The sequence below is a fragment of the Nelumbo lutea genome, chromosome 1 (assembly GCF_056320005.1).
Source record: "Nelumbo lutea isolate HS-2025 chromosome 1, American lotus-T2T, whole genome shotgun sequence".
In the NCBI taxonomy this organism is placed as follows: domain Eukaryota; kingdom Viridiplantae; phylum Streptophyta; class Magnoliopsida; order Proteales; family Nelumbonaceae; genus Nelumbo; species Nelumbo lutea.
Window position 1 is genome coordinate 133,997,277 of NC_142684.1, and position 72,089 is coordinate 134,069,365.

Below are 72,089 nucleotides of genomic sequence, written 5' to 3' on the forward strand. Positions count from 1 at the left end.
TGGCACCTACCTTACAAAATAATAAAAAATGTATAAGTAATGTATCACTACTTTTACAATTTTCTAGGCATAGACCTTGTCCGAGAAAACAGTCATAGTACCAAACCTTATGTGTAACCGCAAACGAAAAAAGGGAGAATGACCGATAACCCTAGGGTCAGAATTTGTAGGATCAAAGTACATTTGGGGTAGGTGCCAGCTTGGAATTGATGCATGTTTGTACTTTTCTGAATAAAAAAAATGAATTGAATAGTCATGATATTTATCTTTACTCCTTTGACCTTTATAAATTGTGAATATGCCTTTGATTTTTTTTTTTTTGACTATCTTGTAACCAAAATAACTCTATTTGTTAATTTACCACTACTTTATCGTGAAGGAAAAATTATTAATTTTCTAGTTGTTTTTGTGACTTGGTAATCTTTCTTGTTGTATGGAGAAGGCAAAATCTTGATTGGTTAGCTTAGGTTGCAGCAAAGGAAACTGTTTTATCTTTTTTAATAAATTGCTATTGGTTTCATTTTCATCTTGACTTTAAAATGACCAAATAAAGCTTTAGTTACTTAGAACATATTTTTGTAACAAGTTACTTAATATGTTGCCTATTAGCCTCTCAAACTTCCATTTAAAGTTATTTAAATGACTTCAAACCATTAAAATTCAATTCTAAAAGATGAATTTGCTATGTGCACCATTTAGGGGGTGTTCAATAGTGTGGATGAGAAATTGGGTGGTGTATTTTCATCCACACCACACCTATGGCTTGGACACGTCCGCACCACGCAACAATAGGATACTCCCTCATAGGTGTTCTCAAAGGTGTGGTGTAGTTCAATCCACACTCTATGTTTTGATTCCATGAATCTCACCTACAACATGTGAGATGATCTATGTTGTTAATCAAGAATAAATAATATTTTATTTTTTTAAGTAATATATGTTATAAATAAAATAATATAATATAATTTAACCATAAAATACAAATTAAAGAATCTATATATAATATGAATAATTAAGATAATTAGTAAAAAACATTTGTTAAAAAAAGAAATAATAAATCACAAAAATTAATAAAATATTATAAAATTTATAAAAAATCAAATATATTAAAATTAGTAAATTGCCAAGAGTAATATTTTTTTATAAAATCAAATAGTTTTATAAAAAATAATCATTCTTATACAAATTATAGAAATTAAAGGAAAGGTCCATGATTTTGGGATTATTGACATTGAATAAAATGTATCGTGCGAAGTAGGGAATCATTAATTTTGGAATTGGCCATTGTGGTGTGGAAAAGTCCATGAGATTTAACAGTGGACAAGAGTTTAAGATATGGTGTGGACCATTCCATGATATAGTGTGGTTCAATCCACACTACGGTACCGAACGATAAAGGCGTTGTTTGGTACCAAGGCGTTCCACGGCCATTTTGAATCCACATAGGCGCCACATGGGATGTTGGGGTGTAACGGTCGAAAAAACTATTTGATTGCACTGTTTTTAGAGAAAAACGAAAAGAAAATGGGAATGCATCGAAACTTGTGCAACTCACAACCGCCTGCAACGCAAAAAAGACGATTTGAGTTGGAGGCTACGGTGTTTCTCGAAACAGGAGAGTGACATGACACTTATGTGTACACTGAGTTGGCAGTGGGAAAACACTATCCAGTGTATCATTTTCATTAGAAGAAGCAAATTAGACAAAAACTACAAACGTAGCACATCAATTAACAAAGACATAAAAAAAAAAGTAAAAGAAAATGGTTTTATATTTATTAATGTCTTAATGTGATAGATAATCTGGATTAGATTCTTGATGGTTACTATGGAACAATGTAAATGAAATGTTGTCCTTTAAAAGCCACATCTTACCAGCCTTTTTATTATTGATTTTTAATTCGAAGTTATTAGAAGTTGGATTGGATTTGATGAACAATAAAACTGAGCTTGTGATCTTTTGACTTTTTTTTTTTATCCTTTCTCATAATTTGAGATAGAAATAATTAAGGGTGTCAATCACTCAGCTAGAAAGGTCTCCGGTTGATTGTAGTGGAGAGCTAGGATAAAATATATTGCCTTCATCAGGGTTAAGCAAATTTTATGGTTTGGGAGATAGCCCACCACCAATTAATAGTATTAAATATGAGAGTTTGTCCATTTCTTTTCGTAATTAACGTGGTATTTGGAACTGGAGCGTTTCACAAGCGTTTTGTTTCACAAGTGGGTCTCGATTCACAAGTGTTTCGTTTTATTTGTTTTTTTTTTTTGAAAAATACAAAAAAAAAATCAGGATGAGGTTGATTGGGCATTTAAAGTGATTTGATTTAATAGTATAATATATTTGTAATGACAATTGTACGACACCTCAGAAAAATAGTTAGTTTTTTTCAAATTTCAATGTGTCACGTCACCAAAGCGATTCAGGATCACCAAGGTGATTCAAGAAAATTTGATATTTCAAGAAACCCCACTTTTCCTTAATTCCAAAGCTAATCATTACAAAAACATTTTTTTTTAAATAAAAAAGGTTTCCCAAATGTGATTTTCTTGCCAATTCCATTTAATTGCTGGTGTGGCATGCATGACACATTAGCAGAAATGGAAGCTTGTGAAACACTCTAGTGCCAAACACCCACTAATTAGTTTGTCGATTAATGTACTCCATGTATTTGTCTACACTGGTTGGTGCTTGTCTACATATCCAAATATCTAATTCAATTAAAATATCAATAAAATAAAATTAGCATCTATCTATCTATACTATATTATAAAGTGATTAGGTCTCAGGCATCAATTCTCTCCTCCCATTCCCCCTTCTTTCTTCTCTCCTTTCTCCCTTATTCCTTTCCATCTATCTCATTCACTCTCTCTCTTTTCCTCTTCTTCCTACTAAGGGTGTCAATTGACCAGTTTTGGTTTAGATCCAATTCGATCCAAACCTAATCAAAATCGTGTTTGGACAGTCCATTATAATTATTGGATTGGGCCAATCCAAAATAAATTGGTCCATACTCTTATTGGTTTGAATTAGACCTAAACCAAATTTCCAATAATCCGATCATGAGGCCAAATCCTTGTCCAATTTGAAATCAATCAAAACTAAAAACAACATAAAATCACTTTTATGAAAGTATTTTTACGAAATCATTTTTATAAAAGCACTTTTATAAAAGTACTTTTATGAAAAGTATTTTTACGAAAGCATTTTTATAGAAATACTTTTACAAAAATACTTTTATGAAAGCATTTTTACAGAAGTAGTTTTATAAAAGCACTTTTATGAAAGCAATTTTACAAAAGTACTTTTATGAAAGCACTTTTATAAAAGTACTTTTACAAGAAAGCACTTTTATGAAATCACTTTTACAAAAAAACTTTTATGAAAGCACTTTTATAGAAATACTTTTACCCAAAAGCACTTTTATGAAATCACTTTTACAAAAAAAACTTTTATGGAAGTACTTTTATGAAAGTACTTTTATAAAGGTCTACGAAAGTACTTTTCAAAAAGTACTTTTATAAATGTACTTTTACAAAAGCACTTTTTCAAAAGTACTTTTATAAAAACATTTCTACGAAAGTACTTTTATAAAAGTACTTTTATAAGTCTATGGAAGTGCTTTTCGAAAAGTGTTTCTACAAAAGTGCTTTTATATAAAAATACTTTTACAAAAGCACTTTTTTTAAGTATTTTCAATAAAGTGTTTATGTAAAAGCACTTTTATGAAAATATATTTGTCAAAGTGCTTTTATATAATTTTTAATATTTTGTTTGGTTTGGATTGGATCTAATCCAATCCATTTAGTTTTTAGTGGATTGGATTGGATTTGGACTAGATTGGGTCCAGTTGATTTATAAGTGGACTCACATTGGACTGGATCGTGTTGGATCAAATCTGTCCAATCGACACCTCTATTCCCTACCCATCCCACCCATTAAGCCACATGGCAAGGGGGTTAGTTATCAAGGAAAGAAAGAGAATTTTGGTTTTATGCACTATCCCCCACCTTCCCCTAAATTATCTCTAATTAGGTAGAGAGTTTCTCTCATAAATTATCTATAATTCCTATTTAACCTCTCCCACTTTTGATCTATATCTATCTAAAGAATGTTTGAAATAAAAAATTTAAGAATTATTTAAATATTATAATAAAATTATGCAATAACTTTAAAATATTTATTAAAACACAAAACAATATTTTTATGGATTATTCAATTTAATAACTAAATAATATTTTAAAATTTAAACGACAAAATTATTTAAATGTTATTAACATAATAAAAATTTAAAAATAAAAAAAATATTTAAATATTTCAATAACTAAATACTATAAATAAAAATATTAAAAATAGATGAATACTTATATACCATAATATTGAATATTAAGTAATAACTTTAAAATAAATAAAATTTAAATAAGTATTTTAAATATTTTACATATTATTTAAATACTTAAATAAATAAATATTTTAAATAATGAAATATTTAATATTACTAAATTTTAAATAGTTAAAATCAAGAAATTATGTAATGAAGTTAAAAAATTTCTTACAATTAGAAAAGTAATTATAGATTTCATAATATTTGAACTAATAATATAATGGAATTATATGATACTAGTATAAATTATAATTTTACAAATTATTAAATTCAATAACTAATTAATATTTTGAAATATAAGTAATGACATTATTTGAGTAACCAAATAATATTGTAAATAACTAATATTTAAATATGTTAAATATAAAAAATAGATAACTAAGTCATTGTTTGAATATTAGTTAAAAATAGATTAAATACAGAAATTATGTAATAAATATTTATTAATAATAATTTTAAAATATTTATCTATATTTATTATATATTTTGTATATACTAAAATAAATATTTAGTGTATTTTCAATAATTATTTATTGTATTTGTAATAAATATATTTTTATCTTAAATTTAATTTGTTGTACTTATTGGATTTATTGTATTTTTGTTATAATTTATTGATTAATATTTGGTAGAGATTAAACTATTATTGGATATTACACTATTTATTGAATAATTTAATATATTTTTAGAATTTATTGTATTGATTGTATATTTATTAGTTATTTGTTGTATTTTCATTCTAAATTTATTTTCAATAATTGTGTATTTTTGCTATAAATTCTCAATGATTATTGGAGATTAAACTATTAGTATTTATTAGAGACTAGACAATTAATTTAGCTAAAATTAGGAGTGTCCATGGGTTATTTTCGATTTGGTTGAAGGTTGTTTGTTCAACTAAACCAACTTGAGTGGGTTGGGAGTTTGGTCACTCAGAACTAGATGTTCATGGGTTGGGCAGCCCAATAGGTTGGCCTAGCTTGGCCCATTCTAAATCAGGCTTGGACAAAGTTTTAAACCCACAGGCTCAGGTTTCGGCATTAAATATCAGGTCTAACTATTTTTTGGGTTGGGCTCAAGCTTTACCAAATTTAGCCCATCCCAAACATGACCCGATAATATTATATATTGTAAAAAATATAATATATATTAATAATACATAAAATATATATTATATATTAATAAAATTAGTAGTGAAAATGTATTATATATTATAATATATAGAATATTATAAAATATATGATATATCATTAATATAATATAAAATATTTGTCTAGATTAGGCTTCGGGCTTAGGCTCAGGCCTGGTCATTTTTTGTTTATAAAGAGGAAAAGCCCAATTCAGGCCTACCCGTGTATAGGTCTGCCCAAAACCAACCGACCATTAGTAAAAATCAGCCAACTCAGGTTGTATCAATTTGGTTAATCGACTCAAAAGATTTAAACTTAAAATTTAATTTAAATTTTAAAAATACAATAATATTATTAAAAAATAAATAACTGATTTAAATTTATAATGTAAAATATTTTAGACTGAGAAATATAGGAATTTTCCCACTTCCCATATTAAAAATTATATATATAGTTAGAACGGTTCCATTTTGGACGATTTACAAATGGTCAAACCAAAACTAATTCAATCTGGTCGGTTTGGGAAATTGCTGAACCGAAGTTGACTGAAAAATACTAGAAAACTGACCAACTCAAGTCAAGTTGGTCGGTTTCATCAGTTTGATGAACCATCTCAACTGAAATTAAGTATTGTTATTTTTGTATTACAAAAAAACTATTAAAAGTAGTATATAAAATATAAATAATTATTAATTATTTAAAAGTTAAAATATCAAACAATTGTATACTCTTATGTATTTATATTATTTAGCTTTTGCTTAACAAAGCCTATGCATCGCATGAGTCCCCACTAATACGTTTCCATTGAGAGGAAATTAAATCATATGTAATTTATATAGAAATTCAATTACAATTCTAAAATATCTCCTCTTACTCCTCTCTCCTAAAATCTCTAATAATTCATTAGTTATTGCTCTTAGGATATGTTTGGTTTGAAGGAAATGGTAGGGAAAGGAAGGGAAAAATAAGGAAATCCATACAAGATTTGTAAAAGTTTTCATGTTCTTCCTTTCTTTTCCCTACTTTTTTTTTTCAAACCAAACACAACTTTAAGTTTTCACTCTTACTCCCTCTCTCTTTTCTACGCAACTTCCCAATTATCTAATAAAACCCAAAGTTTTCTCCTAAAATCTCTCACTAATACATTATTATTAAGTTTGAAATAAAGATTGGGTTCTTCCGTTGTTTTTACTTTTTCAAAGCCTGATAAGGTGAAATTTGGGTTCGTTCTTTTTACCTTTACGTACTGTGCAGTTCAGTCCTACATTTTAATCATTCTCCCTGTGCAGACTTTTTTGAAGAAACTGAGATTCTGTTTTTTTGAGGGTATTGCAGATACGGGACTGAGAGTGATAGGAGTAGTATAGACAAGAGATTGAAAGTTTAAAGGTATAGATTTACTGCAGACATCAAGGCTGAGAGTTTAAAGGTCAGTGCAAAGGCATTTCTTTCTTTCTTCTTCTTTTTTTTTTTTTTTAATATTTGAGAACATGTTTTTTATTGTAAATAGTTTAGACGAAACTAAGAGTGTGATTCTGTTGTTTGTTTGCAGAAGTCATTGTTCTCAAACCGTAGGAGAATCTGTTCTTTGATTGTAGATGGATTAAAGGCTAAACTGATTCAGGTAAATCCATCTCTCTCCCACTAGAACTTTTAAAGGAGAAAAATATATTCACTTGGCCGGTTTTTTAAGAAACTCTATAGATACTTAGGCCATGTTTGGTTCACTGCTATGGGTTTCATTTTCTTAATTCTTGCTCATTCTAGGCAAGAATGGGCAAGAATGAATAACATTAGAGTGTCATGGTTACAAAATTCTTGCCAACCATCACATTCTTTTTAGAATGAAAAATTAGCCCCATAGCACAAAAATTGACTAGACTACAACATGAAAAATAATCATGCCCCATCTTGCTCATTTCATTCTTTGAGAAAATTCTACCTATAAAACTATTGCCATAGATGTTTACTTTTGCAAAAGCACTTTTATAAAACTACTTTTACGAAAGCACTTATATAAAACTACTTTTACATGAAAGAACTTTTATGAATAAAGTACTTTTACATGAAAGCATTTTTATGGAAGTACTTTTACGAAAGTACTTTTATAAAAACACTTTTACAAAAGTACTTTTATAAAAACACTTTTACGAAAGTACTTTTATGAAAGCACTTTTATAAAAGCACTTTACGGAAGCACTTTTATGAAAGTGCATTTATAAAAGCACTTTTACGGAAGTACTTTTATGAAAGCACGTATGAAAGTAAAACACATATAAAAGCACTTTTATGAAAGTACTTTTATAAAAACACTTTTAAGGAAGTACTTTTATGATAGCACTTTTATGAAAACACTTATAAAATCACTTTTATGAAAGCACTTTTATAAAAATATTTTATGAAAGCACTTTTATGGAAGTACTTTTACAAAAGCACTTTTACGAAAGTACTTTTACAAAACATTTATGCTAATTGATAAACATTGACTATTGGAGACCTGGGCTAGCTGTTTGTGAATACCGGCACAATTTTTTTTTTTTTTTTGAAGAATGAAAATGAGCAACATAGGACACTTGTCAGTCTGAAAATAATTCATTTTTAGGAAAAAGGTGTTTGGTTCATAGCAATATTTTATCATTCTACCTATTTTTACCCATTCTTTTTCATTTTAGAATTTCATCTTGGATAAGAAAGAGAAAGAATGAGAATTGAACCAAATATGACCTTAATTGCTATCCCATTCTCTATCCTATTTATCTTAACTCTTGCTCTTCTTCACATTCTTCTTGGTCTTCCATGTTCTCTGTTCTTTTTGGTCTTGACTATTCTCTATTCATCTCTTCTTTTCATTCATGTCCAATGGAATCGTTTCACTAAAGCAGGAGTTTGGCAGTGGCAGAAGTAGTAGCAATGGAGCAAAAGGAAGATAAAACAAAGTGAGATTAATAGGTATGTCCATTCTCTCTCACTCCAAATTAAGGAAAAAGATGATAGATATCACCAGTCAATCTTGCCATTTTATGCTAGATCGATCAAAGAGTTAGAAAAGTAAAAAACTCAAGTAATTTAATTAATCATTTTATGCTAATCCACAAGTATGATTTTATATACACAAAGTACCCATTTTTTGTTTTAACTAAGAAATCAGTTTCATAAAAGAATACATGATGAGAGAGATCATGCACATTTTGCTCAGGATTCATTAACATTCATGGAAACTGTGTTGAAATATCAAGGAACAGGAAGGATAGTTTGACTTTTGTTCTAGGTTTTCGATCAACACCTATGAGACATTACTTTGGAGCTGATGGTGCGTGATCTGGATGCTCTTAGCTGGAGGGAAGCTCGAACGTCGGTTGCTTTGCTGGCTGGTCGAATTGCAAGAAAAAAAATGCTTAGAGAACTTAAGGTAGCTTACCCAGTGTGGGCACTCCGATGCTTAAGTTAGTAATCTGGTATGCGAGCTAAAAGCTTAATTTCAAGTAGGCTAGTGAGCAATAAATCACATGTACTTTACACTATTGGGGTTGGTTCCATTATATAGGTGATTTGTCGTATGCCTTACAAAATGCCTTTGAGATCCCCGGTCCATGCTACTAGGAATTCCTTCCACTCTAAGAGGTGGACTTCGTGTGAGCTTATAAGGCTTATCGAGTCCGTCTGATCCGAGCAGGATGAGGATAAGAATTGCAGACGTGCAACATGATCCCAAAGAGGTTGGAGACAACTGGCTATCTTCTAGAAGTTGGATACTGTCACCTCGGCAAGTCGAGCCTTTGCGAGGTGCTTAGACCTCGGTCTTGGTCGATGTGCCCAAGGTACCTGAGCTGACCTGGCTTGCTAAGGTGGCAGGAGATGCTAGGTTGTCATCCAATCAGCAGGTCGCTTCCACGTGTCCGGGTATTGATAGCTCGGGCCAAATTACCCCACATCAATTGCCCTCCAACCCTATGCCAGGGGTCCTAACCTAGTGCGGGAGTTCACGACGATCCTAGGTAGATTTGGCTCGGTCTTCATCCTAGCCAAGGTCCGATCTAGAGGTTAGACCTTAATGACCCAACTAGCTCAACCACAAAGTTGGATCGCATATCGGGGACACATGGACATCACTCGAATTAAAAATTCTGCGGACATCAAAACGCACGCTCAACCAATTTCGACTTCGAAAGTCGTGTGACTGGTCTCATGGAAGCCATCAGATCAAATTGATCTAAGCCATCCGTGATCGACTATAGCGCCTATAAATAGGGGCCTTGGGGTCCCATTCATTTTGTCCCAATCTGAATTTTCGCATTCTGGAGGTCGCATTCTAACTTCCAGGTCAGTCGCTTTTCTCTTGCCTCTGAGGTCATTCTCCTTTCTTAGGTAAGTCATCTTTCCTTACTTCAATTTGTTCCAGTCGAGCCGAGGAGGGCACCTTGGCTCAAGACATAAAGTCTAGCCCGGTCAGAATGGTCACTTCGGCACAAAGCTCAAATCCTAGCCTGGCTGAGGTGGTCCCCTCAGTTTAGGAATGAAAAGCTTCTAGCAAAAAAGCATCGTCTTCACATCACACCCATAAGCCCTGAGGTCCAGATTGTTTCGGTCCTTTTACCTTGTTACAGGAGCGGATCAATGCTTTAGCTGAACATTTTAAGTTTCCTGACCACTATGGCTATTACCTACCCTTGGAAGGCTTCCCTTGGGAACATGAGGATGAGGAGATTACAGTCTTCGAGGAGCAATTGCTCGCCAGGATCCATTTCCCTCTTCATCCTTTCATCATTGAAGTTCTCAAGTTCTTTGACGTCACGATTGACCAACTCCACCCGAACTCGGTCCGTACCTTGGTCAGTACCATCTCCCTTTTCCATGAACTTGATCTCCATCTAGACTTAGATATCATTAGCCCGCTTTGCTCCACCAAGAAGAATCCAGCCGACCCAAAGGAGGTAAACAAATATAGTTATTATATAGCTTTCCGGCCTAGATACAAGCTTCTTCACGAGTATCCCTCCAAGGTCCCGACCTGGAAGAGGAGATACTTTACTATGGCCATCGATGGGGGGTGGCCTTTCCTAACTCACTAGAGAAAAGGCATTAGTAACCTCGGGGACTGGATGGGTAGGAAGACAAGGAAGAAAATGCGATCCATGGTAGAGCTCGACATGAATCTAGAGGACTATTTAATCGAGGAGAAGCTCGTTAAGGCCGGGTTGAGTCCCTCGGGTAGGTCGTCACTTTGGGTGCACATGCTTTCTTTTAATGCTTGCTTTACTTTATATTGCTCAAGTAAATCTTATGCTCGTCTTCCACATGTATCATGGTTGAGTTTCCAATGTTTGAACTATTCACCAATATGGAAAGGAAGAAGAAGAGGAAGGCATCTCGAGGCGACTCTTCCCATAAATCGGCGGCCGAGTCCATTGCACCCGTTGCTCCAGCTCCAACTAGGGACGAGGAGGTCCTTGTCATCGATCTTGTTGAGGAAGACCAAGGGAGGAAGTCATCACCTCACCAACCCGAGGTGACCCAAATTCTCGAGCCTCGGCCTAGTCATCCTGGGGCCTAATCTTCATGCACGGTCCCCAAGGAGAGCTGAAGAATATTGAATTTCCAAGTTGCCCTCAACAAGAGCAAGGAGGTGGTCTTCTCCAAGGAAGTCTCTAAGTATGTCAAGCTACAGCCTACCGAGGTGGCTGCCAAGGTAGTAGGTCACCTCATGGTGGTATGTCTCCGATCTCAATACTATGCTTTTGTTTGTTTCTCTTTTTGTACTTAACAATTTTTGCTCTTCTTGCAGACAAACTCCATGATTCACTCTCTACTAAAGTAGTCCGAGCAGTATGCTGTCAGGATGCAAGCTGCCGGTGCGAAGGCACAAGCTATTGAGTCGGCGATTGTGGAGTGCCAGACTAAGTTGGTGAAGGTTGTCGATGCCATCAATGTTAGATAGTTTTGTATACCCTTAGCTTCAATCAAAATTGATGTACTTTATGAGTTTATTGTAAATGATTAAAAGTACATATTTGATTCATGTTCCCTTGGTATGTTTCTTGTATTACCCTTAAACTGGACACTTATTGAGACTTGTGTTAGTTTTGAATGTTCACAGCCAGTGGGTCGGTCTGGGGAGACCTATCCTGACAAGGCTGACACTGTGGTGCCACCAAGTCGGTTGGGGTGGCTTGTCTCAGCTACCAGGGTGAGACCCTAGGCACATACAGTGTGGGATTAATTGAATCTTTGAACTGGACCATATTTCCAGTATTGCCCTGGACCTTGGAGATTGATGGGCAAAACTGGAAAGTTACACCCGACCCCTAGACTCGATTATAATACTGCACTAGATGTCGGATCGGGCTGTCTTTGATGAAGCAATCAGTGAGATCCTTAGCGGGGGTCAAAACCTGGGTATGTTGGGACAATCCGAGAATTCATCTGAGTGGGTGATCATAGTGACAGGATCAACCCCTTTGTCGAACAAAGGTAATGATCGGGGATGCACTCTCACTGTTGGAAACCAAGACTGCCGGCAGCCGATTTCAACCGTTGAAATTTGTTTTGCAAAATATATTTTATATGAGATATAAAAGTATATATATTATGGTTTCTAAAATGTTGGCAAAAGGTTTTAATTCCCGGGATCCATATAAGTGGAGAGTGCAGCACCGTTCCTTGCAGCCGAGGGAGAGGTCCTCTCTTGTCGGTCAGTGTATGATCATTATGGGCTGAGAGGTTAAGTGTAAGACCATTGAGGATAATACTTGATGGGCTAATCTTGCATCTACCCACAGTCCCTGGGTGTTACAAGGTGGCTTGGCCCAGGGACCACTTAGGGTAAGTGTTGGGCCCATAGAGCCCATTTGATGGATTTCAGGGGGTGCACTGTCTTTAACAGTGTATTCGACCAGGCCTTGTAACAAAGGCTGGGCCGAACCCATGTGGCTGATGTGTAGATCAATGCTTGGGTCCCACGCCATGCAAGGAAGCCCAACTGGGCAGTAGTTAGGAAGGTTAAGTGAGCACATAAGCTTAATGGGCCTAAAGCCCATTTCGAACTGGGCTATTAATTTAGTTAATTAAAGGGGCGAATTTTGAGATGGATTAGCAATTAGGATAGGGTCTTAATCCTATCCACTCAGAGAGTCCAGATCTGAATGTGATTCAGATCTAGAAACCTCCTAATAAGATTAGGATAAAGCTAATCTAATCTGCAGATAAGATAAGGGTTTATCCTTATCATTAGAAGAGAAGGCTGATCCAAATATGATTTGGATAAGCACCTCCTAATGGGATTAGGAGCTGATCTTTTCAAGTTAACAAAAGAAGGAAGGGGGCGGCAGCCTTGAGAGAGACCAAGAAACACATCAGATCCCTTTTAGTGCTGAAATCAAGAAGAGAGAATTCTGCACCCTGCGAATACTCTCTTGCCGCCTCCCTGCTCTTGCCACCCTATTTGCCAGTTCGATCTCCAGCTGTGGGAGAAGTCAAGATTGGATTTTGACATCAATTCTTTGAGAAAGGATTGAAAAGGGAGCTGTGCTCACGTTCCATCTTGCTATTTCTTGCGAAGGACAGAGTTCTTGGGGAAGAACACTACTGATTCTGCTCCATCCTGCACTGCGCCATCTTCAGTGGGAGCAGTCTTTGGATCCTTCCTTGGGTGTGAACACCTTCGTTGGGAGATATTGCTTCTCCGTATCAGGTATCATTCTCTCCCATTCCTTTTGGTTCAGATCTGGTTCAATTTAAGGTTCAAGATTTATCCTTGAAAATATGATTTTCTAAATAGGGAATGTGATTCCAAGTTGAAGGGAGAGAAAAATTTTTGAAATTCGCCCCTTATTCCGCAATCTTTGGGCGTCCATCTGATGGATCTCTCAACCCTTCAGTCAAAAAGTTGGAGGCCGAGGTGGTGGCGAAGAAAGAGTGAATTGAGACACTGATGAAAGAGGCCGAGGAGGAAAGGAAAGGTCTTGCTTATCGTGAAGCTGCTCTGACTCAGGGGATCAAGGACGTTGAGGTCCTTGCTGTCAAGACTTATAAGGACTCTTCGAAGTTTAATCAGCTTAAGCAAGACCTTGCTACAACAGCCTTCTGGAAGGGCTTCAAGCTATGTTGCTGGTTGGCCAGGCGTTCATTCCCCGACCTCAACCTCGGAGCCATCTCCGTCATCAGTCACTGTGGAGATGGTGCTCGAAATTGATAAAGACCTAGACTCCGAGGAAGAAAGTGATGACGACATCGATGAGGGAACCATGGAGAAGAGTAGCCCGGGTGCCACTGTCGAGGAGGCCATGGAGACTGAGGAGGTTGCCACTGCCAAGGATGTCATGGAGACTGAGGAAGCAAAGGTTAATTCTGAGATCACTGAAGGTGGGGGTGAAGAGCCCCGTAATGATCGATCTTCGCCTCTTTTCTTGACCCCCTTGTACAAACAACATGTACCAAGCCTCCGAGCTCGGCCTAGTAGATTTTTCTCCTTCTTTTTTTTTTTTTGAATGTACAAATCAAACTTTTTGAAGTAATGAAATGCAACTCTTCTTTTTACCACATCGCGTACAACAACTTTTCTTAAAAATTTTTGAAGTGTAGGTTGCCCCGAGGTGCCCAACTTCTAAAATGACTAGGCATGCTAAGGGGTGAACCAAAATAACTGTGAGTCGAGGTGAAGAGGCATAGTAGGGTATATGACCCAAACTGCCTATACACCAGTGAGGCATAAATAAAGTTTACCGATGCTGCCCATATGCTTGGAAAGTGACTGGGTCTTATTCAACTTTGGTATCGAGGTCATTATCAGCTCGACACTATGGCCCTTGGGCTTTAGAGTGACTCGTGATCCACTCTCGGGTCTATGACTTAGTTGATGTGCGGCCTGACTAGTTCACCTAAGCAGGTGGTCATTTGTACTTAGAAAAATTCTTTGATATTGCAGATGCTTGACACCTGAGCTCATAAGTAGTACTTCTTCAGGTTATCAATGTTCCAAGCATGGTCCGAACACTCGTCTTACCCTATAGGGACCCTCCCAGTTCGGTTTGAGCTTACCTACACCAGGCTCAGGTACCATTACTTTCCAAAGCACAAGGTTGCCAACTTGGAATTGTCGTCGCTTGACTCGGGTGTTGTAATACCAAGCTACTCGTTGCTAGTAAGCCATAGTCTGGATGTAGGCCATGGGCCTTTGCTTTTCAAAGTACAAGGTCTCGTACTTGTTCGATCAGGTCGAGGTTGGTCCGTAGCTCGTCATCATTGGCCTCCTCGGCGTATACCTTAAGCTGCAAGGTCATTTATTCGATCTCAGTTGGGATGACGGCCTTCGTACCATATGTCAGATTGAATGGGGTCTCACCTGCCATAGTCTTTATGGTTGTCTAGTAGGCCCATAGGACATTAGGCAACTCGTCAACCCACAAACACTTAGCTAGTGCTAGCCAAGCTTTTAGTCCATGGAGAATCACCTTGTTCGTCACCTTGGCTTGACCGTTTGCTTGTGGATGTGGCACTGACGTGAAGTTTTGTTGGATCTCCATCTCGGCGCACCAATTCTAAAACTTTATGTCTTTAAACTGCTTCTCATTGTTAGAGATCAGCACCTTTGGTAGTTTGAATTTTCACACTATGTTCCTCCATATGAAGTTTTGTACATTTTGGGTTGTGGATGGTCACCAACAGCTTGGCCTCCACCCACTTTGTAAAGTAGTCAACTGCCATGACCAGGAATATTCTCTGCTCGGTTGTAGGTGGGAATGGACCGATGATGTCAATCCCCCACTAGGCGAAAGGCCATGGGTTGGTCAGATACTTCAGGTCGGCAACGGGCTGGTGAAGTATGAGTTCGGCTCCACTTCCTCGCTAATTAGACAAGTTGTCGACATGGAGGATCCAAGGCTCCTCGTCCCAGGTTGGGGCTTCCCTGGCCTTAACGGGCTACGTGTTGGTTGATGGCTCTGACATGAAGGTCGACTCATTTACCTCAAGGGTCAGCGTGATGAACGTGCATTTGGCAATGAAATCCGCCAAGACTTGAGCTTTAATGGCTGGGTGCGTTTCGAACCGGATATCGTATTCGCTCAGCTCGATGGACCACTTCGTCAATATGCCTGACACCTTAGGCTTTTGTAGGACATTCTTCAATGGTCTATCAGTTAAGATGACGATGGTGTGGGCTTGGAAGTACGGCTGTAGTTTCTGAGTTGTGATGACTAGAGTGAAAGCCAGCTTTTCGATGTCGGGGTACCTGGTCTCAGTTGCCTATAAAACCTTGCAGATATAGTAGACGGGCCTTTGAACTTGGTCTATTTCTCTTACTAGTACCAAGTTGTCTACTTTGTCACTCACCGAGAGGTATAGCCTTAACTCATCTCTAGGTTCAGGTCGGGTTAAAACCAGCAGGGTACATAGGTACTTTTTGAGCTCACTGAAGGCAAGCTAGCACTCTTCGGACCATTCAAAGTCCTCGTTCTTTCTAGTGGCCTTAAAGAAAGATAAACATCGACCAACCGATTTAGACATAAATCAGTTCAAGGCGGCAACTCAACCTATTAACCTTTGCACTTCTTTTATTGTTTGGGGCGGTCTCATATCTAAGATTGCTTGTATTTATCCGCGTTGGCCTCGATGCCACGTCGGTTCACTATATACCCGAGGAACTTGCCCGATGTTGAAAGAATGGTAGGATCCATCTAATGGACGCCATAAAGGTTGCGGAATGGGTGGGCGAATTTCAAAAATTTTCCTACCTTCTCCCAACTGGGAATCATATTCCCTAAATTTAGAATACAATATTCAAGGATCCTACTTGAACCATAATCAAATCAGATCTGTACCAAAAGACAAATGGGAGGAATATACCTGATCCGGAGAAGCACTATCTCCCAAAGTTGGTGTTCACGCCCAAAGAATGCTCCAAGATTCGTTCCTGCTGAAGATGACACAGCTGTGGATGGAATAGAACCAACAGGGTGCGTCCTACACACTGGATCCTTCGCAAGTATCCTCTGGAAGCACTAAACACTGAATCTATTTCAGTCTTTCTTGCAAAATTGGTGTCAAGAACAGATTTCTTGACTTTCTTTTCTGCAAAGATCTAATCTTGCAAAGGAGATGGCGGCGGCGGCAGGAGGAGAACTCTAAAGGTGAAAAGGCTGAACTGCCTTTTTTTTCTTTTTCTGGAGTATGAGATCTGATCTCAATTCGCAGGAACCTTTCTTGCGATTTTTCTTGATTCAAAATCTATATTATTTCTCTCCTTTTTTTGGTTAGGGTTTCTCCTCCTTTCTTCTTGATTAAGAAACCTCCTAATTAGGAGTTATCCCAATCCAAATCAGTATTTGGATAGGAGATAATCTTAATCCTATCTGCAGATAAAGTTAGCTTACTCCTGATCTTATCAGGAGGTTACCAGATTCAAATCTAATTTGAATTTGGTCTCCAAGAGTAGATAAGGCTAAAGGCCCAATCCTTTTACTAACATTAATCTCAGATTCGCCCCAAGGATGGGTGATCATATCAGCCCACCTCGAAATGGGCTTCTGGCCCATTAAGTGTTCAGTGTCTAATTACTTTCCAATCTGCTGCCCAGTTGGGCTTCTTTGTATGGCGTGGGACCCAAGCATTGATCTACACACCAGCCACATGGGTTCGGCCTAGCCTTTAATACAAGGCCCAGCCGAATTCACTGAAAAACTCAATGAACCCCTTGAGTCCATCATATGGACCCTATGGGCCCAACACTTACATTAAGTGGTCCCTGGGCCAAGCCATCTTATAAAAACCCAGGGACTGTGGGCAGGTGCAAGATTACCCCATCAGGTATTATCCTCAATGGTCTTACACTTAACCTCTCAGCCCTTAATGATCAAGCACTGCCCGACAAGAGAGGACCTCTCCCTCGGCTGCAAGGAACAGTGCCGCACTCTCCTCTCACATGGATCCCGGGAATTAAAACCATTTGCAAACAATTTGAAACCGTACATATATATATAAATATATTAATTTTGCAAAACAAAATTCCAACGATTGAAATCAACTGCCGGCAGTTTGGTTTCCATTAGAGAGAGTGCATTCCCGATCATTACCCTTTGTCCGACAAAGTGGCTGATTCTGTCACTATGATCACCCACTCAGATGAATTCTCAAACTGCCCCAACATACCCAGGTTTTGATCCCCGCTAAGGATCTCACTGATTGGCATATCGAAGGCAGCCTGATCCAACACCTAGTGAAGTGTCATAATCGAGTCTAGGGGTCAGGTGTAACTTTTCAGTTTTGCCCATCTATCTCCAAGGTCCAGGGCAATACTGGAAATCTGGTCCGGTTCAAGGATTCAAGTAATCCCATACTGCATGTGCCTCGGGTCTTACCCTGGTGGCTAAGACAGGCCATCCCAACACTTGGTGGCACACCAGTATTAGCCTTGGCAGGATAAATCTCCCCAGACTTATCCAACGGCTGTGAACATTTAAAACTAACACGAGTCTCTATAAATGTCCAGTTTTAGGGTTTTACACAGAATTAAACCAAACAACATGAATCAAACATGCACTTTATTTATTTCCACTAAATAACAAAAGTACATCAAATCAGATTGAAGCTAAGGGCATACAAAAACTGTCTAACAGCTCCCACTTGCACTTAGGTCCAATCTGGTACAAGCCGGTGTCCCATACTTTCCACGTGTTTCTCAAACACCTTCTGTGTCAGTGGCTTAGTCAATGGGTCTGCCACATTATCCGCTGATGCTACCTTTTGAATCAGGACGTCTCCTCTTCCAACGATCTCCCGCAGTACATGGTACTTTCTCTCGATGTGCTTTGACTTCGAGTGAGCCCGAGGCTCTTTAGCCTGGGCGATCGCTCCATTGTTGTCACACAACAACGGGATGGGTGATGTGCTGTATAGAATCGCTCCCAATTCGTGTATGAACTTCTTCATCCACGCGGCTTCCTTGGCAGCTTCACTTGCGGCAATATACTCGGCCTCGGTTGTGGAGTCTGCAGTGGACCCCTGTTTGCTGCTTATCCAGCAAACAGCACACGATCCTATCGTGAAAACATACCCAGATGTAGACTTTCTATCATCTGGATCCAACTGGAAATCGGCATCGGTATACCCTAGAACTTGCAGTGAACTACCATCGAATACCAGACAAAACTCTTTTGTCCTTCGAAGGTATTTGAGTATGTTCTTCACAGCAGTCCAATGCTCCTGCCCTGGGTTTGCCTGGAATCTGCTTACCACACTCCCCGCCTGAGCAATGTCAGGGCGAGTGCACAGCATGGCATACATGATGCTCCCTACGGCTGAGGCATAGGGAACGTCTCTCATGCTCTCAATCTCCTCAGAAGTCTTGGGAGACATCTTCTTGGAGAGAGTGACTCCGTGCCTGAAAGGAACGTTTCCTTTCTTGGAGTTCTCCATGCTGTACCTCTTGACAATTTTGTCAATATAAGCAGCCTGGGATAATCCAATTATCCGCTTCGATCTATCTCTGTAGAGTCGAAGACCCAGTATGTATGAAGCTTCTCCAAGATCTTTCATGGAGAACTGCTGTGATAGCCATACCTTGACCGAAGTCAACATTCCTACATCATTCCCAATGAGTAGGATATCGTCCACGTACAACACCAAAAAGGTGATCTTATCCCCACTGGACTTCCTGTAAACACATGGCTCATCCGAATTCTACTCAAAGTCAAACGTTTTGACTGCAGAATCAAAACAGATGTTCCAACTCCTAGAAGCCTGCTTAAGTCCATATATGGATCTATTAAGTTTACATACCATGTGTTCCTGACCAGCAGCAATGAAGCCTTGCGGCTGCTGCATGTAGATATCTTCACTAAGATCTCCATTCAGGAATGCGGTTTTGAAATCCATTTGCCAAATCTCGTAGTCATGGTACGCTGCTACAGCTAGCAGGATCCTAATGGATTTAAGCATGGCCACGGGCGAAAAGGTTTCCTCATAGTCGATGCCTTCTTTCTGAGTATACCCTTTCGCCACCAAACGAGCTTTAAAGGTCTCAATCCTGCCATCGAGGCCCTTCTTCCTCTTGTAGATCCATTTGCAACCAATTGCTTTTACCCTGGAGGGCGGATCCACTAGAGTCCTGACTCCATTGGTCTCCATTGAGTCCATTTCAGCTCTCATGGCCTCCACCCACTTCTGGGAGTCTATGTCTAACATAGCTTTCGCGTAAGTCACGGGATCATCTTCACTAGTCAAGGTTTCCACCAGGTAACTATCCTGGTCATAACCATATCGAACTGGTGGTCTAGATACCCGGGTGGTTCTTCTAGGTTGGTCATTACCTGGAATTTGTGGGGCATCTCCCACTGCTCCTGAGCTCTCCTCATCAAGAACTATTTCCTGACGATGGGTGTCCAGGATGTAATCGGATTCTAAGAATTGGGCGTTTCGACTGCAGAACACTTTCTGCTCACTCGGGTCATAGAATAGATAACCCACCGAATCCTTTGGGTAGCCTATAAACAGGCAACGGCTGATTTTAGATTCCAACTTGTCCGCACTTGTTCTTTTAACGTGTGCAGGACAACCCCAAATCTTCAAGTGTCTTACACTTGGCTTCCTTCCGGTCCAAAGTTCATATGGAGTTTTCGGAACTGATTTGGTTGGAACCCGATTCAGCACGTAGATAGCAGTCTCTAATGCGTATCCCCAAAAGGATGTGGGTAGTTGTGAGCGTACGAGAAGCGACCGGACCATGTCCAACAAGGTCCTATTCCTCCTCTCTAAAACACCGTTGAGTTGAGGTGTAGCAGGAGGAGCTAATTGTGACACTATCCCATTGGCCTTTAAGTAGTCCCTGAATTCGTCAGAGAGATACTCGCCACCTCGATCTGATCGAAGGGCCTTAATTTCTCTCCCTAACTATTTCTCGACTTCCTGTCTGAACTCTTTGAACTTTTCAAATGATTCAGACTTATGTCTCATTAGGTACACGTAACCATATCGTGAAAAATCATCTGTAAAGGTGATGAAGTACACGTGTTGATTCCGTGTCCTAACACTCAGGGGACCACATACATCAGTATGTATCAGGTCAAGTGTGCCTTTAGATCTTTCAGGCTTACCGTCAAATGGCCGCTTAGACATCTTACCTTGAAGGCAAGGTTCACAAGTGGGAAGATTTTCTACGGTTAGAAAATCCAAAGGACCATCCTTTACCAGCCTTGTGATTCGGTCAATACCGATATGGCCAAGTCGGTAATGCCAGAGGCACGTGGAACTTACTGTATTACGATTCCTTTTCTTGGGATTTTCGACCGACGTAGTTTCGGTTAAGTTAGTTTCCAGAGAAGGACGTAGAACATAGAGACTGTTCTCTAGTTCCCCGCATGCGATGAATTTATTATTCCGTTTAACAGTAATCATATTATTAAAATAAACAGTATATCCATCAGCACACAGTTTAGAAACAGAAATTAAATTTCTTCTCAAGTTCTGTACATAAAGACAATCTTTAAGTACAAGTATTCTTTCTTTAAAAACTAATTCTACGGTTCCTATTGCCGCCGCTGCAACACTTGCAGTTGTTCCCAAGAATAGTGTCACTTCACCTTCACTCAATCTTCTGCTAACTTTGAACCCTTGCAGTGAGTTACACGCATGAGTTGAAGCCCTGGAGTCAACACACCAGGACACAGAAGTAACTAACATGTTAGTTTCTATGACACAAGTTTCGATGTTACCTTTCTTAGATTCCAGGTAGGCAGGACAATTCCTCTCTTCCAGTGGTCGGTCTGCTTGCAGAAGTGACAGACATCAGATACCTTGTTCTTCTTCTGCTTCTTAGGTTTGGTAGTTTTCTTCTGGGGCTTCTTTGCCTTTCTCTTTTTCTTGCCTGATTTGTTAGCTTCAGCAAGCATAACCACAGGCTCATCCTTCTTGAGTATATCATCGGCTCTCTGCAACATATTGCTGAGTTCTTGGACGCTGACATTCAGCTTATTCATATTGTAGTTCATTGTGAACGCAATGAAGGAAGAGGGCAAAGAATTGAGGATGGCATCCACTTGTGTGCCAAGATCTAGGCCGGATCCAAGAGCTTCAAGTTCGTTAATGTATCCCATCATCCGAAGACAATGGTCGTGAACTTTCTGCCCTTTGGTCATCTGCGCGGTCATGAACAATTTCAGGACCTTCTGTCGAGTAGAACGGTTCTGCTCTTCATACATTGTTCTTAGACTGTCCAATATGTCCTTGGCTAGTTCGATCTGATCGAACTGCCTCTGTATTGAGTTGTCTAATGAGGCAACGACAAAGCAGCGGGCTAGGGAGTTCTTATCCTCCCACTCTTGGTAGTCCCTCCTACGGGCCTCAGAAGCCCTATCACCCGGACGTTCCGGGGCAGGATTTTTCACCACCTTGTCTAACTTTTCGGAAGTTAGGACCAGCATAAGATTTCTGTACCAGTCGGCATAGTTTGGGCCCTTAAGCTTGTTATCGTCTAGAAGCTTTGCAAATTGACCGTTTGCCATTTTCTGATAAAATAGCAAAATCATTAGTCCACAACCTTAGTTTGATTCATGTTACCTACATAGATATGGCTTTTAATCTATGTTCCATTCCCATTTGTTCATCTCTGAGATTTCCCTCCTTTCTCAGTGATGGAGACGACAAAATGTCTCTAGAAATGTGGGAAATCACATGGGGTGCGTGAAGCCAACTGTTTCAGCTACATAACCCCACCACCTTTCTCTGACAGATCATATCCACTCATCAAATGAGTTTCCTTTTGGCCTCTGTCAGACAAGGTTCAGAGCCGTTTTCAGGTAAACCTTTCTGTCCAGTGAGTGCATACCCATCATATTCAGGTTACGCCAAGGTACCGTGAGAGAGTTCCCATTTTCTGGTGAAGCCCCTCCCACATTGGTCTATGACACCCCTATCATCTTATGAAACACTAATAGATCCAACAGCAAATGGATAGCCCAATTTTATGGTGCGTTTCCTCATTACTGAAGGACCCTTCATTGTGCTAATGACGGAAGGCCTTTAGAGAGTCCATCATATGGGTTTCCCTATCACATGCATTCATATTTGCTGGAGGGAACAAAAAAATACGCCCTAGTTTTAATTTAGGTCAAACTAGAGTGGCTCCCACTGACTTTCATAAAGTCAGATTTCTGGTGGGCCTTAATCGGCTAGGGGTTTCGTACGCGTCCCTTTTTAGGGTTGTGGGGCCCACCAAGCAAAGAGGGGTCATCCAATGACCTTGAAGGACACCATGGCAATGATGTGCATTCAGCCATGGTGTGCGCAAGAGCCACTAACGAGTCTTCATGGGCCAAGTATTTATGGCCCATGGTCGCAGCACATCAAACATCCAAACATCACATGTAAAGGAGGAATTGATCCAATCAATTAACTGCTATAAAGCCCATTGAATAGCCCATTTAAAATCTAAGTCATGAACAATTAATGTCTACTAGGTGTATGGGCTGAATCGCAGATAGCAGTTCTGCCCATACAGCTTATCTCACAGTAATGGGCCTTTTGCAGTTTTAACCCTTTAAAACTGGGCTTTACAGGTGGGCTGAATTAATCCCTGTAATTGAACATCATATTTGGAACAGCAAGTGTGAGAAATACATACTAAAAAACAGTCCCTATCGAACCCCAGATTCGGTCCAAACAGTTTTGGTCCAATCTAGTCCGAGAGGATCCAAAACTGATTTTCAATTCAAGAATTAATTCATGAAAGATCTGAAATTAATAATTTTGATTTCAAACAATCACATTTCAAACTATGGATTGTTCACACCACCTGCAAAACAGAGGTTAATCACAAGGGTTGCAGTTTCACAAACTACAAATCGCAGAAAGCGATTTCTCCAACTGCAAATCTCCAGCGCCGCCTTCTTCTTCCTTCTTCTTTAATAAAGAAAAATAACAGAAATCCTATTTCTATTAATTACATTCTTGATCAAATCCTATACATTCAGTCTAAAATTAAAAAATTTTACAAACCGAATTAATGAAATGAATAAAAAGAAAGAAAAAGGGTGCGCAGACTATCTGCGCCAAATCTGCACTGCGATCTCCAGGTTCGAACAGTCCATTAAATCAAAATAAATAAAGAACAATTCTAAATAAATTTTGGATTTAATAAAAATTAATTTCAGATCAATTGCCCTTAACAAGAAACAGTTTCTTGAAATAAAAAAAAACAATCTGCGCAAATCTTGAAAGAACACCTTCTATCCATCTGTGTAGGGTCAGATCTGGTTTTCTTTTGGTTCAAGATTCGAACCTGTGGCTCTGATACCACTGAAAGAATGGTAGGATCCATCTAATGGACGCCATAAAGGTTGCGGAATGGGTGGGCGAATTTCAAAAATTTTCCTACCTTCTCCCAACTGGGAATCATATTCCCTAAATTTAGAATACAATATTCAAGGATCCTACTTGAACCATAATCAAACCAGATCTGTACCAAAAGACAAATGGGAGGAATATACCTGATCCGGAGAAGCACTATCTCCCAAAGTTGGTGTTCACGCCCAAAGAATGCTCCAAGATTCATTCCTGCTGAAGATGACACAGCTGTGGATGGAACAGAACCAACAAGGTGCGTCCTACACACTGGATCCTTCGCAAGTATCCTCTGGAAGCACTAAACACTGAATCTATTTCAGTCTTTCTTGCAAGACTGATATCAAGAACAGATTTCTTGACTTTCTTTACTGCAAAGATCTAATCTTGCAAAGGAGATGGCGGCGGCAGGAGGAGAACTCTAAAGGCAAAAAGGCTGAACTACCTTTTTTTTCTTTTTCTGGAGTATGAGATCTGATCTCAATTCGCAAGAACCTTTCTTGCGATTTTTCATGATTCGAAATCTATATTATTTCTCTCCTTTTTTTGGTTAGAGTTTCTCCTCCTTTCTTCTTGATTAAGAAACCTCCTAATTAGGAGTTATCCCAATCCAAATCAGTATTTGGATAGGAGATAATCTTAATCCTATCTGCAGATAAAGTTAGCTTACTCCTGATCTTATCAGGAGGTTACCAGATTCAAATCTAATTTGAATTTGGTCTCCAAGAGTGGATAAGGCTAAAGGCCCAATCCTTTTACTAACATTAATCTCATATTCGTCCCAAGGATGGGTGATCATATCAGCCCACCTCGAAATGGGCTTCTGGCCCATTAAGTGTTCAGTGTCTAATTACTTTCCAATCTGCTGCCCAGTTGGGCTTCTTTGTATGGCATGGGACCCAAGCATTGATCTACACACCAGCCACATGGGTTTGGCCTAGCCTTTAATACAAGGCCCAACCGAATTCACTGAAAAACTCAATGAACCCCTTGAGTCCATCATATGGACCCTATGGGCCCAACACTTACATTAAGTGGTCCCTGGGCCAAGTCATCTTATAAAAACCCAGGGACTGTGGGCAAGTGCAAGATTACCCCATTAGGTATTATCCTCAATGGTCTTACACTTAACCTCTCAGCCCTTAATGATCAAGCACTGCCCGACAAGAGAGGACCTCTCCCTCGGCTGCAAGGAACAGTGTCGCACTCTCCTCTCACATGGATCCCGGGAATTAAAACCATTTGCAAACAATTTGAAACCGTACATATATATATATATATATATATATATATATATATATATATAAATATATATTAATTTTGCAAAACAAAATTCCAACGATTGAAATCAACTGCCGGCAGTTTGGTTTCCATCAGAGAGAGTGCATTCCCGATCATTACCCTTTGTCCGACAAAGTGGCTGATTCTGTCACTATGATCACCCACTCAGATGAATTCTCAAACTGCCCCAACATACCCAGGTTTTGATCCCTGCTAAGGATCTCACTGATTGGCATATCAAAGGCAGCCTGATCCAACACCTAGTGAAGTGTCATAATCGAGTCTAGGGGTCAGGTGTAACTTTTCAGTTTTGCCCATCTATCTCCAAGGTCCAGGGCAATACTGGAAATCTGGTCCGGTTCAAGGATTCAAGTAATCCCATACTGCATGTGCCTCGGGTCTTACCCTGGTGGCTAAGACAGGCCATCCCAACACTTGGTGGCACACCAGTATTAGCCTTGGCAGGATAAATCTCCCCAGACTTATCCAACGGCTGTGAACATTTAAAACTAACACGAGTCTCTATAAATGTCCAGTTTTAGGGTTTTACACAGAATTAAACCAAACAACATGAATCAAACATGCACTTTATTTATTTCCACTAAATAACAAAAGTACATCAAATCAGATTGAAGCTAAGGGCATACAAAAATTGTCTAACAGATGTGATCCTGAAGACACACTTGTTCGGGTTAAGCTTAACGTTAAATTTTCTTAGAATTTAAAAAACACAATTCAAATCATCGATTAAAGAAGAGGATATCTGGGTCTTCACGACTATGTCATCAACATAACATTCTACTTTATTTCCAATAAGTGGTTCAAAAGTTTTATTTACAAGTCATTGGAAGGTTGCTCCTGCGTTTTTTAGTCCAAAGGGCATGACTTTATAATAGTACAACCCTAACTTATTACAACAGCCCTAACTCTGTTGAGGTCGGTGTAGTTAACACACATGTGCCACTTGACATTGGCCTTCTTCACGAGGATTGGATTTGCTACCTAGCTTGAGTACTGGACCTCCTTTACAAAGTTTGTTGCGAGGAGCTTCTTGACCTCCTCATCTACTACCCTCCACCTTTCTAGGGAAAGATTTTTCTTCCTTTGTTTGACTAGCCTGACTAAAGGGTCGACATTAAGTTTGAGTAATTATGCTAGGGTCAATGCCCAACATCTCTAATGCCGACCATGCAAAAACATCTAGATTATTTAGTAAAAAGCTTACCAGTTGCGACCGAAGTGGTTCATTTAGGCAAGCGCCGATCTAGAGAGTCTTCGTGGGCTCAGTATCTTAGATCGGGACCTGGACCATATCCTCCATCGGTGTAGCTCACTCGTTGGTGTGTTCGGGGGGTGGCTCCAACTCAACGTCATCTACCAATTTCATTTTGCCCTTTAATGCCAACACATAGCACTTTCACGATTCCAGTTGGTTGCCCCGTACTACCCCCCCCCCCTTCGCAGCCAGTAAAAAATTTTGTCGAGAGATAGTAGGTAGACACCACCACACGAATTGCATGCACGATGGGCCGACCTAAAATGGCATTGTAAGGGGATGGGGTGGTGAGCACAAGGAAAGTGTGCTCAAATCGGACAGTGTTGGGCTCCGCTCCTACTGCCACCGACATTTTGATCTTGCTAAGGGGTTCCACCATATCACTACTGAAACTGACCATAGGCATGTCTGCTGGATGAAGGTCCTTCCGATTTAGTTCCATCTTTTCAAACGCCTCTAGGAAAAAGATGCCCACAGAGCTTCCGAAATCAACTATAATCCACTTTACCTCGAAGTCATTGATTACCATCTTGACAACGAGGGCATCATCATGTGGATACTAGATCCTGCGAGCATCATCCTTGGTGAAGTAAATCACTTCCTCCACTCGAGGGCACTTCGGCGGGTTCTCGTCCTTGCACTCTAGCTCCTAGAGTGTTGTCTTACCTACTGCTATGTTGTAACCCACTACGATGGATCCGCCTATAATCGTATTGATCACCCCGCGTATCGATCTCTCTAGTGTTGGGGAATCCTAGGGTGGCTGCTCTTTGTCATTACGCCTACTAATCTTTGGTGCATCTCTTTGGTGCTTAGCAGGTTAGTGGTCTTTGTCTTTATCATCATACTTTACGAAATTTCTGAAATAGCTATGATGGATCAGCTCCTCGATCTCGTCTTTCAGGTTGCGGCAGCCAAGGGTCAAAGTATCGGAAACGTATGGTGTATCAGAAAAATAATTTTAAGAGACATATCAAGATACGCTTTGGAAATGTATAGATACGGACGAAAAACCAAGACACATATGGATACACTAGAAAATCCAAAACAAAATCCTTAAAAATATGAACAATAATAAAAATGAGTTTTATGTGAGTATAATTAATTTATTTAAACATAAAAAACCATTCTTTAATGATTTATATAAAGTAGTGGAATATAATTAATAACCATTGAAAAATAATAGAATTAAAATGTGTGTGTATATATATACTAATATTTATTAGTTAATATTTTTTTGAAATCATTTATTAGTTAATGTTTATTATATATAGATTTAGATAATATTTATTATGTATACAAGTTAATATATACCTTAATTTTTAATAAATAAATATAACTTGTACTCATCTTATTATTATATAAATATTAATAATCAAATTTATAGCATTTGTTGGGAAACATCCACCAAGGAAGAAAGATTACTTTAACTATAAAAAAACATGTTATTCTAATAAGTAATTAATGTTGGCATAATGGTTAATTAATTATTGTTATAAGCAAATGACTTGGGTTTGAAACTTATTACCTTTGGTTTGTAATTTTTAACAAGTTATTTCACTTAAATAACATTTAATGATATATTAAATGTTGTAATCAAAGGTAACTTAAATGAGCATTTAATTAAATTATATTAGCATTTAGTGACGTCTCAAACTTTAAGACTTAATTAAAATTGATATTAATGAGAGAGAGAAGAGATAAATTAAATTTAAATTTAAAAAGAAGAGGGAAATTAAATTCGGTTGATACATAATGCGTACCGACGCGTTTTGGGATGCTCTTTGGCGACTTGCTCTTTTGCCGTTGTCATCTGTTATCTTCCTTTTCCCAGCCTGATGCAGCTCTATCTGGGGCCCAGAAGCCTCTTCTGCCTTGATGAACTAATATGCTTCATCGAGGAACACCTCGACGGAAGTAGGTGGGTTCAACTCGAGTTGCCAATGGAAATCTGGGTGGCAAACTCCCTTTTGAGGCTGTAGTGAGTTGCATGATGTGCAAGATTCAGTACCTGTAGTCTTTTCGAGTTGAACCTTTTAATGTAGTCCCTTAAGGACTCATTCTACCGTTGGACCACGTTCAGAAGGCTAGTCATAGACTTCGGGCACTTCTTACTTATGACAAAGTGTGTTGTGAAAAGATCCACAAACCGCTTCTAGCTTTTGATTGAGCCAGGGGATAGACCTTGGTACCACCATCTTGCAATTTCTCTAAAGGTCGTAGAAAAGCCATACAAAGACTAGCTTCATATGCCCCGGTGAGTAACATCAGGGACTAGAAGCTATCAACATGACCGTTTGGATCCGTGCTTCCATTGTAAGTCTCCAAGGCAGGTGTCTTGAAGTTCTTCGGTCGTGGAGCCGAGAGGATCTCAAGTGCTAAGGGGGAAGGCCGGTTCAGTGGAATTGAGGCTGGCTGTGCTGCTACCAAGCTCACTTCTTCCCTGATCTTCTCTACTTTGGCCATTGGGGTGGCATTGCTTCTTCCTGAGGTGTGGTGAGCATGTCGGCGGCATCGCTCTTGGCCACCTCGTTGGTGCTATTGACTTCAGTGTTGGTTGAAGTCTCAGCCCTGGCATTTCTCTTGGTCTCTGACATGGTCATGGACTGGGGGCTGATTGATGTTCTCATGAACAAGGGCTAGGTCCTGGTTATCGAGGTGATAGGAGGGATCTCGGGCTGGATCCTCAACCCTTACCCCGGGTTGCTAGTTGATATGCTGTCTATCATCTTGTCGATGGTGTTGCTGGTTATGCTGCTCATGATGGCGTTGGTCATTCCGCGATTGTTGTTGTTGATCGCTCTGATTGCTGCATTGTGGCTGGTTCCACAAGTCAATGACAAAGTGTCTGGGTGGTGAAAGACACTAGATTGGTGCTGGATCTTGAGGTGGAGTTGGGCCCCGAGGTGGGGTTGGGACCCGAGATGGTGTCGACCCTCGGGGAGGTGACTGGCGTCCATTATGCTGTTTTAGTTCTGTTGATGGAGAGGCGGGAATTGGTACTGGTACTGATATTGCTGGGGCTGCGGTGGCATATAGGCATTGAACCTCTGCTCCCAAGACTGCAACTGTAGGTTCATGATTTGGACACTTCGCACGAGTTCATGGAACTGTCATGCTTCTATCCCGACGGGAACCATGGAGGGCTCTACCACTGGGAGAGCAGCGCTCACATGAGGCATGGGGGCATTGACTTGCTGGAGAGGAAAGGCTGGAATCTGTGCTGCTTATACCCATGGGAGAATGAGGGGCATTGTCATATGCCCGATGGTCACAGAGAGGACCTCTGGGTTGATAGATGGCTGATCTTGCCAAGTTAGTAATTTGGTATGTGAGTTGAAAGCATAATTGCAAGTAGTCTAGTGACCAATAAATCACGCGTACCTTACACTGTTGGGGTTGGTGTCCTTATATAGGTGATCTGTCGCATGCATTACGAAACGCTTTTGAGATCCCCGATCCGTGTTACTTGGAATCCGTTCCACTCTAGAAGGTAGACTTCATGCGAGCTGATAAGGCTTATCGAGTCCGTTCAATCTGGTCGGGATGAGGATAAGGCTTGCGGATGTATAGTGTGATCCCGAAGAGATTGGAGACAACTGGCTAGTTTTTAGAAATTGGTTATGTGTCACCTCGACAAGTTGGGCCTTTGCGAGGTGCTCAGACCTCGGTCTTGGCCAGGTGCCCGAGGTACCCGAACTGATCTGACTCGCTAAGATGGCAAAAAATGCCAAATTATTATCCAATCAACAAGTCACTTCCACATTTTCGGGTATCGATAAATCGGGCCAAATTACCCCTCATAATAAGGTTTACGTACTACGAGCTCAACGAATTTGGGTAAGCTGAATGCTCTTTTTTTTTATTTGATTGGTAAAGGCAAAACAAAGAAATGAATTGATGCTGTACTTAACTTTGATAAAAACAGAACAGTTTAAAGCAATGTGGTTTAACGTCGTCGCTGTCCATTGACCTTAGAACTTTGATTACAATGCTGCTTCCTATTTTGCCATATAGATCCAATACCCATATAATCTTTTAAAACATGTAATTTGGTTTTGTAGATTGTAAGAATTTGATAAAAGAGAATTTAACAAGTAGGTAGATTTCATCGGCTTTAATTACTCGCAATATAATTCTCAGTCTATACAAACAATTACAGAAATTATTGTAGTTTAATTTTTAAAAACAAAAATTATTACAATTAACTTAATAAAAGTTTTGGGAGTTTTGGAAAATTATTAATTTAATATAAATTAATAATTCTCAAAATTTATCAAAACCAACTTTGATAATTGTGGAAAGTTATTAATTCAGCAGAAATTATAATTTAATTTTGTTGGGGGAAAATCTCTATATACCCCCAATTCATCCTCACTCTGGAAGTCCATAGCCGAGTTTACATCTCCTCCCCACAACGCCGTACAGCACATCTTTATGTATATTGGGAACATCTCATCGGTTCTGGTACATCATCGGGAGATGTTCCCAATACACGGCGGGGATGTGCCGTGGGGCGTTGTGGGGCGGCACCATATGGGGATTAGATGTGATCTCTCAATAGCTCCCCGCTCATTTTATCCTACGACTTAGTCAGTTGAAACCTTGTTAACCCGTTGCTGAGTCAGTTGAAACCTTGTTAACCCGTTGCTGAGTCAATACAACCTCGTTTCCACAGTCCTGACCATTTAGACATCTTTCGCAATCCAACGGCTTGATACATCATCATCATCATCATCATCCCAGTCCCAGATGAAAGCCATATAAGCGGTGACACCAGGAACCAAGCGTACTAGCTAGCCGAGTCCAACGTCCAACATCACCCAACCAAGCTGATTCTTTCCCTTTTCCTTTTCTTCTTCAAATCTTCATCCAGTTCTGATCACTGAATCGTCCGCAGGTTAGTTTCTTTTCTTTCCTCTCGAAACGGCTCGTCTGATTTGATTGGTTTCTACTTATCCTTCTTACTCAGCGGTGGGTTCTGTTTATTATTGTCTTTGTTTTTCCCAATTACATGACTGGGTTTTGTTTGTTATTCGGTGGCAGTAGGGGAGATGGGAAGAATATTTCTAGTGGAGCTGGATGGTAGGGTTTATAAATGCAAATTCTGCGGAAGTCACTTGGCTCTTGCCGATGATCTCGTCTCCAAGGTATTTTCTTCCTCTTCTTTCCTATTTTCACCCTTTTCAATCTCACCTGGTTCTTTTTCTTTTAACAATCTATGTTTCCAAGTAATGAATTGACTACCAAATTATGAAAATAAAAATAAATAATATCGAGTTGACTAGGAGAATGTCCACATAGCTCGAATAGATTCTGGAAGTCTGTTAGACGAATAACTTGGAACGAAATGCAGTGCCGAGGCTTTAAGGTCAACAGAACTAGGAATAGGCTAAAAAATGGACAGCGGATGAGATTGAAAGAGCTCGGTTTTCTCACTTTTCATGTTTACTTTATCTATCAAACGAGGGACTCTAGGATGGTGACATTAATGAATTTCATTCTCGCTAAGTGAGAAATTTTCAATTTTGCGCTTGATATGTGGATGTTTTCGCTAAGTTTCTTTCCGGCATTTCTTTTCTATAAAATGGTATTCAATGATCAAGAAGACAAGAATGAATTCATTGATCAATTACAGATATATATACAGATTCAATACACGTGGAATGAAGTCTTATAACTAATTCCAGCTGTTGGGGTAACCGACTCCAGCTGGCAAGGAACTCTCTCGAATGTTCACGAATCCTCTAAACCCCCCTCTCAAGTTGGGGCATCTCGGATGCCCAACTTGGGTAAATGTGTATAGAAAGTGATCTGTGGAGACTGCCTTAGTGAAGAGGTCTGCTGGTTGAGAGGCACTGGAGATATGAGTAGTCATGAGATCACCGCGTTGTATGTAGTAACGAATAAAGTGACAATCAATTTCAATGTGTTTTGTTCGCTCGTGAAACACAGGGTTGGCTGCTATGTGCAAGGCGGCCTTGCTGTCACAGTGGAGTGTTTGGGCTTCAGACAAAGTAACTGTCATTTTAGCAAGGAGATGTTTTAGCCAGATGAGTTCAGCTGTTGTGATGGCCATTGGCTCGATATTCAGCTTTAGTAGATCTGCAAATGAACGGGAGATTGTATGTTGCTTCTTGGTTTTCCAAGTGATGGGGGAGTCTCCTAGTAAAGTTAAGTAACCCGTGGTGGAGCGGCAAGTGAGGGGGCAGCTCGCTCAATCAGAGTCGTAGAAACCATGGAGCTGTGGTGAATTAGAAGCTGAGAAGAAGATGCCATGAGATATTGTGCCTTTGATGTAACACACCACTCGAAGGGTAGCATTGTAATGTTCTTGCTTGGGAGCATGCATAAATTGACTCAAGCAATTAACAGCAAAGCTAAGGTCTGGACGAGTGGCTATTAAGTACACAAGCCGTCCAACAAGTCTTCTATACTGAGTTGGATCGGAGTATGGGGCACTGGAACTATCAACAAAATGATTTTGTTGCTCCATGGGTGTGGAGCAAGGTTTGCATTCAGTCGTACCGGTGTCTCGAAGAATGTCAAGCGCTTACTTGTGCTGATTGAGGAAAATTCCAGAAGTTGATCGAGATACCTCTAATCCAAGAAAAAATTTGAGTGAACCCAAGTCCTTTATGCCAAAATGATCATCAAGGTGTTTCTTGAGAGAGAGAATGCACATATTGTCATTTCCTGTGAGAATGACATCATTGGCATATACAAGAACAACAACAACAAAAGAATTCCTAGAACTGTATGTGAATAGGGAATAATCCAAAGAAGATTGATAGTACCCCAAAGAAAGAAGTGCTTGAGTAAATTTCTCGAACCACATGCGAGAGGCCTGTTTGAGGCCATAGAGCGACTTCTGTAGTTTGCAAACATGAGTGGGATTTGTTGAGTCAAAACCTTGGGGAATACTCATGTATACTTCTTCATGGAGATCACCATGAAGAAAGGCATTATTCACGTCCAATTGATGGAGATCCCAACCCTTAATGGCAGCTACAGCCAGTAAGCAACGAACAGTGGAGAGTTTGGCCACAGGGGTGAAAGTATCATGGCAATCGAGGCCTTCAACCTGGGTGTAGCCTTTCGCAACAAGTCGCGCTTTAAAGCGCTCTATGGTTCCATCAACCTTATATTTGTGCTGAGTGGGTGGTTGGGGTGGGCTAGGATAGTCACAATCATCAAAGGTAGATAAATGTAGAATAGATTGGTGATGTGGGAAGATGGTTGAGAGGCCATGCTGGAAGGGGAAGCGGTCCTCATAGAATATGATGTCATGACTGGTAAATATTTTGTGTGTCAAGAGAGTAAACCCGGTACCCCTTTTGGCTGTGTGGATAACCCACAAAAATGCAAGGGGTAGCCTGATGTGCAAATTTGTCATGAGGTCGAGGACGATTTTGAGCATAACGTAGGCATCCAAAGGCTCTTATGTGATGATAGGAGGGTGGTTGGTGGAAAAGGGCTTCATAAGGGGAAATGTTGGAAAGTGAGGGAGTGGGTAGTAAGTTTATTATATATGTGGCTGTAAGTATGCATTCCCCCCAAAAGTGAAGAGGGAGGGAAGCTTGAAATCTCAAGGCCCGGGCCACTTCTAGTAAATGTCGTTGTTTTCGTTCTGTCACTCCATTTTGTTGGGGTGTATCTACACATGAGGTCTGATGTAAAATACCTTGTTGTGAAAAATACTGTTGAACAGGCCCTGAGAGAAACTCCAAACCATTATTAGAGCGTATTTGCTTCACATTAGTATTGAATTGTCTCTTCACCATAGCATAGAAAGATACAAGAAAATGACCAGCCTCAGATTTATTTCTTAGGAGGTAGACCCACATACATCTCGTGTGGTCATCTACTCTAGGAATGAGAGCAAGCTAGCCTTGTGAGGCGTGGCCTAAGCGTATATGCCAAAGTATGGAACTGATGGCAGAGGTGGAATGATCTGTTTGTGAGTGGTTGGTGCTGGAATGGAAAGTGAAGTAATACAGTCAATTTCGGATCTCACCCGTCCCAATCACGGTCTTGGAGTGTGGGTCCTGGAGAATACAGAAGGATGGAAAAAAATTGCCACACAGTTCAGTTGTTGTGTGATTTTGCTGACTGATAAAAGATTGCAGTTAAAGGAAGGAACATGTAGAACATTATCAAGAATGTGGGATCCAACGGTGACTGTGCCTCTATGATTGGTGTAGGTAAGGGATCCATTTGGGAGCCGAATGGATGTAGCTGTAACAGTGGTGGGTGCGCTTAACAGAGAACCATTTGACACCATATGGTTTGAAGCGCCACTGTTGATGATCCACTCTACGAGATTAGAGGAAGGAGGCTTACCAGCCGAGACGATGGCTGCAAATTTAGATGGTTCACGGCTTAGGAGAGTTCAACTGCATATACTGATACATGGTGAGGCCTGCCACTGGAGAACTGTGATTAGTGACAGGTACAAATTCCTTGTTGTTTGTGGAAACACAAGAAGTTGCTCCTGTATTCTTTGAAGAGTCACCAGTAGAGGATGAAGCTTTGTTATTCCGGCAATGATTCCAATTAGGTGGATAACCTACAAGGGCATAGCACCTATCCTTCGTATGGCCGGTGCGCTTGCAATGGTCGCATCAAAGCTTGGATCGAGGAGCTCCCATGCTTTTGTCCTTAGATGCATCTGTTGCTAATGCTGCCGCTTCAGGTTGCAAAGATCGAACAGTTGAGAGTTGTTGGTGACGTTCTTCTTGTATGATGAGAGCGTACGCTTTGTTCAAGGACGGAAGGGGCTCTAATTTGAGGATGCTTGAACAAATTATGTTAAAAGATTCGTTCAAGCCCATTAGAAACTAGTGAAGCTTTTCTTTGTCTCGTTCTGCCAAGAAAACCTTGGCCTCTCCACAGGTGCATTCAGGACAAACTGTAATAGTGCTGAGTTCGTCCCATAATGTCTTCAGTCTTGTAAAACAGCTGCTCACAGAAAGATCACCTTGCTGCAACAAGGCTAAATCTCGCTTTAGTTGATATATTTGGGGGATGTTTCCCTGCGAAAATCTTTCTTAAAGCTCTCTCCAAATTTCTGCGGTTGATTTGATGAAGGCTACACTATCATAAATCTCTCTCGTCAGTGAGTTGAAGATCCATGCAACCACCATCGAGTTGCATTTGATCCATGAATTCAGATCTGGAGAACTAGTTACTGGTTTGGGCATCGAAGCATCGACGAAAGAGAATTTGTTCTTTGCCCGCAGTGCGTTGGTCATAGCTCGTTGCCACATTGGAAAGTTGTCACCATTGAGGAGGCAAGAAACAAGAACCGCTCTTGGAGTATCAGACACAGGTAAGTAGTAAGGAGAATTCTCTCTGGTTTCCATAGTGACAGATGATTGAATCTCCAGTGAAAGTGTCGACGATCAGGAAGAAACAAAGGAGGCAAAAAAGAAAAGAAAAAAAAACAAGGGAAGCGACGGTTGGGGATCATCGCGCTCTGATACCATGTAAAATGGTATCCGATGATCAAGAAGACAAGAATGAATTCATTGATTAATTACAGATATATATACAGATTCAGTACACGTGGGATGAAGTCTTGTAACTAACTCCAGCTAGCAAGGAACTCTCTCGAATGTTCATGAATCCTCTAACATTTTCCTTGTGCCATTAGTAGTATTCAAGGTGGATCCTTTCAGTGAGAAAAATACCTTATTTAGCCTCGTAATTTGAAGCCCACTTATTGGCAAGTATTTCATAGTCATCTTTTGGCCCTTGTTCAACAATTTAGTGTGGGCTATATAAATTCTATTCCTCTATTGTATTCTTTTGTAATTCTCTAGCTTGACCTGGAAATTAGGGTCGTTTAAGAGAATTTGGCATACATAGAAAAAAGGAAAGAAAGAAAATTGTGCTAGCTTTTGATCTGACACAGATATTTAGCTAGACTAGCTCAGGTACATTCGGAATTGTATATGTATGCAATGGACTGTGGCTAGTTAAGTCAAAGAATTGGTGGACAAAGGCTTGACTATTAGAAAGCTTGCAACATAGAACATTTCTAAAGATTTGCAAAGTTGCATTCCTTCTTGCATTGAAACTTCTCGTTTAATTTCATGGAGGCAGTGTTCTGTCTAGGTTGTTTTGGTGAAATTATTACTTATTAGTGATCTATTTATAGTTTGTGACTCTAATTTGCATATTTATTCTTTGGCCAGTCTTTCCATTGCCGTCGAGGGAAAGCATACCTTTTCAATATTGTGTGAGTTCTCTATGATTTTCTTATGTTCATGTTCTTGATTGCTGTGTGCTCTTTTCATAGAGTTGAACTCCCACCTATTTATTTCTTTATTTAAGTTCTGATTTTATTTTATGCAACTTAACATAATTAATGTATAGCTCTAGATATACACCTTACTATTTGAATTCCAGTGTGCCTAACTATTTAAGTTTCAAATGTTATTAACTAATTATACTGAAAATTTGCCCTTCACGATTTATTTTTTGAAACAATTGATTCTGTAGCTATTGGAAGTGTATCCAAATGAGTTTAGATTTCAAATCCTTTCTTAGGTCTTAGGTTTTAGTCCAATGTTCTAAGAGATAATAGAGATTAATTGATATGCATGGGGAACATTGAAGCATGGGAAACTATATCTCAAGCCACAAGTTAGAAAATTGATGATCATAATTTCAAGTTTATTATATCAATTTGTTGTCATCTCTTAAATTTATTTCATAGAATATGAAAACTAATTTTCATTTAGATTGCAACTAGGAAAAACACTCATGAAATATGTGGTTATTATTATTTTTATCTTTCTTTCCTTTTTCTTTTTTTGTTTGATCAGTAGCATTATATTTCACTAATAGACCAAAAGGTTCTACAGTATGTGCAAAAATAGGGGTTAAGAAAGAACAGGGAACATTGTAATGGCATGGCACTGCCACTATACAATTCCTCTCTCCCCACCCAAATGTGACGACAATCATCATTATGTTATTTTGGGTTTAACTGACTACTGGAAGAATAGCCCCCTCTTTTTCTCTCTAAATCACTACTGACAGAATAGGTGGGTGATTGGGAGAGGGGGTGCTGCCCCTGGATTCATTCTTTCAAAGAATCTGTGATCCATTCTTCCTTCTTCTGCAATCAATTCCTTGATCTTCTTCTCCTAATTCTTCTCCAACTTTAAAGGCCTATTGCCTTAGTTCAAATTTATCTCAAGTTGTAAAACCATTAAACAAAAGTGAACAATAATCTAATATTCAGTCTAAATAATATTAACCGAGAGTGATGCCATGATTTTAGTTTGATGCTTATCTATAGTATTTCCTACACCCAAAACAATAGCTAAATTATGTTAATCAAGAATAATTAAGGGAATTGCTAAAAAAGATGAAATTTAAATGTAAAACTTAAATACAAGTCAACAAGTGTAATTCATTCCAAATAAATGGATCGCATCTTCTTTTTTCTTTGATCAGTAGATTGAATATCTTATCTTCCATTGATTCAAGTATTCAACTGGATCTCAGTGTTACTGTTGTGTTGAAGCGATGACTAGTTGTTTTGGCCCATCTAGTTGATGTGATGGCTAGTTGGTGCCTAGGTCCTGATTAATTGATAGAAAGATATGCTCAAATATGAGATATTGATATAGTATCCTAGATAAGTATAGACTACAATTATGCAAGAAAAGAATGATATGAACATTTAGTTTACAGTCCTTGTTTTGTAAACAAAGAAAAAGTTAGATTGGATAGGCTAAGACAGGGAGTCATAGCCTTTTTTTCAAAGAAAGAGTGCAATCTTGACTATTTGATGTGCCATTTGTTTGTGGAAATTCCATACCAACACACCACTGCTTGGAAGAAAATTTAAAATAATTCTATATTATTTTAATTAATTAGAGATGTAAAAATAAATAAATAGATAAAACATTAAAATGATTTTTGTGATTGACTAGGTTGACTAGTCATTAATCAATTAGTCAACCTAGTTGATCCTTGGTTGTCCGAGGTGACCGTATCACGAGGATTGACTGACTAGTCAGTCAGGGATGCCGTTGATCAGACCCTCAATTGACTAGCCTGTCACATTGACACTTTGTTGATACTTAATAACACTGCCCGATCTTTCAATGACACAAGTTCTCCAACCAGCCGCTAGGGAAGGAAAACCTCATCCCATTCCTTTCTTTTCTATTTGTTACAATTTTGTCATTTATTTTGGAGGCACTAATTATGGTTTATTATGCTGTTATGGGAGACGTGTGTAGGAATCTACTATTAACTGAGATAATGGTTCAAAGTAACAATACTCTTGATATACAAATTTTGTTAATCGGGAGTTTCAGCTCACCAAAATACTATTATTATTATTTTAATTTTTGGTCTGACGATTTGACAGGAAACCGGTCACATCACATATTAGAGTTTTAAAAAGTTGGAACTCTTGTAAATCTTTGTATTATGTGTATTGGTGGCCCTAAAAGCTGATACAATACACACCATATCAGATGTATGATATTGATACTTTGAACCTTGACTGAGAGGAGAGATGTGATTGTGGATATTTTGGAAAGGGAAGGCTTTGGCCACATCAAGAAAGTAGTAAGAGAAAGAAAATTAATTAATATTTTAAAATGTTGCCTTCTTTACCTTTCTTGTCATCTCTGAGGGCATTTAATGGAAAAAATAGAGAAATGTTTATTGAACCTCATTAGAAATGTAGGAAGGTAGCTTCACTTAATGTATGAGTATTCATACACATAATTGTATCTTTATTTGAGTCTGTGATATATGCTTTTCTAATCAATTACAATATCAAATCAACTCGACAACAATTCATTTATAATAATAGAAGCACAGAAAAGACAGCCTCTTCATCCATCATATGTGGAAAATGAAATAGCCCAAAGGACTCATGACTCAAAACCCAAACCATCAACTCAGCTCTGAGAGGTGCCTTTGATTGCCAGGAGGATGCCATTGGAACCAAATTGGGGCATGTATTAAATCCCAAGACTCAATGGCAAAAGAGCAAGTCTGCTGATGGATAAATTCATGATTCTTCTTACTAAGGATGCAGACATGTGGAGAACTGGAGATATATACCATTTCTTTCTTCTAAGTTGGTGAATCTCACAAGTGTTAATGAACTCAAGAGTCACTTCTGAATATGAAGCTCTTACTTTTGGTGGAATATGCTCTAACCTACAACATTTAACGAAGCCTCAAGTAAGAGAGGGTTCGGAAGCAAACCTTGAAAAAAGGAAAATCAACAATAAGGCACCATTGCTATCTGAAATTATCATGCTGTTATCCTCATTGGTTCAAGATAAATCTCCCTTAAACAAATCAATGAGCTAAAATCCAACCAAAAATTGAAAAGAAAAAATAAAAATCAATGAGGTAAACCACATCCTTATTCTGATGTTATCTAATATCTCTTTTGAAACCCAAATCCCAAGTTAACCCAGAAGAGGAACAAGACATATGGAAAAAATGTAGACATGCATAGGAAAAAGAAAGGGTGAAGTCAGGGTAATTTCTGACTTCTCATCAGAGATCCTCCAATAACTTTACCTTATGACCAGACACTGGATCATATTTTATCAATCTGAAGAAGGTTTCTAGAATTCCAGCAATGGGTTTCCAAGGGTTCACTAAAAGTAACAATGTTAGATGGAAATGAGTTCCATGCATCAAACCATTTTCTTTTGATGATTGAATATCAGACTTTTGTAAGGAATTTCCACAACCATTTACCTAAGAGAGTGACATTCCTCTTTTTCATTTGCTTAAATCCCAACTGACCATCATCCTTTCTTTTTAATCTTCAACCTCACCAAATGATACTTTCTTTGGTACTCTCAGTACCCATAAAAAAGGTCTGTAATTATCAATTACTTGAATTTACTATATATGCTATATACAATTTAAGTTGTTGGACAATTGCCTAGGTGCCCCAAATTTCTATTAGTAGCCTCTTCTATGACTTTTGACAATGTTGGATCTAGGTGCCACACCATTTGAAAGCCAAGATGCTTCCAGTAGAATTAAAGAATGTTTCCAGCTAATCTCTCTTGGGTTTATAACTTGCACTTCATTCTGAGGGACTGATTCCATTATTCATCTTATGGAATTGCTTTGACTGGTTATAGACACAAATAAGGGGAATAGAGGGACAAGTGTACAAGAAAAGGCCACATCAACCTTTACGTAATGTAATTGACAGCCAACCACTCGAACAAACTAAATAACAAACTGGACAAGTGGAGAGGCTGATATAACAGAATTGTAACGGAAGTGTTATAAATAAGGAAAGGAAGCCAGAAGAGGAGGTATTGATTTTAGGAATTCAGTCTCTCTCTCTCTCTCTCTCTCTCTCTCGTTTCAGGAGGCAGGCTTCCTCGAAAAGCCCTGAGTTGGGCAGTTACCTAACAAGTTGGTATCAGAGCAAGTACACTACTTAGGGCACGTAGTCGAAAACGGCACTGTAGCGGCAGACCCGGAAAAGATCTCAAGCATGATAAATTGGCCCGAACCTGAAAATGTTAAGAAGTTACGGGGCTTTGTGGGTCTAACAGGGTACTACCGGCAATTCATCAGAGGGTATGGATTGATTGCTGCCCCCTTGACAAGTTTACTTAAGAAGAATGGGTTCTGCTGGACTAGGGAGGCCCAACAGGCCTCCGAGATGCTCAAAACAACTGTCTCGTCCCCACCGAAGCTCGCACTTCCAGATTTCTCAAAGAACTTCATCATTGAATGTGATGCGTCAAGCCAAGGAGCGGGTGCGGTTCTCATGTAAGAAGGAAGGCCACTAGTGTTTTTCAACAAAGCATTGACAGCACAAAAATGGGCCAAGTCAGTATATGAACGAGAACTGATAGCAATTGTTTTCGCAGTTCAGCGGTGGTGACCCTACCTTCTAGGGAGGAGGTTCATCATACGAACTGACCACCATAGCCTGAAATTTCTGTTGGAGCAGCCAGTATTATCCCCAGGACAGCAGCGATGGATAGCCAAATTATTCGGCTACGATTATGTCATTGAATACAAGGTAGGGCACACTAACAAGGTGGCAGATGCACTGTCACGCCAACCGCAACTATTTCCATTACTTCTCACGGGCCCAACGTGTTCCTTCATGAGTCAATTAAGGGAAGAAGCTGAAAGACACCCATAACTGAGCAAGCTGTGTTCACAGGTCCAAGAGGACCCTACCAGCCACCCAGGGTACACAGTGGAGAATAACTTGCTGTTGTATAAACGTTGAATGGTGATACCACAAGATTCAACCCATATTCAACAGCTTCTTGAATTGTTCCACTCATCACCAGCAGGAGGACACTCAGGGATTTTGTGCACTTACAAGAGACTAGCCACTCAATTCCATTGGAAAGGCATGCGGAATTCGGTCCAAAAATTCATAGCCGAATGCGTTATTTGCCAAAAAAATAAGGCTGATACCCAGTGTCCAGCAGATCTGCTACAACCACTCCTAATTCCTACACAAGTGTGAGCGGATATATCCATGGACTTCATAACGGGGCTTCCCCTTTCCTATGGCAAGTCTGTCATTCTCGTAGTTGTTGACAGATTCACCAAATACTGCCATTTTCTCCCTCTTTCCCACCCCTTTACAGCTTCAATGGTGGCTGAGATTTTTACTAAGGACGTGGCACGACTGCTTGTCTCAGACTGCGACCCAATTTTTATGAGTCGTTTCTAGGCAAAACTTTTTCGATTACAAGGAGTGACTCTTCAAATCTACCAGCTACCATCCTCAAACAGATGGGCAAATTGAGGTGGTCAACCGGAGTTTGGAAACCTATCTAAGGTGCTATGCAGGGGATAGGCCATGTCAGTGGCTCAAGTGGCTCCATTGGGCGGAATGGTGGTACAATACCACGTATCACAGTGCAACAGGAATGACTCCCTTTCAGGCTCTATATGGACGAGACCCACCTCCCCTACTCCCATATGAGAAAGGATCTACAACAATAGCAACAGTGGAAGGCCAACTCCTCCAGCGGGATAGGGTGTTACAAGAGCTCAAATCCCACCTTCGTCGAGCCCAACAATGGATGGCAGACTCTTACAACAGAAAGCATAGGCCCGTCTAGCACCAGGTTGGGGAGCAAGTCTTCCTTAAACTACAACCATACAAGCAAGTTTCAGTTGCAGGCCACAGGTGGAACAAACCGAGTCCAAGGTGCTTCGACCCATTTCGGATTGTGGAATGCATTGGGCTTGTGGCATACACGCTTGACCTTCCAGCAACATTAAAATTGCACCCTGTATTTCATGTATCTCTATTAAAGAAATGGCCAAAAACAGGAGCAATAACAATCACCCTTCCATCATTCTCGGAAGATGGCCAAGTCCAAACTGAGCCCACCTAGATAACAGATTTCAGGTGGATACACAAAGGGAATCACATCGAACCAGAGGCATTGGTGGTGTTGGATTGAAGTCTTTGTATGTATGAGTGTTCGACTGATAAGAGTTCTTATTAGCCTATACTTAAGTTTAAGTTATCCTGTACTGGGCCTAATCCTGTTTAATGTTTTAAGTTGTCTGGGTGTCCCATCACTAATCAGGGGCATTCCAGTAATTCCTTGTATCATTGTACTACATTCTAATATAAATAACAACACTGTCGATTGAGCTATTCAGTTCGACATTCATAGCATTTCAGAGGTCTTCTTCTCTTCTCTGCTACTTCGAATACAGCTCCTAAGCTTACATGGTATCAGAGCATTAGCTTCTTCCTGGTTTCAGCTGGCGCACTCTCTCTTCTCTTGCTATCTTTTCATCTTCTTTCTTCCTTTTCTGGGTTGCTGCAGTGAAAACCTAGGGTTGTAAGAGAGCAAAGCAAGTTCGAACCTAGGGTTTCCCTTGGTTGTAGGGCTCAAGGGAAGTAGGACCCAGAAGCAGATGTCCTACTAGGTTATTTCCAACAAATAGTAGCTATTTGGCTACTAAGAGAGGTCTGTATAGGACAGACCTAGTTGAGGACTGATTTCAGCAGTCCTAGCACTAGCCGAAAGGGGGAGAGCTTCTTCTACAGTTGCAGCTTCGAAACTCCAGCAAGACTTGCACAGCGCAGTGGTAAAGAGCCCTAATTTCAGGTCGGTTATTAGCCCAGAACCTTTCACTTGCTGCTGTACCCGAATTGCTTCAGCCCAAGTGAAGTCTACCTAGCGAGCTACCAACACCTGATTGTCCAGCACTGTGAACACTTTGGCCAGCCCTAAACAAAACCATCTACTCTAGGACTGAAGTCAGGATGTCCCCACTATCCGGAGAAGTTTCCTCTAGAGATAACAAACCCGCCGCAAGGTCCTCAAACCTGGAAAACCCTAATTTGCATAGCTTGCAGATTACAATTGTGCTGCTGGATGAGTATAACTTCAGAGAGTGGTCTGTCTCAGCAAGGCTTTTCATTACTTCCCGTGATCTCACAGGCTATTTAGACGGGGACAAGAAGGAACTTGAAGTCGACAATCTTGAGCATGTCATGTGGCGCAAGGAAAATGCCACAGTCATGTCTTGGTTGCTGGCCTCCATGACACCTCGGATTGCTAGAACTGTTCATCATTTCCCTACAACTGCTAAGATTTGAGAAAATGTATCTAAGACCTACGGCCAGAAGAAGAACAATGCTAGAATCTACAGATTGAACCAAGACATTGCGGCTCTAAGGAAAGGAGATATGACGGTTGCAACATACTTAGCAACTCTGGAAGGCCTTTGGGAAGAGCTTGATGATCACTTGATGGATTGGGAAAATGCCAGGGACAAGGAGAGACATGATAAGCAAATTGAAGAGAGCAGAGCCTTCAAGTTTCTGGTTGGCCTAGACCCAGTGTATGAGGGTATAAGGTCACAAATTCTGGGGAGAGATGAATTACCGGAGCTACACCATGTCTATTACCTGATGAGAAATGAAGAAGTCAGGAGAAAGGAGATGCAAGTTGACTCTTAGACAAAGTCAACTGAACTATCTGGAGAACATTCAGCCCTAGTCTCCACTAAGGGAAACAGATATCCAGACAAGAAGCCCCTCAAGTTCTCCCATCGTGGTGGTGAGAAACATACAAAAGAAAAATATTGGATCATGTATCCTCATCTGAAGCCAACTGCATTGAGAAAGGACAAGAGACAACATAAGGGTCATATGGCAAGTGGGAATCTTGCCACCAACAACAACAGTGGTGACAACTCACAAAGTACTCCAACGGTGTCTTCTTCCTCCATAGGGCAGGTTGCTGACTCCTTTGGAATTGGTACTCTGGGCTTCACGGCTAGTGAGGTAGAGGTTCTCAATTGAGCATTAGCCCGTCTAAAGAACAATTCTTTTGCTTCCACCTCTCTTGCTAGATTAGGTACAGTCTCTGCCTTTAGTGTAACTAGCTCCATTGATTCCACTTCTTGGGTGATTGATTCTAGAGCAACCGACCATATGACACATAGGTCCTCCTTATTCTCTTCATATCATTTGTTGTCTGTCCAAGATAAGATGAGAGTGGCTGATGGGTCTTTCTCCACCATCTCTGGAAAGGGGGTGGTTGACCTAAGCAAGGACCTCTCTCTTAAATCAGTCCTACATGTTCCTAGTCTTACCTCAAATCTTGTCTGTTTCAAAGCTTACAAAAAATTTGAAATGTAGTATAACTTTTTCCCCTACTCATTGTGTCTTCCAGGACAGATTGACGAGGAGAACGATTGGGAGTGGTCATGAGTATGGAGGCCTCTACTATTTTGATGCAGACATCGGCTCAGCCCTACAAGCTTTTGCTGCTATTAGTCCGGAAAGTGTGGAGTCAATAGCTAGGTTGCACCTGTGGCATGCTAGGCTAGGCCATGTGTCTTTCTCTTCATTAGCAATGTTGTTTCTCGAATTGTTTAAGGGCATTTCAAGTCAGAGTTTAATTTGTGATGCGTGTCAAATGTCAAAACAATGTAGAACAGTGTATCCAACTTCTAGTAATGAAATTCGAGCTCCTTTTGATTTGGTTCATTCTGATGTTTGGGACCTTCACCCATTGTTTCCATTGATGGCTTTCGTTATTTTATCATTTTTATTGACCATTATTCTCGGTGAACATGGATTTATCTGTTAAAAGGACGAGATGAAGTACCACGGATAACTATGGCTTTTTGCAAGATGATTGAAACACAATTTGATAAGAAGATTAAACAATTCCGATAAGACAATGCTGCTAAATACTTTGAAAAATCCCTGAACTCATTCATGGAAGATGCTGGCATGTTACACTAATCATCCTGTGCTAATACCCCTCAACAAAATGGAGTGGCTGAGCACAAGAACAAACATCTATTGGAGACAGCTCGAGCCCTACTATTTCAGCACAAAGTGCCCAAGCAATACTGGTCTCAAGCTATACTCATTGCATCATACTTGATAAATCGGATGCCATCTAAGGTATTGGGTATGAAGACCCCCTTCTCTGTTTTGTGTCCCACTCTTCCAGAATTTCCTCTTCCCCCACGGGTTTTTGGCTGTATATGTTTCATACATGTGAATGATCCAAAGAAAACCAAGCTGGATCCCAAGGCTACAAAGGGAATATTTTTGGGGTACTTTTCTACACAAAAGGGGTACAAGTGTTATGATCCTGTCTCCAAGAAAAAGTATGTCACCAGAGATGTAGTATTTTTTGAGTCTCAACCCTATTTCTAGTCTTCTCAGAATCCTCTTCAGGGGGAGACTAGTGGATTGGAAGAGGATTCTCATTCTCCCTCCTTTTTTATTCCCTTATTTGACTTAGGTCTTCCATCGCCCACTACTCCTAGTTGTGACATTCCAGGTCAACCTAGTAAGGCTCCAAATGTGCCAGTTACTCCTGATGCAGCAGATGCTCCTGAAGATTCCAGTAGGCAACAGAAGGAGATACTTACATACAATAGAAGGAAAAATGGCTCTCAGCCTCATGACTGCAACCAGTTGGACTCAGATCAATCTATCTCTGCAATTCAAGGTAATTCTGACTCACATACTTCGGATTTGGATCTTCCTATTGCTCTTTGTAAGCCTGTCCGTTCTTGTACCACACAGCATCCCATAGTTGATTTTGTTTCTTACTCACATTTATCTCTTGCCTATCACTCCTTTGTGTCTGCTTTTTCCTCTGTACGTGTTCCTTCTAGGTACTCAGAGGCAACATCTGATCCAAGGTGGAAAGAAGCTATGAATGAAGAGATGAAAGCCCTAATGAAAGCAAGAACTTGGGAATTAGTGGACCTGCCAGAGGGGAAGGGCACTATTGGGTGCAAGTGGGTATTTACAGTAAAGCACAGGGAGGATGGGTCAATTGAGAGGTACAAGGCCAGACTTGTGGCAAAGGGATTTACTCAAAAGGAAGGAATTGACTACAAAGAAACTTTTGCCCCGGTAGCAAAGCTCAACACAATTCGGGTTCTATTGTCGCTAGCAGCAAATTTCTCATGGGAACTTCATTAGTTGGATGTGAAGAATGCCTTCCTAAATGGTGATCTTCATGAAGAGGTGTTCATGGAACCTCCACCAGGTTATGATGTTGGTAAGGTGTGTAAACTAAGGAAAGCATTATATGGTTTGAAAGTCTCCCCGAGCATGGTTCGAGAGACTTTGTATGGCCATGAAGAAAGTGGGGTACACTCAGAGTGGTGCAGATCATACCTTGTTTACAAGGAGACAGGATAGCAAGCTTATGGCACTCATTGTTTATGTGGATGATATGGTGATTACCGAGAATGACTTGGAAGAGATAAAGAGACTGAAGGAGTTCCTAGCTTCAGAATTTGAGATCAAAGACTTGGGAAATCTGAGATATTTTCTTGGGATTGAAGTTGCTAGATCAAGAGAAGGAATCTACATATGTCAGAGGAAATATGTGCTAGATCTCCTAGAGGAAACAGGCATGATGGGATGCAGGCCAACAGACACTCCAATAGAATAGAACCGTGGCCTACAAGAATCAATGGATGAAGACTACTGTGATAGAGAAAGATACAAAAAATTGGTAGGAAAGCTAATATACTTATCCCTCACTCGGCCAGATATTGCCTCTATAGTGCATGTTGTTAGTCAATTCATACACTCACCAAAGATCCCTCACATGAGAGCAGTTGAAAGAATTCTTAGGTACTTGAAGACTTGCCCAGGGAAGGGAATTCTATTCAAGAAAAATAGTAGACTGGAAATTGAAACCCACACTGATGCAGATTGGGTTGGGTCTGTTGGAGACAGAAAGTCAACCTTAGGTTACTGTACATTTGTGGGAGGAAACCTAGTCACATGGCGCAGTAAGAAGCAAAATGTAGTGGCTAGATCAAGTGCAGAAGCAGAATATCGAGCTATGGCCCACGAGGTTGCTTAACTCTTATGGCTCAAAACTCTTTTTAATGAGTTTGGCATTAAGGCTGAAGGTCCTCTCAGGCTGTATAGTGACAATAAAGCTGCCATCAACATTGCCAACAATCCCGTACAGCATGACAGGATAAAACATATTGAGATTGATCGACACTTTGTTAGAGAGAGAATTGTCTCGGGTGAACTCTGTGTTTCTTATACTCCATCTGAGATGCAAATTGCAGATGTATTGACTAAAGGGCTGGCAGTAGCAAAGTTTAGGGACATACTTGGCAAGCTAAACATGATTGATATCCATGCTTAGCTTGAGGGGGAGTGTTGGATTGAAGTCTTTGTATGTATGAGTGTTTAGCTAATAAGAGTTCTTATTAGCCTATACTTAAGTTTAAGTTATCCTGTACTGGGCCTAATCCTGTTTAATGTTTTAAGTTGTCTGGGTGTCCCATCACTAATCGGGGGCATTCCAATAATTCCTTGTATCACTGTACTACATTCTAATATAAATAACAGTACTGTCGACTATTCAGTTCGACATTCACAGCATTTCAGAGGTCTTCTTCTCTTCTCTGCTACTTTGAATACAGCTCCTAAGCTTACAGGTGGTATGGTCAGGTCTTCCACTTGAAGATGCAACTTGGGAACCTTACTTGGACTTACAGAATAGATTTCCACATCTTGACCTTGAGGGCAATGTCACTTTCAAGGGAGGGACCGTTAAGACACAAATAAGGGGAATAGAGGGACAGGTGTACAAGAAAAGGTCACGTCAGCCTTTAAGTAATGTAGCTGACAGCCAACCACTCGAACAAACTAAATAACAAACTGGACAAGTGGAGAAGCTGATATAACAGAATTGTAACGGAAGTGTTATAAATAAGGAAAGGAAGCCAGAAGAGGAGGTATTGATTTTGGGAGTTCAGTCTCTCTCTCTCTCTCTCGCTCTCTCTCTCTCTCTCTCTCTCTCGTTTTATGAGGCAGGCTTCCTCGAAAAGCCCTGAGTTAGGCAGTTACCTAACAACTGGGGATAAATATGCTATGGCAAGTGAAGGTTGTAATATTTAACTGAAATGCTTATATCTAATTTTGCATCTAAAACTTTAGCGCTGGGAATAAATGATTTAGTAAATTATGATAGCCCAATAGGGTGCTTTTTAACCTTGTTATCTGTGGTCATTTCCCAACTTATGCTATGTTGAAGTTGTTGATATGATAAGGAAGCATGTAAAATCTTTCTCCCCCTACCCCACTTCTGTTGGGGTCCTGCAGCCATGAATATATCAGTTGTTGTTTATTGGAAGAAGTATACCCCCCCCCCCCCCAAAAAAAAAAAAAAAAAAAAAAAAAAAAACAACCAAACAAACACAAACACATACAAACTCGTCTTGAAGCGCTTTTCACTAATTTTGTAAGGAAACCTTGGTGGAATAAGTAATATTGATAAAGGTCTCGGTTGTGGAGGAAAGAGGTAGAAGATTGAGTATAAATTCCAGATGGATATGGATGCCAAGTTGCTCATACTTGTAAACTTTCTAGACAAAACTCAGTATAAGATCAGGTGGTTAACTAGAGAGTAGAGACATGGAAGTAAGTCTAGGGCCCAAGCGGAGTGTTAATTCTGTAGTGGATGAGCCAAGCAGGGGTGTGGGGAGAGATTCTTTGTTTTGAGCACAATTGTAAGGGAGATGGGGCATTTTGGGGAGAGATAAGAGGTTTTATCTCTCACAGTCTTTGTTCTGTACTTTTATGCTTTGTACTTGCTAATATTTGCTCTTATTAATAAATTTTGAGGTTATTGATGAAAAAACAACTCACTATAATATCGTTAATAAGAAAACAATAGTCTGTAAGTTACAATAACGATGCCCTAACTGCTTCTTAGCTTTATCATATAATTCCAACAAATGTCAACATCTTAATCACTTGTCACTCTCCCCTAAATCCCATGGCCTCCCTTATTTGCCTTGGAAAAATATTAATCTAGGGAATGAGATTTCTCTTGTAATTAATTAAATGGCTTCTTCACAGGTTGTCTTGTGGTTGTGTTTTCGTGCACTGTGCTACAAGATAAACTCACCAAATTGCATGTATGTAGTAATGATCATAATAATTTTTTGCACTAATTTCCTTGGTATTTTGTGACAACCACTGCATTGAGTTTTGCGTCTGTTTTCTCAAGTGAATTGGAATTTAATGCCTCCCCAACCAAAACAGAGTTATAAAATAAAATAAAACTGAGTTTTCATTTCCAATACCAAAACTCTTGCATGCATCTACACTGAGCTATGAATAGAGCTTTGAAAGAGTAGATTATCTGCTTCATACTTAATTTTATGTTTGAAATGCTTCAGGGTCAATATCATAGTGGGGGCCCAAGAAGAAAGAATGATGCTCTCTGGGATGCATACTGTAGCAGATATATTTTGTTGCTGTTGTGGACAAATAGTTGGCTGGAAATATGTGAGTTCTCTTAATAGTTTGTGTTTTTACTAAATTAGCTATTTAAGTTGAGAGATATACACAAAAACCATGTGGCTAAAGCAAAAAAAAGTGGTTTGGTTATGTGCCATAGCCATAGGCGTTATATCTTCTCTTAAACGAGTAAATGTTGTTAATGTATTGGAGACCATGTAGCTTTTTATCATGGTTTCTGGTTCCTACTTGTTCCATTATCACATCCAGGAGGCAGCACACGACAAAAGCCAAAAGTACAAAGAAGGGAAGTTTGTTCTGGAAAGGTGAGGTTGCTCATTGATTTGGTTTAAATTGTTTCTCCTTCATTTCTAGATATTCACACACCAAATAATTTGTTCTGTTGTATTTTTGTCTGTTAACCAAAACAGGGGGAGGATCGTTGATGGAGCTGAGTCAGAATTTTACCTTGATACCCGCCCTAGTATGAGTGATAATGAAGATGCTTAGCGGCTCAAAAATATTTGTACAGTATGCCTATTAATAGTAAATCTTTACCGAAGACGAAATGTACTCTGTTTCTATCCATTGACAATCACTGTTTAGTAACTGTAAATTTCATGTTTTTTGCCTTTGTGGTGGTGCTATCTTTCACTCGAAGTTGCCTTTTGTAGCGGATGGTGATTGTTGTCATTGTAATAGGTTAGTAATAAAATATTCCTTTTTCCATTTCCTTGCTTATCTTAGTTGTTTTTATTTTGTTTGGAAAGCTGTGGGCTTTAAGTATAAACTCCACCAACCGACTGCAGTTTGATTTTATTAGTAAAATTGGGGTGAGGGTGGTGTATTACTGGCGACCAAGTCATTGGGCTTGGAGGGAATTTCGAAATGTGTGGACAGAGAGAGGGGAGGACCCTAGAAAGAGGATAACATACTACCAGTCCAAAAGTAGGACACCATCAATAAGTCTCAGAGGTTAGCTTTATTTACTTTACAAAAACATGTTTTCCTCTTAGATTTCTTAGAGCTTCTTTGGAGATTCTTTTTAAAGCATTGGCTAATAAGGGATTTGGTTATTATTGACAGTCAGAGATAGGTAGGTTTTCACCAGTTTTCTGCTTTCGAAAGGGATTTGCTTTTCAAGGGGAGACCTAGAAGGATGGTCGGTTCCTGAATTTGTAATGATAGAAGCATTCCTTCACATTCACAGTAAACAAGAATACAAGATGGGGGTGGGCTATCTCAGGCTGCCCTTCATCAAGGTAGTTCTGGGGCCAAAGACTAAAATTGGTGGTGGAGGGCCAATTAGATCACTCAGAGAGGCCAAGAAACCAGAGCTTAATGATGTTGTTAGTGCCTAGTGCCCAAGCCAAATCCCACGTGTTACTTTCTATCCAGTTAGGTGCTGTTCATGAAAGCTAACAGCGTGAGTTGTAACGTTGACCAACCCTATTACTATAACAAAGTGACCACAAAAAAATTGCCTTTTCTTTTCCTTTTTATTTCCTGCCAACCAAGTACGTTGGTTCTGGGTGTCTTCAATCACATCACATACACTGTTCACATCACAACTAAGAGACGAGGGTTACTTGAGATGGGAAGTTCTGATAGAATCGTCCAAAGTTAAAATTCAAAAGTTAAAAATCAAAAGTTTCTTGGGAGTAAGTGGTGCTGCACTACTAGCCCTAGTCTCCATTCAACTTCCATAGTGGACAATCGGGCCTAAATTGTGAAGGGAGATCAATTTAATGATTTATACTGCACAGAGATGCTAGTGGGTTGGGTTACACTGACCTGGCCCTATCGGCCCAGAGTTGGGTTGGCCTCAATTGGGTTTTGGGTTGGTTGGGTTAGTGTGAACCTGCACATTGAAAAATTCGTGTATATAGGCACAACATATTAGGTTTAAAGGAGGGTCATTTATTTGAACACCCCCTATCACTTAATCCTATAGTTTTCATTTTACTAAAACTCTTTATAGTTTGCAACCTATTTACTTAATTGACCTTTTATTAAGAACTATTTATTTTGCCATCTAAAAAATAATAACATGTATCACCTAAACTAAGTGAAAAATGTTTAAGGGTATAGACCGATGGTTGTTTATTCCAAAAGTACCCTGACAACAACTTTTGTATAGAAAGCAAAATTGACCACATAAAGAAAAAATAGTGATTATTCATATTGCATTAGGGGCAAAAATAGTATTTTTATTTTTATTTTCTTTTGATTAAATTTATTTAAATAGATGTTAAGGTCAAAACTGTCATTTTTCACTTCCATATAATGGAAGGTTGATTAAGTAAATTGATTGCATATTTTAGGGCATGTTTTAGTAAAACACAAATTATAGGATGTTTTAATAAATCCATAAAATTATAGGGGACGTTTAATAAATTACCCTTAAAGTATCGATGTGATTCAAAAAGGTTTGAAGTATGGATGTGATATTAGTTATTAGAAACACATAAATAGTAAGAGTTTTAAAATTTTGATGTTTTTTAGCATAACACATTTCATGCATCAGGTGCATGGATGGATACCTTGAACTTTGGGTTAGGTTAAATCATCCCTTCCCTTCTGGGCTTGGATCAAACCAAACCCGACCCATTTACATCCCTGACATGCAGGTAAAACGCATGAATTGCACTCCTCCATGTGGAACCCACCAACACACCATGACAAAAGTGGTTTGTACAGCAAGGGAGGCCCATTGGACACTACTAGGATTTAGAGGCAAAGGGGTTCAGGTTTGTGTGGTGGACAGTGGAGACGAAATCTGAAAGTCGGAAAGTGGGCAAGCTGTTGTGTATCTTTCGGCCTGGTCAATGCTGAGTTGAAAGAGGGGGGAGAGTAGTGTGGGATATGGAGAGCGCATCCTCTGGACCATTTGACCAGACCCGATCCCCAATCAACTAAGCTATTCTGGCCTAGTGATGGCGTCAAGCAGAGATATTCACTAAATGAGGGAAGATGGACCATGGAGCTGTCGGCACTCGGCATCCAGCTTGGTTATTGTGATTAACTACTACACTTTGAAAACTCGACCATTTTTATATTCATGTCTAGTCAATAATCTCTTGTACGGCTGCCGCTCGCTTTAAGCAGATTTCTTGATATTGAATTTGAATTGGATGGTGCTGCATTACTTTCCCCTCCACTTCCACTCACCTTCCATTCCAGTTCCATCGTTTGAATCTCTGTAATTGCCCAACGAGGCAGCGACCTCACGACTATAGAATTATTCGGGACTTACCGGCTTCGTCTCAGGCTTCTGATTCCGGCGCCGTCCGGAAAGCTTTTATCAAAATTCTGAATGTAGAGAATATTATTCTCGATGTCTCACTTCAAAATTCAAGTCGTCAGGGTTCTAGTCCTTGATACGTCTATTCTTGCCACGTGTTAAGTTTTTTTAATATCTTTTCTGCACCATAGATTTTCCCGTTCCTTTTTTTTAATCTTTCATCGGTAACTCATCTCTGCCAACCCCGGAATTTCTCCACTTTCTTTTACCACAACTTCCGTACACGTGTACCCTAAATCAGTCCGCTGCACCCTAAGCAGCCAGTACCTGCACCCCCTACACGTGTAGACACAACGATAGGCTCTCACTTCAGTCACTTTTCTTGACTGCTGATGTCTCCGTATAACGTGCGCCCCCAAGCGTAGTACTCCCCCTTGTTCGTCCATCGAGATGTACGGTAGAGATGGCTACTCAGTTTTTGTCAGGCATACGGTATTTTACCGGACGTTCGGCTTTTCCATAGATAAACACGTGTGTATTGCGCGTGGCATATCTGTACTTAATTCTCACATTCCATTTAGGAATAAATAGACTGCACTCTACAGCAGAATATATGAAATTATAGTTTTAATCTATTAATAATCCCTATAAATCGAATCCTGATCGTGGATTTAACATCGATCCACGGTCCAGATTCATGTTAAGAATTAGCTGAACAGTCATTCTCCCATTTATTTATTTATCATTATACTCTACAAAAGCTAGATAATGACAGGCAAGATAATCACTGAGCCGGCGGAATTTTGCTGCGAGCAACTTCATCTACATTAGATTACCAAGATAATCGATTCATCATGACGGTATGGCATCGGCATACATCATCCATTATGTATGGAAGGAAACGATAGCGGTTGATTCAGCGTTTTCTGGACGGTGGGGTATTAAAAAAAGGAAAGCCAGAAGTGATGCTGCTCCCTGGCTGGACGACTGTCAAGGCGTCAACGAAGCAACCGGAAAGCAGCCGCCGTCACCGACAGGACGGAGGTGAGTGGGGATTAATTAGAAGGTAGCGTCCGCGGACCGCCGTGATGGCTCCGTTGCCGACAATCTTGAGGGTCATTTACGGCGCGTCGAACCACGTGGACGCAAGGCGGGCCCCAGCGTAAGCAAACGTCAAAGAGAGTGGAAGGGTAGAAAAAGGAGAAAAAGAAGCGCGTGGGGGAAGAGGGGACCACACGAGCGTCGAATCCCGTCGCTGTTCTTTCTCGTAATTAAAGCCAGCCGGAGCCGGCCGGGCTGACACTTTGAATTTGGTGGAGCGAGGACTTGCGTGTCCTCTGCTTAGTATCTCTCTCTGCCTTTTTTTTTGTTCATCTACTTTTGGCCTTTTATGTGTTCGATGAAATTCGCGTGAGATGTTAGGGACTATCGAATCCAGATTCCGAGAAATGGAAGGAGTGACTGACACACACAGACAGGGCCCCAAGCCCGACCCGAATTGACGAACACAATTAAAAGATCCAGGTCCCAGTCATTGCCCCTCAGGCCCGAGAAGAGAATTTGGTAGTTGGTCCCGTTCTACTGATATCTCGCGAATTGACAGATCGTTTATTTACGGTTCTGTTCTTTATTAATTACAATTAGAACGTCATCGCAATTAGTTGGCGCGGACCGATGGAAAACACGCTAAAGACCCACTTAATATACCAAAGCAGAAAAAATGTGTGTGAGAAGACGGAGGAGCTGTAACCGAACGGTTTGATGCCACCACTCCAACCAACAAAAAATAAACAAGATGAAAGACTAAAAGAGAAAAGATTGGCGAGCTCGGAATGTGGAAGTAGAACATGACGTGTTTCGTTTCATGTAACGAATAACTAAAATATGTTATCCAAAAAGCGAAACCAAGAAGAAACAAAAGGAAAAAAACGCAACGCAAAGAAGAGCTGGTGAAATAAGCAAACAACCAACGCAAAAACAGCTTCTCTTCTTCCTTTCTCATATCAAGGACTGAGGCGATGTCGTAGAGGGCGGGGGCTCGTTCAAGTCGATCGACAGAACCCATCTCGCAATCCCGAAAGTGGGTTCCGCCGCCGGAGTCTAGCCCGAAGCAAGGAAATCTCTTACCGAAGGACCACCTCCGGAGCTCACCTCCTTGAGAACGCGCGTCTGCAAGTACTCACCGAATATAAAACGGCCAGGAGGACAGGCCCAGCGGTCCGAAGGGACGTTGAGGTCGAAGATTGAGCAGTCGCCGGAGCCGGGAAGCTTGTCTTGGCTTTAGCTCCCCTGAGAGACCTGGCAGCGCTGTCGTAAGCGAGAGCAGCTTCCTCGGGTGTATCAAAGCTACCTACCCAACCATACCCTTGTTTTCTTCCATGGATCCCTTATTTCGGCAGCGTATCTTCCCCACGGTCTCTTCCTCACCCCCCTGTAGTGTCCTCCGCGAGAAGCCATGTGCGAGAGCGAGCTGCGAGCTGCGAGCTGCAACCACTGCAGCAGCCTAAAAAAGAGCAGAACAGAAATTGTGGAATGGGACCCACTGAAAGTCTCTCTCTCTTTCTCTCTCTCCCGTAATCATCGGCAAAGTGGCACGAATTTTCTGAATCAGATGCCTCCCTCCCGTTAAATATCCGTTTAAATTCATAGCGGAAATGGTTCTAAATGACAAAAATGGCCCTAATTTATAAAATTTCATGATTCTCATATGATATTAGAGACGGGTAAATTAATAACTTTATATTTCCGTTATTACCTCATTAACGACCCAGAAAAGAGCCCATAAATAAAAAAACGTGCGACCGTGCGAGCGTGTGGGTGCAACTGTGCGTTGAAGAGCGAGTAGCTCGTCGTGTCGTGGGACTCTCATGTGACTCCACAACAGGACAATGACGTCATCCCTACTGTAGTACGGATACTGACGAGCGGCGCTGCTTTTCTGTTTCTTCGTTCTCTCTCTTTTACTTTTTGCCCATTAATAATATAATTCGATTTATTTTTTATTTTATTGAGTTTTTGAAGAGCGGGAGTGGGGACCACTGACAAGGGATGAGGAAGGGTGTCGTGTCACGTTGTGGGTGGAGGATAGTTACTTGTCTCTGATGTCTGTTAGTAGTTAGAACTGGCTGCGGCTTCCCACGTGGGCGGAATCCGCGTCGTGTGACTCGTGTCGAGCTGCAGGGGGCAGCCGAGTTCCACTCGCTCCTCTCCGGCCGAGTTCCTCTTGGTCGGCGACTCGCCTTGCATTGGGGCCCTCTGTTATTTATTTATCTATTCCTTTTTATCTTTATTGATTTGATGCGGTTCTAACCCTGACAGAGATGTATTCAATGCGTTTCTCGTGATTCGTAAAACATTGCTTGTGGGCTAGGATGGGCTGGGCTGACAAATGTGACTCCACAACTAGTAGTAGGTAAGTAATAATTCATAATTTATTTAAATAAATAAATATAATATAATATGTTTAAGATTTAACATAAATACTGTTAAATAAAAAATACAAATTATTAAATACCCAAACTGCCCATATCCTAGACACCTAATTGATCAAAATGCCCTTGTATTGTTGTAACTACCAAAAATACCCATGTTCCTATAAGTTAACCAAAAAATTAAAATTTACATACATTACTCTATTGGTTTTTTTTTTTTTGGTGAAAATCGTGCGGATGGATATCTTTCGTGGATCATGAAACTCATCATCTTAGGCCCATTGGGATCCATTCCAGATTTGAATCTTGGACCCATTATCAGAAAGGGCTGAAAGCTAGTGAAAAGGTCAGAGGATCATATAAAGAGAGAGTTCGAATCTGCTTCCCACCAGCTTGCGCCCCAAAAATGTCCAACAGTCTTAGAATCGGCCGTGTGTTCTCACAGGTAGGCACTTCATCTCGTGCAGGCTAACGGGACGGCTGTTAGTTCGTCCTGTTCGCTCCATTTCACCCAAAAACGAGTTTCACCCCCCCTGCCCTCTGAACCGTCCCACCTCTTCCCCTGCCTGAGATCGCTGAGAAATTTGACGGACGATCATTCCAGCAGATACACCAGTACTCTCCGTCCCTTTCATCTCATCTACTCTTGAATATGTTCGTCTAAATTTCTTTTGAACTTATTATTTTTTTTGCAATGGAAAAAAAAACAGAAGGGGAAGAATCGCCGGCAGATAGAGGTATCGGTTTTTTCTAAGGCAATGTATGGGAGGTGCCCAAATTACAAATTTGTAATTACACTCTTAAAAAAAGACTAAGGTTTTGAGGTGCATATCTTGCATTGGCCTTTTGGTAAAGAAAAGGGTCGTAAAGGCTTGGGAGACATGGACAGTGAACGGAAGAGATAAGACAAAATATTTCCAGACAACTGGATGGTGAAGATGGGCTAGAATTTCCTTGGACACAAATTTCTACAAATAGACATGAACATGTTCCATCTTGACAATTGCCACCACTATTCTGTACTTCTACACGAATTGGCATTGGCTCAACACCACCATACTGGTATGGTGAACATATTTTAAATTGAGGTTGTTCTGTTTTATCACCTTTTGCATGGGACTAGACAATCGACCCAGTGCTGTATTCAGAACTCCTTGAGAACTCGGCAAAATTATACCATAAACCAATCATCAGGTGAATGCTCTGTGACCGTTAGACCTGTTTCAATCTGAAACCAACATATTTATTATCTCATAAAAGGCTCACTTCCCAAATTACTACTCTGTAGCTACTCTAGCAAGTCCTTGAAATCTTCGAGAATCCATTTCAGAGATTTTATGTGGGTGCAAATCACCTTCTTTGGTTAGATTTAAGAAATCTTGGAGTTCCTGAATATTAAATTTGAAGCTTGACAGCATTAGAAGATATGCTAATAGCTTTGAATTATCTATAATGAAAATTTAAGAAAGTAAGTTTATTCTCGCCTTCCAAGCATTTTCAATACTCTGGATGGTGTTTTCCGTATTAACTTTTAGTGCAAGTGAGTTCTTAGTCTTTTCAACAATCGCCGGCAGATACATTGTGTTGATAATCTGAATGTGTGAAGTTATATATCGTAAGCATATGATAAAAACGGTATCAAGCGGTTTTTTCCATTGCAAACTAGGCAACCACCCAACTGAAAAAATTCAGTTGTGAAATATAAAGAAGTATAAAGAGGGAGAAAACTGCACCTAAATCTGCTGCGATTCTTCACTTCAACATTTTTCCATTGCAAAAAAAAAAAAAGAAGTTAAAAAAACTCAGAGAAAGAGATTCAAGAGTAGATGAGAAGAGAGGGACGGAGATTACTTACCTCCGATGTATCTGCCGGAAAGATCGTCTGTCGGATTTCTTGGCAGTCTTAGGCGAGGGAGGAAGTGGGGCGAACTGACTGAGTTTCAGAGGGCAGGGGAGTGAGAGACTGAGTATGAGCGGGAAAGAGGAGAGTGAAACTCATTTTTGGATAAAAATGTGAAATGGGAGCTAAAGGGACGAATTGACACCCATTCCATTAGGACACGCGGCCGATTCTAAGGCTGTGGGACGTTTTTGAGGCGCAAGTTGGTGGGGGCAGATTCGAACTCAGAGAAAAAAGGCAAAAACGAAAACGAAGATGGAGAAGGTTGAAAGGAAAAGAGAAGGCTGCCATTTTTGGGGGTAATTGGATGGTCTCGCCTCTCGTGTTTTTGATTCAGGCAGGCTCTGAGCTATGTGAAGGTGAAGGGATGACGTGGCTAAATTTGTCTTGTTCATCATTTAGGAAGGTTAGATGGTGAAGAATGAAGTTCCTCCGTCCATGTCAAATTTAATTCAATCAAAGTTCCCACCAAGTGTTGGGATTTCTTGCTCAGTAACTTGAACAATCCAATCAAAATCTCCACTTAAAAGAAGTAGAGTTTGTTCTTTGTTTTGCAAGTCAAAACATGGTGAGAGAGGGTGAAGTCGCCAACAAGTTGAGATACTTTTGGGGCTGACAGTTAAGTTGGCCAATCAGAAAACTCAAGGATCTCTTTGCTATGTGACTTGACAAAAGTTCTTCAAATAATCTAATCTGAGTTGTACACGTCAGTACCTTAATAACATTAAAAAAATAAAACAAAGGTGGAGCAAGAAACCAAAAACTAAACCCAACTACGTCACTCATATATTCAAGGATTACTTATGATGGTGCACGATTTGGTCACTCCTATATGCCAGGGGCTATGTTCCTATTTGGTGTTGGACGAGGTATCTTCAAAGAAGAAATGAAAGATTCTCGGGGAGCTCGCCCGGCGGGAATACTCCAATGCTTAAATTAGAACTCAGCGGAAAACTGAGTGTTACGAAAAAATAAATGTTAAGAGTGAAGATATGCAATTTCCAGTTACCCTTTTCCTTGGGGGTCGGAGCCCTTATATATTAATGCCCTGTCAAATCGGGTGTAACCGCCTCTGGTTCATTGCCGTAGCCGTTATTTGCCAGGGCTGAGCAGGTGGGCGCAGGTAACTTCTACAGGGTACGGCCCTGTCAGTCGAGAGACATTTTTCGGAGCTGGTAGGCACGACGCTGCCTGATGAGAGACGTGGGCGCAGTCCTCTGGACTGGCAGGTGCTGCGCCATCAAACAAGGGACGTGGGAGCAGTCTGACGGGCATGGTCTTGTCAGATAAGAAGCTTCCCGAAACCCTCAGGTTGTTCAATAGCGAGCTACCTGGTAGCGAGCTATTAGGCTAGGTTTTAGCGAACTTGTTACGCCGAATTATAGCCAGACTATCACGCTGAACAGTCACATTGACTCATGTCAACTAGTCAGGAGGTCGGGTCAAATCACCCCCCATCACCTTATATAACCTCTGGGAATGCTTATTGGATAGTAAATATTTATCCTAACAAGTCTTTATGAGTATTTGATAAAAAAAAAAAAACACTTTTTTCAAATAAGATAGTATAGGTATTTTGAAAATTACATGACAACAGAGCCAGAAATGCAATAAGCCAAAATTGGACTTATTTTCCAAATGCATACAAGTGGTGTGATCCCAGCCTAAAATAAGTGTTTTCTCCAATAAACGCTTAAAAAGAAGCACTTCCAAACAGAAAAAAAATCTATAATTCAAGTAGTAAACTATTGTGTTTATTGTTTGTTTGGTAATTCAATCTTAGCTTGTAATGCAACAAATGCGGTTTGAACGAAAGGTCACTTATGTTTACTCGCTTCAGTCAATGTGCAGGGTCATTGCAGTCAGTTCAAAATTCAAACCATTACTTTGATGCGTATTCCAATAGAATTAAGATAATAAGATCGACTGCCTTTGTTGCCTGCATTGTTGAGCCAATAAAGGATCAACAAAGTATGGATTTAGGGTAGCTGATTCAATCTTTCTCATTCAATCATCACCCTTTAGAAAACCTTGTCTATCATTAAAAATTTCAATTTTCCAACTGAAGAATATTTTGACTAAAGGCCCTCTTTTGCTACTTGTAAAATATTGACTAATTCCAAATTTCCCACTGAAGGATAATAAGGAACAACAAGGTGATAATTTGCATGTCATACTAAATTAATTGTCAATGACCCAGTAGGCATCCCTCGGAATATGGATGCTTAAGTAAGGGTGTCAATGGATCGGTTTTGAATTGGACCCCATCCAGTTCAATTGGATGAATCATGTTGAATTGGATCAATTCGGTCTAAAAGTATTTATTGGATTGGATTTGACCTGATGCATTTGTAATAAATTCATATTGAATTGGGTTGGATTAAGCCAATATCTGGTTTATTGATATTAAGGTAAGAATATAGATGTCAACATACTAAGTTTGGGTTGAAACCAATCTAAATTAAAACAAATTTAAATAGATTGGACAGTCCAGACATTGAATTGGACTGGTCCAAAATATTCAGTGGATTGGATTGGATCCAGTCCATTTGTAATAGGCTCGCATTGGACTGGATCAGATTGGACCAAATCAAGTCCAATTAACACCCCTGTGCCCAAAATCAAACCCCTATTATATCCATGGCAATGTCAGTGAGCCTCACATGCACCCTGCTCTATCCCCACTCTTTAATCCCCTAAAAAACAGTTATTTTAAATGAATTCATACAACCATTCTTCTCTTCAAAAAGCAGAAAGAAAAGTGATACATATTTTGCACTTCCACAGTCCACTCACTGTCTATGGAGTAAACTTTCAGCCTAAGCAGCCTAGTAAATGCTTATTCATCCATTATCATGACCTAAAAATAATTTAGGCTCAGTTTGGAAGAAGTACATATGTGCAAAAACTTACATTTTATATTATTCTGTATGAATTTGTATTGTACATATTTGTATTTGTATTCCTTCCAAACTGAGTCTTAGTGGAATTATAAAGAATAAATGAGTTAGGGAAACAAATACACAACCAAACTTGGAAATCCTTAGACTCAGTTTGGAAGGAGTACAAATACAAATATGTATAGCGCAAATACATACAAAGTTTTGCACTCTACATATTTGTATTTGTACTTCTTCCAAACTGAAAAGAGTACAAATATAAATATATACAATATAAATACATACAAAATAACACAAAATACAAAGTTTTGTACTCTACATTTTCATTGACAATTTTATTCTTCAATGAAAAACCTGGTTTTTGTCCTTTTTCTTTCTCAATAAATGTTTATAATGGATTCAACAGTGGATGTCTCTATCAGCTGCAAGATTTTTGTAGTCAACCAGTTGATTTTGAATTGTCTGCAAAAACCCAACTAAATGCATGTTAATTGCGAGCTTCAATTGAGATTATTTGCGAAGTGAATGGTTGAGATTATTTTCAAGCTTCCATTGTTTAAGACCATCTGATTGATAAGTCTAATAAGTGGATAGAGAGTTTGTGTGGGTTTTTGATTGGTTTAATCCTATAGGATCGAGTGTCCAGGTTGTTTATGACGGGTGAACAATTTAGACCATTTATTCTTTTGGGTTGCTTTTTGTTCTTTTTGTTAGTGCTTACCGGCGTGTCAATTGTCAAAAAACTTAAGGGTAGCATAAGACAATATGTAAACAATAAGGGTAGCTTAAGAGATTATAAAAAGTAAAAAATTATGAAAATTAATAAAACAATGTCATAAGACTCCTACTTAGGGATGACCATTTATAACTTAGCCCAACATTGAGCTCAAGCAAATATTTTCTTCTAAGTTAGGTCTAACTCAAATCTACACCAAGCCCACACATAATGTATGCAACATGGCTATAAAATTAATAAAAAATTACTAAAGTAAATAAAAAATATTAAATTTTAGTATCTTTTATCTAACAACTATTAAAAGTTAAGAAATTAATAAAAATTAGTCTTGATAGGACAATTAAAATTAATAATAAAAAGTAATAAATCGTTTATAACTTAGCCTAACCCGATTAGATTTGTAAATTTCCATGCTCAAGCAACTATTTTTTTTTTTTAGTTGGATTTAGCTCAAATATGCACCAAGCCCACACATAATGTTGGTAGTAGGGTTATAAATGGATCAGGTTCAAATCAAATCCAACTACATCCACATCAACATCTAATTATGAAATTTGTAGATTTGCATCCACATCTGATTATTATTATGTTGGAGTTTGAATTTTAAAGGATAAATGCATATATGTATAATTACACATAATATGTATGTGTATACAATAATTGTACTACATATACAAAATAATAACTTTTTATTAGACATGGATTTTGATGAAGGAAGATTTGGCCCGACCTCACAGTTATGCGGCACGTGGCAAAGGCAACAGCTCGACACAAAAGCAAGCCTAAGGCGCGAGCACCAAGGGGAGAAACCAGCGGTCAGAACTCCCTACTAGGGGCCCGAACTCACCCTTGGCCCCCAAACCAGAAAAGTAATCCGAACTGGCCTGCATATAATAGTTCGGGACATACTTCGCAGAACTGGCCTGCCTTGTAACAGTTCGGGACATACTTCGTCGAACTGGCCTGCCTTGTAACAGTTTGGGACATACTTCACCGAACTGGCCTGCCTTGTAACAGTTCGGGATACCCCTCGCCGAACTGGCCTACCTTGTAACAGCTCGGGATACACCTCGCCGAACTAGCCTACCATGCAATAGTTCGGGATACACCTCGCCGAGCTGACCTGCCCTATACATACCTCCAAACTCAAGACTTCGCCTCACTCACCACTCCACATAGCCCTCAGGGCACCAAAACCAAGTAAACCGCACTATGCCTGACACCGAGGAAGTCCGTACCCAAGGGCGGTGCACCTGACTGACTTGGATCTGATGCTTGACGGCCGCACTCTAAACGGCCACCTGCCACCGCCTCCTGACACCGCCATCTCGAGTTAGAGAGATGGTTAGGCAGTGACGGTTCTGTCCCGACAGAAAGGATGATACCCGAATTGATAGACGCAAGGGTAATCATACCCGAGCTGACAAGGGCCTCGGAGTGAGTGCGCGAAGTGATTATAAAAGGCCCCTGCCCCCAACAAACAAGGTATGTGAACTTTGCGCTATCTGGTCTACACTTTGCCTTTGAGAGATTACTGACTTGAGCTTCGGAGTTATCACACCGGGTTCCCCCCAGAGTTCTCTCATCTTTCCTGTTTCAGGCTCCCCGACGCTCCAGCTCAAAGGCGAATTCGTTGACAGCTAAGACCGGCTGGATTGCGCTCCATCAATTGGCGCCGTCTGTGGGAAAGCTTCTAAAAGCCTCCCTCTAAATCTCTTTTACCTACCCTTCTTTCAAAAACTCCAACACCCACTCCAACACCGAAATGGCCTCCTCCAGCAGTGTTGGACGTGGAACCGGAACAGCCACTACCGGAGAACAACCTCATGTTTCGGCGGTGTGCATTGGGCAGTTCACCATCCCCCTTTCGATGGATGGGATCCCAAGTTTGAATGTGCCACAGGCGATGGCACCTCTGAACACTCCTTCGCTGAACATTCATCTTCCACTCCCCATCGAAATGAACTTCGCGGAACCAATTGTTGTCCCACTGGCAGCCCGCCAAAGCCAGATAGATGATCTGATGCAATGCATGCGGGCAATGCAGACCCAAATGCAGCAATTCCAGCAGCACCAACTCCAGCAACACCAGGTGTTGCACCACCTCTCCCAACACCATTATCAACAATAGTTCCCTCAGCTACCCTTGAACCAGCCACTGCTACCCCCCCCGGCACCCTGTTTCAAAGCCGGTCAAGGCCTCCCCTCAAGGTGGACGACCTCACCAAGGAGAGGCTTCCCGACCACAGAACCCACCTAATAGTCAGGCCTCATCCCCGGGCCGAAAGCAAAGGAAGATCAACCCCGCCTCGCAACTCGCGGGTGGGTCAGGAACCTCGCCCATGAAGTCACCCCGGTGCTCCAAGCCCGAGTTCCCACTCACGGAGAACCGCTTCAGCACCTTAGCAGTAGGCCAGCATTCCGGGCCCATCGAGCTCGGCAACACGAAGGCAAGCAGCGCCAGCACCAGGCCCACTCAAAGAAGGCATCAGCGAAGTCGCCGAACTACTACCCGTGTGCTACCCGAGCTCAGAGGCAAGGAAGAAACGAACTCGGGCGAGGTAAAAACCGTCCCCATTCTATCAGTTCCTTCCCCCCTTTCAGTTGAACTTTTGGCAGTCCCTTTGCCTAGAGATTTCAAACTCCCATCTCCGGACAAATATGATGGGTCATTTGACCCCAACGACCACGTCGACGCGTTCCAGTCGCAAATGCACCTCGCTAGGGCTAGCGAGTCATGCATGTGTGTGGCCTTCACCACCACCTTCAGAGGGGTGGTCCGCACCTGGTACCGAAACCTTGCTTCCGGGTCAATAAGAAGCTAGGCCCAATTCGGGCAGATCTTCACTACGCACTTTTTCACCAGCAAGAGGTGCCCCAGAACCTAGGAAAGCATCTTCGGGGTAATCCAAAGAGAGGGAGAACCGATCCGGAGCTACATCAAGCGGTTCAATGAAGCATGCTTGCAAATCCCTCGGTTAGACCCTGCGGTACAGCTCGCCGCGGCCAAAAGAGGGGTGACGCACAAAGAATTCAAATGGCACATGGTGGCCAGCCAGCCTGCAACCGTAGCTGACTTCCTCAAGCTCGCGGACAAGTTTATGAGAACAGAGGAAGAGATCAACTAGAGAGCCGAAGGTGGGGTTGAAAAAAGAAAAAGAGAAGGCGAGCCCTCCAACCCCGGCGACAGAAGAAGCCAGAACTGAGAGGTGAAGCCAAGCCAGCCGTCCCGAGCTCCCTTAGCAGTTCGGATGGATTACACGCCATTGAACACAAGGCGGACCGAGAACCTGATGACGATGAAGGACGCCCCTTACGTAAAGTGGCCACCTCGCCTGAAGAGCAACCCCAACGAGAGGAACAAAAATTTATATTCTAGTTTTCATAAAGATCACGGTCATAGCACCAAGCAATGTAATAATCTCCGCGACGAGATAGAGGGACTCATCCGTCGCGGGTACTTGAGAAATTTTGTACATTACGACAATAGTAATAAAGTAGGTCAGCAAGGGGAACACGAAAAAGATGTCCCCGAGCTGAGTAGCAGACTGGCCGAAGCCTTGCAGCGACCTCCCCCAGAAGAGAGGCCAGTCCGGGGAACCATCCACGTGATAGTGAGCGGTTCGGTGGTGGCAGGATGCACTTCGGCAACAGCACGAATGTCGGTTCGCAAAGCAACCCGAGAGGAGCAGAACCCTCCCAAGAGGCCAAAGACAGAACCAATGTTTTTTACAGAAGACGACGTGCGAGGTGTTCACTACCCACACGACGACGCATTCATCATAAAGCTAAGGATCAACGACTTCGAAGTCCGGCGCGTACTGGTGGACTCAGGCAGTTCGGCGGACATTCTATTCAAATCGGCGTTCGACCAATTACAGTTGCAGAAAAGCGATTTGAAACCCGCTCACACTCCTCTGGTAGGCTTCAGCGGAGAGGAAGTCAGGCCCTTGGGGGAAAATAACAGTACATGTGGAAGCCGGCACATGGCCGTGCACGGTAAGAATCAGCCACGATTTCCTGGTGGTCGCGACCCCCTCCCCAGACAACGCCATAATAGGGCGACCAATTACACATATTCTGCATGCTGTGGTCTCCACCTATTATCTGGCAATGAAGTTCCCAATGGACTTCGGTGTGGGGGTAGCACGGGGCGACCAACTTGAGTCTCGCAAATGCTATGTTGCCGCCTTAAAGGGAAAAACCAAGGCGGCCGACGACCTCGAACTAGAGCAACCTGCGGAGTAGGGCGAGGAACGAGCTTCACCCACTAAGGAAACAGTCGCAGTCCCAACCTCGGCTACAGATCCAGTGCGAACACTACAGATCGGTGCCTCTGTCAATGAGCCTTTGCGAACTGAACTGGTGAGTTTCTTACTCCAAAATTTAGATATTTTTGCATGGTCCATGGTAGATATGTCCGGTATTGACCCTGGCCTTATAACTCACAAGCTTAACACTGACCCTGTAGTCAGACCCATTAGACAGAAGAAATGCAACTTAGCCCCGGAGCGCTGGAGGGTGGTCGACGAAGAAGTCAAAAAAACTCCTCGCAACGGACTTCATAAGGGAAGTTCATTACCCGAGCTGGGTAGCCAACCCAGTGCTGGTGAAAAAAGCCAACGACAAGTGGCGCATGTGCGTCGACTACACCGACCTGAACCAAGCTTGCCCAAAAGACTGCTTCCCTTGCCCCGAATTGACCGCCTAGTGGATACGACCTCGGGACATGAGCTGCTAAGCTTCCTGGACGCCTACTCAGGCTACAACCAGATCAAGATGGATCGCTCCGACCAAGAAAAAACCAGCTTCATTACCGAGTTCGGCCTGTACTGTTACAAGGTCATGCCCTTCGGGCTAAAGAATGCTGGTGCGACCTTTCAAAGACTTGTAAATAAACTTTTTCGGCCTTTAATTGGCATGAAAATCGAATGTTATGTAGACGACATGGTCGTCAAAACACTGTTTTTGCGAGAATTAATAAAAGACTTGGATTCTGTCTTTCAAATTCTGCGTCAATATAACATGAGACTAAACCCAAACAAGTGTGTCTTCGGTGTCACCTCGGGTAAGTTTCTAGGGTACATTGTCAACTGGCGTGGTATTGATGCCAACCCGGACAAAATAAAGGCCATCCTTGATATGAGACCACCTCGGAAAGTAAAAGAAGTTCAAAGGCTAAACGGCCGCATAGCCGCTCTGAGCCGCTTCATGTCCAAGTCGGCAGACCACTGCCTGCCTTTCTTTAAGGCAATCAAAGGCAAAGGGTTCGAATGGACCTGAGATTGCCAGCTCACATTCAACGAGCTAAAGACTTACCTCACCACCGTACCAACCTTAGCCAGACCCGAGGAGGGCGAGGTCTTAGAACTGTACCTCTCGGCGAGCGACGAGGTGGTCAGTTCGGTATTAGTAAAACAAGTAGATCGGGTCCAGCGGCCCGTCTATTATGTTAGTAAAATTCTGCAGGGAGTAGAGATGAGGTACCCGCAGATAGACAAAATAGCCTACGCACTGGTGATATCAGCTCGGAAACTCCACCCGTACTTCCAAGCTCACACCGTCGTCGTCTTAACCGACAAACACCTAAGGCAAGTCTTGCCGAAGCCCAAGGTCTCCGGTAGGCTGACGAAGTGGGCCATTGAACTCAGCGAGTACGATCTCCAGTACAAACCACGGACCGCAATTAAAGCCCAAGCTTTGGCAGATTTTATCGCCGAGTGCACTTTTAGCCACGAAGCCCAACAGGTTGAGCCCAAGGTCCCCAGTTCGGGTGAACCCGGAGCTCCCGAGCCAATAGAGTCTGAACCCCATGAAGTAGCAGCCAGTGTGGCCTCTCTCCTGGTCAGGAGAAACGCGAACTGGGATGAGGAGCCCTAGATCCTTCACGTAGATGGTTCCTCGAACCAGCAAGGCAGCGGGGCTGGAATAGTCTTATGCGGCCTGGGCGGCACAAAATTGGAATACGCACTACGCTTTGAGTTCGTGGCATCTAACAATGAAGCAGAATACGAAGCACTGATAGCCGGACTGAACTTGGCGCAAAAGGTAAGAGCAAAGCACTTGGTCATCTGTAGCGATTCCCAACTCGTGGTCAACCAAGTTACGAGCGAGTATGAAGCACGCGAGCTCTCTATGATTGCATACTTGGCGAAAGTAAAAGAGGCCCTGCTCAACTTCCAGTCACACTTCATCAGGCAAATCCCGAGGTCAGAGAATACTGAGGCCGACGCTCATTCCCGGTTAGCCAACACAAGCCACAACAACATGAGAACCATGTATATAGAGGACTTACCTCGACCTAGTATTCTCGGTGGGGCAGAGGAGGTCGCTCCCGTCCTCGAAGCAGAGTCGAGCTAGATCGACCCACTTGCGAGCTTCTTTCTAGACGAAACCCTCCCTGCAGAACGTAATGTGGCCAAGAGGGTGCAGCGCCAGGCTGCCAAATATGTCATAATTGACGAACGGTTGTACCGACGGTCCTACACGCTCCCCTACTTGCGTTGCTTGCAACCTACCGAAGCCGAGTCCGTACTCCGCGACACTCATGAAGGCCTATGCGGCGGACACCTAGGTGGCAGAGCACTCACCCAAAAAGCACTTCGACAAGGATACTACTGGCCAACAATGAAGGTAGAAGCAGTCGAGCTCGTTAGAAAATGCGACAAATGCTAGAAGCACGCCAATATCCACCATCAGCCTGCTTCCAACCTCAAATACCTTGCCAACCCGTGGCCCTTTGCACAATGGGGCATCGACCTCCTAGGGCCATTCCCGCCAGCGACAAGTGGAAGAAATTTCCTAGTTGTCGTAGTAGATTACTTCACGAAGTGGATAGAAGCCAAACCTCTGGCAACTATTACGGCCCGAAACATATAGAACTTCTTTTGGAAGAACATAGTATGTCATTTTGAGTTACCTCTGGTACTAATCTCCAACAACACCAAGCAGTTCGAGGATATCAAGTTCCAAGAGTGGTGCTAGAACATGGGGATTCGACAGAACTTCACATCAGTCGTGCACCCACAGGCAAACGGTCATACGAAAGTTATGAATAGAGCCATCCTGTGCGGACTGAAAGCACGTTTAGATCGAGCTAAGGGATTGTGGGCCGAAGAGCTACCAAGCGTTTTATGGGCTCATAGAACTATAGAAAAAACCACCACGGGAGAAACCCCCTTCAACCTCACCTACGGCACTGAAGCAGTGATCCTGGCGGAAATCGAAGTACCAACATTGCGACTAGAAACATATGACGATCGGACAAATGGAGATGAGTTACGTACCAACTTTGACCTACTGGACGAGATAAGGGACCTCACGCACATCCGGACAGTGGCCTACCAGCAGCAGGTAGCTCGCTACTACAATGCCAGAGTAAAGCAACAAAGCTTCCGAGTCGACGACCTGGTCCTTTGTAAGATTATGGTGCTCGAACCCGACGTGGGCAAACTTGGACCAAACTGAGAAGGGCCCTATAAAGTAAAGAGAGCGCTCGGGGGGGCATACGAGCTCGAAACCTTAGAAGGCAAACAAGTACCTCGAGCGTGGAACATTGTGAACTTAAGGCGATACTACCTATAAACCGCCAAGCGAAGTGGATGGAATCGCTTCAAGGGCCTAAGGGCCATGATGTAGAGCGAAGAAGAACCTTGGCGTAAGCAAGCAAAGAAAAGTCGGGCATATTATCAGCTCGGCAAAAAATCAGTTCGCTACAAAAGCCTCAGCACCGAAACAGGTCGCGTAAGTACAATAACCCGGACAAGAAACAGCGACATATTATCAGTTCGATAAAGAATCAGTTCGGGAAATACAACACTTAGGCAAAAAGATTGTCTATTCCGTTGCAAGAAACATGAGTACATTGGCCATCAGAAGGCATTTCCAAAAAAAAAATCTTTACATGCCCGGAGCTACTTCTTCACCATCAAAAGGCACTTCAACAACACCCAAAGGCCCTGCCTCTCCTTCAGAATCCGGCTCGCCATCGGCAATATTGGCCATCTCCTGAGTTATACGCAAAGTGGATATGGCACTAACATCGAGGTCGGGGTACGTGTTCTGGATCATCCACCGGCTCAGCTTGAACCCCCTTCTGTAAGAATCCACCATCAGATCGTCAAAAGAGGAGAGACAATATAGTCTTCAACGGCCTTCTTCTTGGCGTCTTCAATGCCTTGGGAAAAAATCTGCGTTTTCTCCCTGATGTCCTCCTGAAGATATTCGACTTGATGCTGCAAGTCCAACTTCAAGTCCGCCATGTGCTTGACGACTACCCCCATGGCCTCGGCATCATGCCGAGACATCGCTTGTCTGGCCATGGCGACGCGAGCAGCTTCTTCGGTAGCATAAGCGGCCGTCTCAGCAGCTCGGGTATTCACCTCGGCGGCATGGAAAGCCTCTTCAACAGCATGGGCGGCAGCCTCGGTAGCTCGCGCCTGTCACGAACTCCTCTCCACTTGGGCTGCTAAGGCGCGAATTGAAGAATTCACCTACCAAAAGAAACAAGTGAGCAACAACAGCAAAAGCGATAGAAAATGAAGAAGGCAGACGAAATCTGACTTACCACCATAGCATGTGTTACGGTGCGGCAGGCGACCTGATTCAAAGGAAGATCGGTCCACGCTGCAATCTCCTCGGGGAAAGTAGCCTCCCTACTCTTCTGAAGAGCATAGTTCGGCATCAACATGCTCCTGAACTCCCCTTGAGCTCCTGAGCCCGAGGGCCCAGCTCGCGTATGAGCGGACCCAGAGTGAGTAGGAGCGCTAGAATAAGCAGGAGCACCCGTGTGAGTAGTCTCAGCGTAAGACACCCTGGCCGCTTCATGCATCGGTGGAGTCACCTCGGGCTCCCTCGGCAGATCCTCCGATGTGTGGCCTGGAACTTGAGGCTCCTCATCCGGGGGCAGCTCGGTACGAGTTCGCTTGGCGACCCGCTTCCTCCTCTTCATGCCTTGGAACAGGCGCCCCCCACGAGTTCTCTCCGCATCCATCACACCTGCAGAAACGAGTTCGACATAAAAAAAAATGAAGGAACAAAGTAAACAAGAAACTGCAGAACTAGAAACCTACCCAAACTCAGGCCGGCCGCAATAAGCTTGGTCTCCGTTAAGTACTGATGGCACTTTAAACCTTGTCGTGCCCATTGCCGGAGACCCTTCACCGTCTCTTTGTCAAGAGTGACACCAGAATCAGGAGTGACCTCACCCCACCCGGTCCGAAAAGGCCATCCTTGTGCACTTCGCACACCAAAGTAGTCCCGCTTCCACGCCGGGACCTTATTAGGAAGATCGTGCAGAAGCTTAAAGCCCGGGCGAGGAGAAAGGTAATACGCCCGTCTTCCCCCAGGAAGAAAATTCGCTTGTCTCTTGAGCATCAAGATGGAGGAGAATATCTCCAAGTCTAAAGGGAAATTCTGCTCGCAAAAAAGGGAGATAGTCCCCACTAGGTTCCGAATAGAGTTCGGATGAACCTAGCCAATGGTAACACCGAAGTGGTTTATAACTTCGACGAGAAGAGGGTGGAAAGGCAGTCGCAACCTCGTAGCGAGCTGCTCTCGAAAAATCACGATCTCATCAGGACCGTGTTCCCAAGGAAAGCTACCTGAAGGAATGAAATATGTATACCCCCCAGGCAGATTGTAAGACATAAGTATAGATTGGAGCCCCTCGGGCGTCATGGTTGAGGGACCAAACCTG

The 72,089-nt window shown here is 41.3% G+C and overlaps 1 protein-coding gene and 1 pseudogene across 4 annotated transcripts; one reads left to right on the plus strand and one right to left on the minus strand.

Annotated features, from left to right (window-relative positions):
• The first annotated feature begins 31,006 nt into the window (after positions 1 to 31,006).
• Positions 31,007 to 50,910, plus strand: LOC148877696 (Yippee family putative zinc-binding protein). Of its 4 annotated transcripts, none has more exons than XM_088942324.1 (6): positions 31,007 to 31,299; positions 31,446 to 31,549; positions 36,599 to 36,642; positions 50,121 to 50,229; positions 50,404 to 50,507; positions 50,613 to 50,910. In XM_088942324.1, the coding sequence occupies exons 2-6, from the start codon at positions 31,454 to 31,456 to the stop codon at positions 50,689 to 50,691; spliced, it is 432 nt and encodes a 143-aa protein (XP_088798450.1). In that variant the 5' UTR covers positions 31,007 to 31,299; positions 31,446 to 31,453; the 3' UTR covers positions 50,692 to 50,910. The 4 variants fall into 4 exon arrangements, with proteins under 4 accessions (XP_088798450.1, XP_088798451.1, XP_088798454.1 ...); XM_088942325.1 differs by having other exon boundaries at positions 50,452 to 50,507; XM_088942328.1 differs by lacking the exon at positions 36,599 to 36,642 and having other exon boundaries at positions 31,154 to 31,299; positions 50,452 to 50,507.
• A 4,350-nt stretch (positions 50,911 to 55,260) lies between these two features.
• LOC148877697 (uncharacterized) lies at positions 55,261 to 56,893 on the minus strand (annotated as a pseudogene).
• Between the last annotated feature and the right edge of the window lie 15,196 nt (positions 56,894 to 72,089).

Coding starts and splice junctions, on each gene's coding strand:
- LOC148877696 (XM_088942324.1), top strand. CDS start 31,454: ATGGGAAGAATATTTCTAGTGGAGCTGGATGGTAGGGTTTATAAATGC. Junction 31,550..36,598: donor CCGATGATCTCGTCTCCAAG/GTATTTTCTTCC, acceptor TTCTTTGGCCAG/TCTTTCCATTGCCGTCGAGG. Junction 50,230..50,403: donor AAATAGTTGGCTGGAAATAT/GTGAGTTCTCTT, acceptor GAGACCATGTAG/CTTTTTATCATGGTTTCTGG.